We start from the raw sequence: 72089 nt of genomic DNA on the forward strand, positions 1-72089 counted from the left end.
AATATACTAAATGCACACTTAATACCATATATTAATGTGATGAAATTGTAATATCATTAATATTTTAACTAAAGTATTCAATTTATGACAAAAATTAATAACGTCATATAAAATCTATAAAAAAAAATCATTATAGATAAAATTTTAAATTAGTAACAAAATTATAACTTCAATTAAAATACAAAACTTCACAAAAAAAAATTTTTCCTTCACAAAAAAATTTTTTTCACTAAATAAAATTGATAGTAAAAATTTGTAACATTTATGTTATCGTTATATAATACCATAAAATAAAAGTAACGAAATTACAATGTCATTAATAGTTAACTAAACTATTTCATTTATGAGAAAAATTGATAACATCACCTAAAATCTATTAGAAAAAATTTGTCATAGATAAAATTTTAAATTAGTGACAAAATTTAAACATCACCTAAAATAAAAAAATGTCACAAAAAAATTTCTTACCAAATAAATTTGACGATAAAAGTTTGTGACATTTATATTATCGTCATATACCACCATACATTGACATGACAAAATTGCAATATCATTAATAGTTAATTAAAGTATTCAATTTATGACAAAAACTAATAACGTCACCTTAAATCTATCAGAAAAAATTCATCACAAATAAATTTTAAATTGGTGACAAAATTATAATGTCACTTAAAATAAAAAATATCACAAAAATATTTTCCACCTAATAAATTTAGCGGTAAAATTTGATGAAAAGATTTTGGTGATGTTATCATGTGACGATTTTATATATCATCATATAAAATATTAAAATAATATAAAAGGGTGATGAAGTATATTTTTCATCACCTATTACATACTTTGCATGACAAAATATAATGTGTCACTTAGAAAAAAACATTACAAATTGCTAGATTTGTTGTACCCATGCTACAATCTATCAAGATTTGGTGATCAAAGAAGTTCTCCATGAAGAATTTAGGAGAAGCAACATATGTGCTGGCATAAAACTCTATAGAAATAGTTCAAAAAGGTTGCTCGATCTTTCACAATCCGAATACATTGACAAAGTGCTAAAAAGGTTTAGCATTGAAGAATACAAAAAAGGATTCTTATTAATGTCACATGGCATAAATCTTTCCAATGACATGTGTCCTAAAACACAAATTGAGAAATATGGCATGAATAAGGTTCCATATGCTCCGCTAATTGGATCTATTATGTATGCAATGCTATACGCAAGGTCTCATATCTCATATACTCTAAACATAACTAGTAGATATCAAGCAAATCCAGGTGAATGTCACTAAAAGATTGTGAAAACAATCCTTAAGTACTTAAAAAGAACTAAATATGTGTTTCTTATCTATAGTAGAGCCAAACACCTAGTTGAAAGGTATTATAATGCAAACATTCAATTCGACAAGGATAATAGCAAGTCTCAAAGTGGCTATGTTTTTACTCTAAATGGTAAGCAGTGAGTTGGAAAAGTTTCAAATAGAGTACAACTATAGACTCTACAATCGAAGTCAAATATATCTCTTCATCTAAGGTTGCCATAAAGGTCATTTGGATCAAGAAGTCTGTAATTGAACTAAAGTGTTGTTCTTAGCATTGTTGATCTAATAATGGTCTATAATGACAACAATGAAGCAATCGCTCAAGCCAAGGAACCAAGATCTCATCAAAGATCCAAACATGTATTTAGGTGATATTTTCTTATTAGAAACTTTGTTCTAGAGGTGATGTTACAATTGAACAACTACCCACTGAGGATAACATTGCTAATCCTCTTACGAAAGCTATGTTTAAGCAGAAACATGATAGTTATGTAATCAAATATGGTATTAGTTACATGATTGATTGGTTTTAGTGCAAGTGAAAGATCATTGGTCTTTACCCTTCAAGCCGAATCATATAAAGTCTTGTTTATTTATCATTAAGCTTGTTTACATATATTTTCAATATTAATGCTTATATGATAAAGTTCTCGAAATATAAATAAAGATTTGCAAGAAAATTACAATTAGATCATCATTGCATAAAAAGTTATATGTTTCAAAATAGTTCTTAGTCGATGCTTTATCAATAAGAAGATATTGACAAAAGTTGTTAAGACTAGCACACGGTCATGCTTTTACTTATAAAACAAGCAACCAATCTTACAGGTTAAAGTTTTGGTAAACTTGAGATAACATATGAGTGCTTGTTATAAGAATAAGTTTACTGAACATGATTCGATATAAGAATATTATATGATAGTTCACATAGTGTCTATTCCTACATTCTCATGTAATGATTGTATAAGTTATCATTTGACTTAAGATTACTTATGATCTTATATAATGAATGTTATATTTTGACTTTACTTTACTTATGGTTCTAACCTAGAAAACTTCAATCGAATATTATTAGGTATAACATGACAAGCAAACTAAAAAAGGTAGCTACACTTTAATAGAAAAACAATAGTTTCAAGTTGTCATCCATTCTTTACCACATAACTAGACCACATTAAAATGCACTTAACCCATAATAAGAGTATAACAACTCTCATTATTGTTTCTCATAATTTTCAATTAGAGGAAAATCATTTGGAAGCATCTAAACAACTAGTTCTAAAGGAAGGTTGGGTTGCAAGTACAAATCACATGGTGGGAACAATGAGAGAACTTATAAAAGGCTAAAGAAAGGCTAAAGTTGCAAAAAACAAGGTCCCAAAGGTCATTCTAAGAAAAAAAAAGTTAGAGTCAAGTGCTTTAATTATGAAAAAAATGGTCGCTTTGCTTGTGAATATAACGAGGTAAATTATGTTCAAACTCTTAAAGCATTATTAAGTAATGCTAAAAGTATTGTTTTGATTACTAAATATCATCATTTATGGATTGTAAACTCAAAAGTCATAAACCATTTAGCATGAGATAGGAATGTGTTCATGGATTTACGTCGATTCCACGAGGTATAAAAATGGATATATATTAAGAAATAGTTCATGAATTGAAGTAAGTGGTATTTAAACTATAAGCTATGCATGCATGGTGAAAAAACTCTTATCTTACATAATGTATCATTTGCTCTTAATATTTGATGAAATTTGATTTTTATCATGATTCTTCTTAGCTTAAAATTTGTTTTACACTTTAACAGTAGAGGTGTTAATTTGTATTTAGATACAGGTTACTATGAATTTGGATTTCTATCAAATGATTTTATTTTGTTAGATATTGTTTCATACAATAATTTAAGCTTTTTCCTTATAAATTATTTTGAATCAAATATTAATGTAAATATTTGGCATGCTAGATTTAGTGATATAGGTCAACAAAGAATAGATAGACTAGAAAAAGATGGATTATTATACCCTATTAATAAGGTTAATCTACCACTGTGTGAAAATTATCTATGAGGGAAATTGATAAGAAAACCATTTGTAAATGAACTACAACTAAAATTCTATTGTAATTGATACATTCTGAAATTTATAGCCCAATGAAAATGAGGGCACGCAATGGAGATTAGTATTTGATCACTTTCATTGATGATTGCACGCATTTTGGGTTTATTTATTCGATTTCTCACAAGTCTAAAGCATTAGAGTGGTTTAGAAAGTATGTGACCTCGGTAGAGAATCAATTAGATAAATATGTTAAGATGTTGAGAATGGATTAAAGACATGAGTATTTGTTCGATTAGTTTAGACAATTATGTGTTAAAAAATGTATCAACAAGCAATTCACCATTTTAAGGATTAAACAACAAAATAGTTTTTTTAAGAGAAGAAATAAAACTCTTTTGGAAATGGTTAGGTCTATAATGACCAAGAAAATTTACCAATCACCTTTTAAGGTTACACATTGCTAAGTACAACCTATATACTCAATAAAGAACCATCTTATTAATTGCATCCTCCCTTTATAAGTTATGGATTAAGAGAAAACCCGATCATAGTGATATGAAACCTAAGGGTTATACTACATATATACATAAATTCGCTTATTCACATGGCAAGATAGGTCCTTAAGGCAAAAAGAATATATTTGCAAGACATTTTGAGCATCCAAAGGGATATATGTTCATAGGTGAATAGTCAAGTGGGGGTGTAATTGAGTTTGACTCATGAAATGTCACTTTTTTGGGAACTGAGTTTCTAATAAAGCATGAGATAAACTAGGATAAATTTTTTTATGAGATTGAGGATACAAATGATTTTTTAGTTCTAAATCAGTTAATACATCCAAATGGGAGCATGACTAAAGATGATGAATTTTGTGAATTAGTTTCCCAAGAATTATAAGTCTGGCTAAGTAATTATAAAAACATTCCCCAACATTGTTTTAACAAAAAGAGGAAGCTTTCTTGATTACCCCACAAGAGAAAGAAAAGCTGAGAAATGTTAAAGAAGCTCAAAGAAGCTTTCTTATCTCCTGAAAAAAGGTAAAATAATGTAATGTAAGAAAAGATGGAGTTTATGAAATTAAACCATGTATGGGAATTGGTTGATATTTCTAAAGGAAGCGATTAGGAAACAAATAGGTTATTAAGATTAAGCATAAGTCAAATAAGACAATTAAAAGACTAAAGCTCGTCTGGTAGCAAATGGATAGTCAACAAGAGAGAATTTATTATAAATAGACTTTTTCTCCTATTTGAGATTTACCTCAATACTCTTAATTCTAATTATAACACCAGTTTAGATTTAAAGTTACATTAAATGGATATGAAAACTATCTTTCTAAATGAAGAACTGAAAGAGAAAATCAATATGGAAAAGCACAAAGTATGCAAGCTATTAAGATCGATTTACAATCTTAAATAATGTTCTAGACAACGGTATATTAAATTTTCTCAAGTGATAATTTTATATAATTTTATCATGATTCATGAAGACCATTGTGTGTATATCAAAAAAGAATAAACCAATTTTGTCATTTTGTCATTTTATTTGGATGATATAATATTGGTTCAAACTGGTAAGGAAGACATCACTGAGGTGAAAATTGGTTGTCTTCAAATTTTGAAATGAATAACACAAGTGAAACAACTCATATACTTGGTGTAAAAATTAAGAGAAATCATTTCAAGAAGTTGTTAGCTTTTTAACAAGAGCAAAATGTTAAAAAAATTCTTAAACGATTTAATATGCAAGACTGCAAACCAATTGATACTCTTAAAGCAATGGTGAATGCCTAATGTCTTAAAAACCCATAGAAAAAGGAACAAAAAACAAAAGTTCCTTACTTTAGTATTATTGGAAGCCTTATGTATGTTATAATCTATACAAGGCCAAACATCTATTATGTCATAGGCATGGTAAGCAGATATCAATTCAACCCCGATCAACCCTATCAAAAGTTGTTAAGAGAATATTAAAGTATCTAAAATAGGCATTATGGATTATTTGTGCTATTAAAAAAGTGATCTACATTTGGTTGGCTATACAAACACCAATAGGGAATGAGATTTAAACAAAAGAAATCTACTTCTGGCTATGTTTTCTTTCTAAATAGTGGAGTTATTTCATGGAGCTATCTACAATGAAAGCTAAATTTGTTGCATTTTAAACACTATTGCAAGAAACTGTTCAGTTTAAGAGATTCTTAAATAATTTAGGATTTAGAAGGATAAGTCTAACTCAATGTTAATGTATTGCAATAGTTAAGCTATAATGCATTCACAAAGGATCTCAAATATCATTCAAAAACCTAATACATAGATAGCGAGTATAAGTTTGTGAGAAACATGACGCACAAAAGGAAGTCACCATGCAATACATTTCTACGCATAAGATGATTGTAAATCCATTTACTAAGTACATACATAGAGATATGTTTAATAGTGACATGAAATCTCTATGATTGCATAGATGTTGATGTAAATGTAGATATACAGATTAAAATGTTCTATATAAACAATCTATGATATTTTTCCAATCAAGTTAACTTGTACTGAATACAATTAATACTTTAGTACTTTGTCTTATGATGCATGCACACATATATATGTATATATAAATATACGATATGATTTGAAAGGTATGTCAAACAAATGATTGGCATTGTCACACAAGCAATCACCTCGATGGCTTAGTCTCGTTAGAGATAAGATTAGTTTAAATTGTGGATTGAGAGCACAAACTTAAAAGGAATCTCCTTGATAAAGAATTAAAATGAAGTCACTTGATAATGAGATTAGTGATAAAAAATGAGTAGTTTCATGGTTGACTTTATTTATCCTAAATGCCAGGTGGAAGTCTTATAGATTATGATAAATCAAGTGGAGTTGTGGGCTCAAGTTAGATATTAAAAATATTTGAACATCACATGTACAATATTAATATGATATTGTAGCTTGTTTTATATACCACATATGTATTGTTTGATTAACAAGGGTAACAAAAGAATAAATCTTTGCTTCTTAATTGTGTGAAAGCTTTAAGATCAAAAAGATTTCCTATTTAGTACCTACCTCAAGGACTTTTGACTGTTTCTTTAAGTTTCAGTTTAGTGATAGCTATTTTGAATGCTACCTACCTTAAGGCATATATAGAGAGCAACTGAATTGAAATGGAGAGATTTTAGAAGAAAGGAAGATCATTCTAATGTCAAATTTGATTGTATTCACAAGTTCACCAAGTATTTTTGAGATGCTGAACATAACTGTGAATACATAAGTATATCATGTAATATGATAAAAGATATCGTGAAAAACCTGAAATGTGACTGAATGAATCTAAGGTGTTAGATACCTATTCTTTTTGTGCTTGCGAGTTATTATACATACCAAACAGTTATATAATTAACTAGATGTGATTATGAACTAAAAGTCGTATAGCAACTAGCTTTCAAAGTTTGTTGGCCACATGATTTGTTTCCTTGTATGAATCCAATGTAAGGAATAGAAAAAAGCGTGTTCTTGATTATGAGAGTTTGACACCCATGCTGTACAAGTGGGACATGTAAGAAAAATGGGATGTCAAGTCCGCCTATAATGGGTGACTCGATCTCAATATATTGAATACTACTCTAGGGAGTTTATGTTTTTTTAATTGAATAGGAAACCACCTTAGGCAATTAAAGATATGTTTGAATTCAAAAAGAAATAGATGCTCCCATTGTCTTCTATAAATAAGTGGCATATGACCACATTAAAGGATGATGCAAAACCATACACAAAGAAGGAATAAGGAAGAGTATGTTCAATAGTATAGAGAAAACTCTCACAATAAATTTTTTGTATTTTGGTGTGTGAAGGATTTACACCGTAGAAATGAACAACTTCTAATTATGTGATTTTGTTCACCAATCACCTATTCAAGTCAGATATCACCTTTGCAAATTAAGAAAATCTTCCACATTTATTTATATGATCATGTTTATGTTATCCATCAATAAAAGCTTAATACGTGAAGAGGAACGAATGGGAAAGATGAAAGTTGCAGTTGCTTTTATATGTTGGATGATATCGAAAGAGAGGTCCATGCACCATAGTTTTTACCAAAATTGAATTGCAGTTACATTCTATTATTGGAGGATTGAGTTGGTACTAGGAAGTTTAACCAGCTTTGTGAACCTATGGGGTGTATTTCTTCAAAAATAAATGGTTGAAAAGAGGTGCCTGTTTTGTGCACTGAACTAGATGATGGTTGGCATAAAATAAATTGTGATGGAGCCTTTCAGCTTGACACTCGTAATGCAGGTGTGGAGGTGAATGCCGAGGGAAAGCTAGTTGATGATATTTGTGCTGAAGTTAAGACAAATTGTGCTCTTATTCCTGAATCACTTGCTGTACGAGAGGAAATCAAGCAGAGATGGATTCCTCAATTATTCATTCTGAAATTGTGGATGGAAGGAGGCTTAAGAATTGGAGAATAAGGCCGATTGTAAGCAATATCCAAAGTATGTTGCAAAAGAGCCCTGACAAGAAAATTCTTTTAATTTGGCGAAATGCAAATAATGTTGTAGATCGGGTAGCCTCTCAAGCTATTAAGGGGATGTGCAGAACAGGTTGGGTCAAGCAACCTCCATCCTCTTTGGTACGTATTCTCAGTCGAGATGGGTTGCCTGCCCCTCTCTCATTTTTTTTTCTTAAGTAGTAGCAGAGCAGGGGTGACTTTAGGGGGACTAATTTGCGTGCTTGTTTTACGTTTCATGTTGTCCCATTTGTACTTGAGCATCATATCAACAAAATTCTATCTGTTGCTTAGGTGGCAATTACTTAGAGAAAGGTACGTATCATCTACAATATTTATACGTACAAATTAATTAGCTGTTATAATAAAGCTACTAATTATGGAAGGGATTAGCATGCATGCTTCATTTGCCAGGTCCTACTAGGAAATATTTTTCATTTCCCAAACTGGAATGCAAAACTGGGATAATTAATTTAACCAAAATCCTTAAATTCCAAAGTTTTTTTTTTTTTTTTTAATTTCTAAATTTGCTACATTAATACAATTGGGTCGTGAAAATCGATAGGAAACTAGTATGCTAAATGTTCTTCCTCAATTAACTTTGCTGATCAATATTTGTCTGATTGTAAGGGCGAAAAGGTTTGAGCCCCCACTGGGCTCAAAACATTAAAAAATTATGTGTCTTAAATAAAATTTTAAGACTTTTTATTGGTCTAAACTTATTAGTTGTTGAGCCTAATTTTGATTCTGTTAAGAATAATATTGATTCTATTAATTGCTACTGTCACAGCAAAGACAATATTTCAGCAATAAACATATGAAAGACTCCACTTTTGTAATCTAATAGGAGATAAATAGTTGAATGATATTATGATAGATTAATAGTGTACATTGAAAAATATGTTTAAAAGTATTGATAATTAAATTATCATGTAGTATATTCAAAATATAAAATTATGTAAAAAAATAATTGTAAAATTTTTAATAATTATGACTAAATATAGAAATTTTATTTATTATTATTATTATTATTATTATTATTATTATTATTGTTGCTCTTTCTATAATTTAATATATTTAAACCAAATCTCATTAAAAAAATTTTCTGGCTCCACTAATGCATTTAATGATCACGGTATCCTACCTGCTAAATATTTAAAAACTATCTTTCTCGCTAAAATTAAATGTAGGACTTGCCTTTTTTTATTATTATTATTATTAGAAAGATGAAGCAACGGAAATGCAAGATTTTAAAGCGGGTTTTTATTTTTCTTGGCAATACAAATCAAATTGAAGGCATGTTTAAGTAGAAAATTAAAGTTACACATTCATCTCAAAATTGAAATTCGAAAAAAAAACTTTTATTTCTTAGAAAGTACATTTCTAATCTCAATGATAGTTGTTTAATCTCTCTAAAACTAACAGATATTTATGTCGAAAATCCATCTAAAATTGGTCGGTATTGCTATGACAATAGCAATGGATTTTTGGCAGCGGATAGATAAGAGTTTCTGTATTAAGTGAAAGTTAAATTTCAGAAATTGACAAAATTCAGTAATTATATTCCAAGATAATACTCCAAGAAATATCCAGCTTTCAATCGGGTTGGCAACTTGCAAGTTGCTGGGTTGCACCCGACAGATACCCAAGTTGGATGGAACCCCTAGTAACAAACCTTATTGTCACGGGTCTAATTCACAGCTTACGTAGTAAAGTTGTAGAGGTTTAAGACTCTCAATTTGTTGTCCTAATCGCACATTAATCATGTTTCACACAGCTTCCTAAAAGCCTTTGTCTTCCTATATGTTGTTGTTGAAGGATTCATATATATACATAGTTTTCAACAATGACTCTTCTGGAAATTTGATCTCATAATATTCTCATGTCTTGCTTCAGGCCATAGTAATTTGACAATTTTAGCTTTAAACTCAAGAAAATGGGCTGATATAAAAATTCTCCATGATTTAAATCATCATTAAACAATACCAGGTCAACTTTGAAATCTATACATAATGGTGACTTTTGAATTTTCTTCACCTTGCTTTGTTTCTAGAAATTAAATATATTTTTATTAATTTGATCAGTTACTTGTTTCATGCATCACATATATTAAAATAAACCTTGATATATAGGTATATATATTTATATTTATGTAAAGTATGCGAGTATATGGAATAGCAAGATTTTTATACATGATTGCTTGTATAGTTGTACAAGTTACTATTCTGTCGTATTTTTTTTATCAGGGACAACGTGAGATCAACCCATGACTTCATCTTTATGGTTTTCTTTTTAACAAAAGTACTTTACACCTCGAATTCATGGAGCTTTAGGGGATTCCGATTCATGGAATAAGTTCTCTTTTATCAAAACAGAACCAAGATTAATGAGAGCACCGCTTCTTTTTTAACTTTTCTAGGGCAATGGCAAATGATGCCTAAAGAAAAAGAAAGGGCATTATACATAAATGATTGACAAAGTTTTTTAAGCACCAATTCTTTAACATCACAATTTTTTTTTTTTTTTTTTGCCAGTAACTCTTGTCGCTTCACATCATAATAATTACACAAGGACATTAGGGAATGAAGTTTTCTGTTCAATATTTGATTGTATTACTTAAAGGCAGCTTGAGTGTTTCATCACAATTTTTAGGTTTGAAGAGCTAAGGCCTTCAAGCTAAAATAAAATTTAGTCACAATATGCTGATTGCATTTTTTTTTCCTTGCTAGCGTTTCACATGTATTGCAAGGTTTGATGCTCAACATAGTTTTTATGTCCTCTTTTTCGAAGTAATTTAGTATTATGGGTTGGAGCCTTAAGTTCATAAGTTGTGGATGAAGTAAGTAAAAAGAATAATAAAAAAAATAAGGTAGGAAATGCTTACTCCTGTTACATAATTTACTAATTTAGGCAATAATTTAAAAAAACAAACACTTCCTTCGAATTAGTATAGCTTTTAAATGATTTTTTTTCTCAAGAAAAAAGAAAAGAAAATCCATTGTAGCTAAAAAGCAACTTGTTTAAAACTCTGTTGTTTCTAGTAAGATGTGAAAATGCTAGAAGCCGTAGGTTTTTGTGTAATACAATACAATAGAATGGTATTCAAAGGCTTCGAAGGAGGGCAATCCGAAAAAGATTTTTGAACAGAACCATGTTCCCATTAAAGAAAAAGAAAATAGAGAAAATAGAGGAAGAAAAAGGCCAACGCCAAGCTAAAGGGACATTTTTAGAGAGAATTAAAACAAGGGGATTTATAGATTATTTAGAGCACAAAGACATTTCCCACTGAACAACATTTTTTACTCAAAACACAATAATTGCAGCCTTTGACGTCTCTCTCTTTCTCCTTAAAACGCTCTCCAACACCCACACGCAAACTCCTTTGACTCTTTACAAAGAAAAAAAAAAGGGAGAGAGAGAGAGAGAGAGAGAGAGAGAGAGGCAAAAGTAAGCAAAGGAAAGGGTAAGCGAAAATCACAGCCGCAATTTGGCTTTACGAAAGCCGACTTTTCTATTGCACAAGTGGGGTGTGAGCATTTGGTTGGGGAATCTCTTTTTTTTTTTAATCAAATTTTTTTATTATTATTCATTTTCATTTTGCTTCATTTCCAATTCAGTCCTCACAATTTTATAAATTGTGGAAAAGGAGTTTCCCTTCTCCCTACGGAATCAGGCTTCTTCATTTGTCAATGTTTGAGGCTCCGGTTTAACTATATCTCAACTGCCCCACGTTACCCACACTTCCATCTTTCCTTTCTCTCAACTAACCCTACTACTTTGTCATTACTTCAATTCTGCCATTGCCAGTCTATTTCTTTCATATAAATAATTTTGAAGGGGTGCTTGGTACTGTGAGACTGCACTTGTGACATGGGCATCTTATATTTTATGATTGAGTGCTTGAAGCTTTTCTATTCTATATTCCTCTATATATTTTAAAGCAGTGGATGCAATTCAAAGATTTAGATGCCCATACGTGCAACTATTCAACTTGGCTTCTCATATTTTTATTTTATTGCCACATAAAAGTAGAGCTTAGTTTAATTTAATTTCTAATAATACCCACACCATTCTGCATTTATAACTGTTATTTGAAGGCAAAATCATTTCTATGTATGTACATGAATTATATTCAACATGCACTTGCCCAAAAAATTCAACATGCGAAATCTATGAATTTTTGAGAATCATCATCTTGTTTTCTCATTAACAACCAAAATCTTTGAAGAAAACTTCCCATTTCATTTTGATAGTAGCAGCTTCAAAAAAAAAAAAAAAAACCCTTACTCTTGACCCAACAGCACAATTCCTAGCAATTCAAAAATTTTGGTATTGCATCATTTTGTGTAATTTATAGTGCTTAGTGGAGTCCAAAAGGGCAATTTTATAAGGATAATATTATTGTATGGTTAATTTTGTGAGGAACGAAAATTAGGTGGCAAGATAAGAAGAGGCAAAAATTGGGAGGGAAGCAAACAGCAAAGAACTTTGTAAGGGTATGTTTGTCTTTTGGGCCGAAAAGATTCTCAGACGATCTCTCCCAACTTTTCCACCTGATCCAAAGTAGTGAGACAAGAAGATTTAGGAAATCTTGAAATGGGGCATCACTTGAAGGTGGCACTTTTGTCAGTTACCATGAATCCGACGTGGGTGGCCGTCGTTTTGGAGGCAAGTAGGTCCCTTAACCTTTATTCCCTCACCCACCCTCCCCCCACGAGGCCATGACTTCGACCACCCGCATTATGACCCAATTGCCCTTCCCCAATTCAACCAAAATTATTTTTTTATTTTTAATTTGTCTTTTATAAATACTTAATTAAAAATAATATTACACATAAATTTTTTTAAATCAGTAACATTTAATACAAACTCTAATATCATATTACTTAATACAAAAATCATTATTTTTTTTCCATCATCTTAAAAAATATATTATTATTATTATTATTAAAAATAGTTCACGGTTATGATAATATCAATCTAAAAAAATTTGCCAGCCAATGGCCCTTCTTTCTTTTATGTGAAGAATATCCGGCGCATTGTCAATTTCAAGGACCCCTCACCCCAAGGAACAACAACTATCTCTTCTTCTTCATTTTCATCTCTACGAAAAAATCTAGTTTAACACGCATTTTAATGCGTGCACCCTATAATTGCAATTGTTTTACTAATATTCTTCTCTTTATATATAGTATCCAATAAATCTCTATGTTGGAAAATAATACCCCTAGAGGTGAAGATATTTCTTTTGGGGAAGAACGGCTTAGGTTTTTTTTTTTTTTTTCTCCTTTGAAGGATTTCTCCCCTTTCTAAAAGTAACCGTCTTTGCATAGTTTTGATGAACATATTAATTATTATAAAAATCGAGTTTTTGATTCCGGATAAAAAAATTGAAGCATCCCATTTTTTGAAAATTTTCATTTTGCAATTTAATTGTGAATTATTTCATTTTCGTGGGCTTGATGCGGTGGCAAATTTCTTTTAGTATAATATAAAAATAATGAACAGTCAAACAATTAAATTACTCACAAATGATATAAAAATAATAAAGAACAAAGTACATGCACGTCTATTTCTTCTAAAACTAGAAAGCATTTCTCATGTTATCTAAAATAAACTTAACATTTGACTTTGAGCTTTGGCATGTAAAATGTAAATTACGTTTGTAATGTTCCACCAATTAGCTATGTTTTCTTGAGAAATTCAAAAATGAATTCCAATATTTTTATTGTTTTATCATAAAACAACTTATTGATATTGTTGAAAAGTTTAATCCATCTGTTTGGAAATGTAATTTTTCCTGGCATATGAGCTAATGCTTGCAAATTCCCAGTACGATGCAAGCAAGAAAAAGAATAATCATTCAGAGTTTATTTGATTCGGTTGAAATTTTTATAAAAAATCTAGTGAAATAGAATTGCTTTAAAATTACTATAAAAAAATTTTTAAATAGTGTTTAGCAAATTTAATGCATGAGTCATATATAGTGTTGAAAACACTATTTAAGATTATTTTTATATATTTTTATTAAATAAAAAATAAAATTGTTAGCTTTATTAAATTAAATAACAAATTTTTAGATAAAAATAAATAAAATAAAGAGATATTTTTATTAATTATAATAAAAAAAATAAATGAATTTAATAGAAAATGGTCAAAATAAAAAAAAATGTGAAACAATGTAATTTGCATTATAATTTTATAAATTATTAAAGAATAAAGTGAAAATGTAAAAAAAAAAAAATTTAATATTTGTTATTAAAATTTGCACTTGTTAAAAAATCTTTAATTTATAACTTTGTTTAAAAACTCAAATTTACTTTATGCATAAACTAAAATTTTTTTTATGCATAGACTAAAATTTTTAAAATTTTGAGAGTTTTACTTTTACAATTGATAAACTTTTTTATAAACTAGGCTAAACACACATTTATCAACTCACCATCAAAATAACTTCAAAATTCAAAGTGAATTCAAGTCTCCATTGGAATAAAATTTAGCATTGTAATAAGTAGTAGTTAGGGCAATAACCATTAGAATTGGATTTTGTTTTAATTTTTAGAATAATGTATTGTATTATTAATTTTTAAAATTTCATCCAAATTTGAATTAATTTTTTTAAAAACGATTGATCTTAATCAAAATTTGTTCATTGGATTTCATTTGGTTTATTATTTTTTAAATTTTATTTTATTTTTATATTATTTTAATATAGTCATATATATATATTATATTATAACAGACATAGTTACCAGATAATAATTGCTGACGTTGATGCTTATGTGGATAATTTCTTTTTTTGACACATAAGATATATCATAAAACTTTTTATTATGATGACATATAAGATATTTGTTAATTTTAAATTATTCATAAAAAAGGTATTTTAAAAATTATTAAATTATCTAAAATTTAAAATCTTAATTAAAAGTTAATTTCAATTCTAATAAAATTATCTTATCTGTTTATCACTTTATCATAATTTAAAATCAATTTTAAAATAATTTATCACTGTCAAATGCATGATACTAGTATATAACAATAGGTTTGGTGCATGATACAATTTATTGTTTTTCTAATTTTCTCTGTTGAATGAGGTTTTATCATCTTCTGGTTTGTGAATCGAAAATGTAACTACAACTTTTTCTTTGGGACTTTTGTGTTTGCCTTTATTTTTATCATAATTGATCTATTTCATGATCTGTCTCTCCTATGCTCTTTGCAAGAACAGTTTGTTCTTGGCCATGGCAAATTCCAAGGGGTCAACAAACATAAGAAATTTGATGTTCTCTGGAAAGCATGCTTTACTTCCTCCGAAAAGTCCATTTCCTACAATCTCTCTAACATGTATTGATTATGTCCAACAATGTAATTGGATCAAAAGTAGCTCAAAAGCCTAGAGTGGGAAACCACACCACCCGTGCACTTCATTTGAAAGCCTTTTGATAGAGGAGTAACCTTCTTGGCTTGATAATATCCTTAATTAGCCTAAAACTCCTACGTGAAGAAGAGTTCATCGATGTTCATCAAGTGACTTTTTTACATGCATTGATGTATCTAATGCTCCTAAGCTAGATTATGCAGCACATAATGAGTACAGATATAAAAATATGATTTATGCACATTTTTGGGCATTTCAGGAATTTGATTATCTCAGTCACAAAAATGTTCGGCTTGCCTCTTTCTACACCGATGTGAACTTGGTAAAGCAAAAAAATAGGGCATGGTATTCACCTTTGAATACTATAACTTATCCAAGTGGGCTTCCTTCTCTTAGAGAAAACATCATTCTTTTAGGTTTAGGATCATTATATACACTGCAAAAAGTAAAGGGATCTCTATCAATAGCAAGTGAAAAATAAGATTCTGTTGAATCTACCCCTCTTGATACAAAAGCTTTTTCTAAGAAAAAGGATAATCCACTGTTATTATCCTCACCGCCACTGCCTTCTCCGTCGCTTCTAATTCTTTTTCTAATATTTGCATTTGCTTCTGATGCTTTCTTTCATTTTCCTTTCCCATTCTTGAACTTTCCATAAGAGTATTCTTTCTGGGCCCAAAAAAATGAGCTCATTGGTACTAACCAAGCTTGGCTTTGTCCTTCAGTCCATGTAAGGTAACACATCGAGGTCAGAACCATGTCTATGAATGCAAAGAAATTATTTTTTTTTTAATAAAGGAACTTATAGATTGGAGATAGAAAAAAATTAGGGGTATTATAATTTGAATGTTAAATTTATTAAATGTAATTTTTTAAAATTAAATGTATGAATTAATTGAGATAAATTTTGGATCTGCAAATGAATTATTTTATAATTAAAATATGTTTACTATGAGCTCGACAAATTAATATGATTACAATTTTGACAAATTAAAAAATATGATCTACTACTTAATGACAGGAAAATTATCTCATTTCATTTAGGTTTTATTAGGGAGTGACAATATAACATATATCTTTTAAAGTATATTAAAAATAAAAAATTAATTTAAAAATAAAGCATATAAAGTTATTTAATTTAAAAATAGAGCACTATTTTTTAGTTGACTTACATTGAGTTTGGGTCAGATTCAAATTATAGTGAAATTAGTAATTAATTTATAAGCAAATAACTTTTTATCATTTATATTTAACTAATATTCCTAAGAATTAAGTTTTCCTTTTATCTTATTTTTATTCATGAATAAATCTTTTATAAATAATACTATAAAAGAAGTTCTTATCATGTGATCTTTTGTGCTTTATGAAAGTTCAACCTTTTTTATAAACAATTAGAACTCAATGATTACAATTTTTTTTATGAAAGTTCAAGATTGACTGTTACTCATGTTCATGAGATACTTTATATAGAGGAAAGTCAGTATTTACTTAAAAAAAATACAAAAGGTAAATAGTTTAATACATTTCATTAAAACTTTTTGCCAATAATTTTCTTTAATAATTGTTTATAATTTAATATTATTATTTAAAATTTAAAACTATTTTATTTCAGTTTTTATAAAAATATAATTCTATATCAGATGTCAACTTCAAAACAATTCAAATGAACAAAGATTGGTAAAGCTATATAGATATTGAAAATTATGATATTACTGAAACTCTTACAAAAAAAATGTAAACAGGAATAAATTATTACGTATATTATTTAAATATTTAAAATTATTTTTTTAAAATAAATAAAACTTATCTTAAAATTATATAAATTTGTAGGTGTACAAAAATGATAAAAAAAGCTGAAGATGATATAAATTAAATAAAATACATTTGAAGTGATAAGACTTTTAGTTTCTATTTTAATATTTTGTTGGCATAATTAATAATATTTTTTACAATATATTCCAGATGTTTTTTCTTTCTCTAATATTATTTATCATATATTTTAAAGTTTATTAATTTGTTAATTAAAATTTTTATTTTTGTTATGATTTGATACTTTAATTATATTATTTATATTTTATATATATTAAATATATTAATAATTTAATAATATTAATTTAAATTTTTATTTAAATTTAAATAAAATAAAAATAATCCGTGCATCGCAGGGGTAGTTAACTAATTTTTAATATAATTAAATATCAAATAACTATTTTATTTTATAAAAAGTTAAAATCTATATAAAAATAATAAAAATATATAATTTGATTTAATTTATTTATTTTTAATTTAAATTTTGATTTGAACTTAATAAAAATATTTAATATCTAAATTTAAATAAAATTAAATAAAAAATTGATTCAAATTAAATGGAACATTATACTTAAAAAAAAAAATTTTCCTCGTCGCTGTTAGCCCCAGAAGCTAAGGATAGCAAAGTTGGGACAAAGGGCGAATCCAATGGAACTAGTGACATTTCATTGAAGTGTTGGGGACCTGCATCCCCCAACGATTCGCCTAAAGGGGTTTGTGATGGGTACGTGGGCACTTTTATAAAAACACCATTAAAGGCACTTGTGAGCTCCAGCTGTAACCATATGACATAAGGTGACTTCATCATCACGAGGCTGATACCTTTTTTAATCCCAGTGAGTGCAAGTCAGACGAGAACTCAGGAGTTACATAGATTTACCAAAAGGCCCATCCGATATATCCTGACCAACCACCGTCCAAAATTTTCTCGATGAAAGAGGTAATATGGTAATTAGGCAACAATCCAGGCAGGTGAACAGAAGAAGGATATGATGACGAGAGTATTTTATAAAAAAAAAAAAAAATTGTGTGGAAGGAAGGAAAAGAGCTGAAAGGGAGTCTAACAGCTACGGTTATTCCCATACACATTGCGTCGAAGTCGAACAGAACTAGGCTTAAAGTTTAGACGCATTCGGTTCCGTTTAGATTAAAAACTTTAACCTTTTCGAACAAAGCTAATTTAACTTGTTTAAACGTGTTAAAATAGCGTCAAAATAACAGAGAGGAGAAAGCTTAGGGAAGAGCTTGAGTCTAGTTTACGCCAAATGGGTCGTCCTTATTATATTCACCTCTTAAAGATTCCCCTTTAACTTCAACACCCCCGTTACTATAAAGAAGCCACACTTTCCGTCTCAAATACCCACCTTCCCTCTCTCTCTCTCTCATATAACAATTGCAACTTTACCTTTTCTTTTATATCCTGAATTCTTTCTCCTTTTCTTTTCTTTTCATTTCTTTTCTTGTTCTTGTTCTTGTTCTTGTTCCCCTTGTTGATATTCTCTATTACTTTGAGGGAGTATAATAGGGCAAAGTGGGATGCTTGAATTGTAGGCTCAATTGGGTGTTTGAAGACCCTCTTTTTCGTTTTGTTTTGAACCGAGTGTTTCTTCTTGGTTTTCAGCTGCCTTTTGTTTTAGTTGGGTGCCTCTTTTGAAGATGGAGAAGCTTAATTTTGTAAAGAATGGTACGCTCAGATTGCCTCCTGGATTCCGGTTCCACCCTACAGATGAAGAGTTAGTGGTTCAGTACTTGAGACGAAAGGTGCTAGCTTGGCCTTTGCCTGCTTCTATCATTCCTGAAGTTGATGTTTGCAAAGCTGATCCTTGGGAATTGCCAGGTTGGTTACTTCAAACATTAGCACACGAGAGCTCAGCCATAAATTTTGGTTTCTTTAATTAAACACTTAAAGAACAGCTTCAAGTATATTGTCATTTACAACCAAATTACTTTGTTCTATAGCTAGAGCTAACTTCTTGTATCAATTTTGGAACTAGCGTGCTGACATATATCTAAACGTAACAGCTCTTTGAGCTTTTAACATTTTTAAGCCTTTAGGACAAAATTTAGGAGAAAATTAGATGGCCTGATACGTTGGGTCTTTGTTGTGTATATTATCAGGTGATTTGGAGCAAGAGAAGTACTTTTTCAGCTCTAGAGAAGCCAAGTATCCTAATGGGAATAGATCCAACAGAGCCACAATTTCAGGTTATTGGAAAGCAACTGGAATTGACAAACAAATTGTAAATTCTAGGAGCAACCAAGTTGTGGGTATGAAGAAAACTCTAGTTTTTTATAGAGGAAAGCCACCACAGGGATCTAGGACCGATTGGATCATGCATGAATATCGCCTTGTTTGCGCTGAGACAGCAGCCTACAATGCTTCACATAAGAAGAACCAAACTCAGGTCAATTTTTGGTCTTCCTCATTTATATTGCTTTATTTTATGTTACTACTTGTAGTTATTGAGACCGGACCTTCGTTTCACAATTCAAACATCTCCTCCCAATCACATTTCTAAAACCCCGGAGTCTGGCTTCATGTTTTTTTCAACTCGTAGTTAATAATAATTGGCATTACATTGTTACTTTAGTTATGGTCAAGCAAATTAATGATTTGTGTTGCAACTAGTGCAGAGCCATGTGGTGGCGATGGAAAATTGGGTGCTGTGCCGCATATTTTTGAAGAAACGCAGTGCTACTAAAAACGATGACGACAGCATGCAATCTTGCAATGAAAACGTTAGTCGTAAACGAGGGACGACCAGGCCTGTCTTCTATGATTTCCTGACCAAGGAGAGGACTGACTTAAATCTTGCCTCTTCTTCCTCGTCCTCTGGCACCAGTGGGATCACACAAGTTTCCAATAATGACACAGATGACCACGAAGAAAGCAGTAGTTGCAATAGTTTCCCTTATTTTAGAAGAAAACCTTAAAAACACATTTCACACTTTTCCTTTGGTGCCTGTACTAGTAGTTGGGGTTCTGATTAGCCGATCAGAATAACCTTCTTAGAAAAAACAATCTCGTGTTTGGTAATTTAAGTCTTTGGTCTCTGTCTGTGATTATCACGCAGCACAAAGAGATATCAGCACAAAGAAGAAGGAAGATAGAATTCGGCAATAACTATTATATGAAGAGCAAACTCTCATGGTGCGTCTTGTAATGAAAATATCCAAATTTCTAAAGTTAGTGATACTGCCCTCTTGTTGGCATTTTACAAATATTTTCACAGAACATTTTATTGTTCAAGTTAAACGTTGCTTTGCAGATGAACATGCAGAGCAACTTCTTTAGACAAAAGGCAAATGATTTTTAAGAGGCGAAAATACAAGAGGCGCAGAAAAGGAAAGTGAAAAGAGGGAAAATGAAGAGGAAAAAAGAGGGGATATATTAAAGTATTACATCTCTCTCAATGCATTTATGAACTTTGGGCTTTTTGGGGAGCACAAGAATAAGCATAAGATCTTTGCAAATCAGCATTTGCACGAGGTTCCTCACTACTCCCTGGCCGGAAAGTTGTAATCACTTGAAAAGAACCCAATTACCTTTGACACCCACCATTTCACAATGGATCGAATCTCCAAAAAATTCTGAGCAGGCACCAACTTCATACCTCCCTGTACGCTTCATTCTAGCATATCATTGAAAAATGAGCAAACTCTGTACCAATAAACAGACATTCTGGGCATAATTTTTTCAGCACTTAAAACAACCGTCCCACACTTTTCTTTTTTTCAGTACTCACAAAACAATACAAGAAACAGGAAAGAGTAGGTCAAAGGTTGTAGGGAAACAGGGTTAACTAAAATTTGAATTTACAAGACTAGTTGGTGAGATAGGAAGACTAAGTTAAAAAGTTATAGGGACTTCAGCTAGGATGGTGGAGTTTGACAATGAGCTTGGGGTCCAATCCAACTGTCCCTCTAGTCCTGGAAATCGATCTTACGACTTTTTAGTTGTCAAGCATAAGATTTCTTGGAAAATCTTGCAAAGATTAGGCTCTTAATTAAAAAAACACACACACACACACAATATAAGAAGTTAATAATCCATCAGATCACGACTTATTAAGCATTCCTTGTACATAAAGAAATGTAGACCCTCCTCTAACTTCTATCCAATATAAATTATTCTCGCATTTGAAATTTTGTTGCTCAACAGGTAGCAAAGGTATCTAACAGTAAGATTCTCCCGCTATTGTCCACCTACCCTGCAATTTTGACTTCAATAATATGCAAAATAGCATTCAATGTTCCCTTGGTATTATACTTTTCAAATAATGGAGAGGAGTTACATTTATTGTTATGCATAGTACACGTGTCTTGCATGCAAAGGAGCATGTGTCCTTTTATTGCTGACTCACTCCCGATAATTAAACCATAAATCTAAGCCGAAAATACAAGTTATCAATTATGATAATCATCCATGACTTGTTGATTTAGTATTTTATACTGGCAAATGTTAGAAACAAAAATAAAAATAATATTTACTTACATAAGGAGGGTTGTCACTGTACACAAAGGATGTGATATCATAAACCTGAGAGGTTAAAGAGTGGGCCATGGAGCTTTATATGATTGCCAAATGGGCGCCAGACAGACTCTGGACGGCATAGATTATACCTTGATTAACATGCTAATATCGTCCATAATTGAGTAATTTGTTATGCCGTAACAGGAAGGGCAAAAACAAAATTTCAAGTTTTAAAATAATGGATGACGCAAAAAAACACATATATGCCGACCAGAGTTTCTTGTGACAATGGTTTTAGAATCAGCCCGGGCTGTTGGAGTTCTTCACGTCACTTTTGTATATGTATAAATTTCATTTTCAAGAAAAAAGGGAGAGGGAGAAGAAAATTTGGATTGGGTTTGGGGGATTGGTGAGATGGGCTTCAAAATTGCCAATCATGTGGGTAACCCCTCGTGGTGGACCACACCACACGACACAATGAACAGCACCAAAAGTTTGTAGCCTTCACCTGATTGGGTCATTCACTTAACTATCCGAGAAATATACAAAGGCCGAATGTGGGTAAATTTGACATTTTAAAAAGCAAACAACTTGCAGACGGGGAATGTGCTATCAATTATGTATGTTGACCGGTTCCAAAAGAACCAACCACTTTTTTGCGCTGTATGTTTGGATAGATCGAAGTTTTAAAGGGTTGCTTGGTATACCTGCAACAATGACATCTTCAATATTTTAACCACATTCAAAAAATAGTGTTATCATGAAAATATGAATCTAATCTAATCAAAGAAACATTTTTCGAAATTATTGCCTAGTTATTATACTTGAGAAATGAAATGTCTTGACAGCTGAGAACAGTCCTATGATAATTTCAGGCTATTGACCATATCCAAGAGGTTCCACCATGCATTTAAATGCTGAGCTCTTTTCTTTTTTTAAAAGAGAGAGAGAGAGAGAGAGAGAGAGAGAGAGAGAGAGAGAGAGGCCAATGGCATACCTACAACCTCCATGATGGTCGTAAGAGTTTCGAAGCTCAAGAAACTTTTTGAAGAGCAATATGTAAAGGGACATCTTTCAACTTCCTAAAAACGTATTAACATGCCAACTATGTTAACCAACAAAAATTACATGGCAGATGATATTATGAGCAAAATATTGGTAAAGAAAGAAATGTGTGAAGATTATCATGTGATTGTTGAGTGGAAAAATATGAAAACTCAATTACTGGCTGATCTCTTAAAATTCTAGGAGGTATAGAGACGTATAAAAGGAAGAATTGGTAAGTCTATTCTATTTTTCAAATGTCAAAATCAGTCCTCGGACCTTTAGAAAGACAAATAGGAGGGGTTTCCCAACCTTTTCTATAGGTGGTTTTGAGTACACATTTCAATCCAACTTCCACCCCCCTTCTTCAGTACCAAAATGGACCACATCGTCTTACAACAAGATTCAATGTTATCTTTGTATTCGAAAGGGAAAGGTTCTTGAGGAAAAATCATAAGATTCCATCAAGCCTTTAAACAATGATATGCTGTTTCGCCATGGATGTAAAAATCTGCACAGTGTACATCATCAATTTTATTATGAACGTCCCTGTCAATTGCCGAAACAAGCAAACCAGCTGCAGCTGAATTTTAAGAATGTGAACTTTTAAGCCAACTCTTTCTACCATCTCAAAAACTTGATTTACACTAGTAAAGTTTATTGACGATTATCACTGATGTGATCATCTAAGAACAAACAAATGGAAAGTAAAGGGTTAGAAAAACCATATTTCGTCAAGTCGTCATGGTAAAGTTAAAAGATTCACATCGTTAGCAAGCAACTTTAGAATATTTCATTGACAAGCTAGTGCTCACACGAAATTTGCTAGGGATATGAGATTAGTATTGCCTATGTCCAATGACCAACAAGCTGCATACTACATATGCTCATACATGATACAGTAATGGTCTTAAACAAGAATAAAAATACTGGTCACTGATGGCATACAACTAAATTCAAATCTCAAACTGTAAAAATTTTGCACCATGAAGACGAGAATCACCAAAATCCTCCTTTGAGGCTCATGTAATCTCTTCCGCAATTAGCCCATTAAGTTGGCCATTCCCCATCTTTCTCACCAGCACCACCAGCTACAACATCAGTTGTTATTGAAGGAGGTGGTTCAGCACAGGCCCTCAAAACGGCTTCATTCTGAAAGAAATAAACATTTTCAATATCTCAAATATATATATATATATATATAAATTTTGAATGATTATTATATCTAAAATGATTAAGCAAAAAATATAATGATCTGGGAGTCCCACATTATGGGATCAAGACTCTGCAAATTCATTGGTATATAGAGTAATAAAATGGTAAACAAAAGGGGCAATTACATTAACCTAAAAATTTCAGAGTTTTGCAGCATGCAGATGGATGAAAGCTAAAGGTATCATGATTGGATTATCATCAGCCCCTTGAAAAATGGTCATGAGGGACTGTTACTGAATGCAAGGCAAACATTAAAACAGAAGATCCTAGGCTGATTTCTTTCTTAAAATAGTTATAAACTTGTGGCTCTTCAGTTGGAGGAATGGGCCTTAAGGGAAGCAAAACTGGTGACAGGCAGGCTAAGCAGTAAATCTTATCTCTGAACTACTAAATAAAAGCTATGTTAGGTTTCTTTCATATATTGGTTGAAATCATAAGTTTAATTCACAGATAACGAGCATAAAATAGGATTGGAATCCACCATCTAAAGGCCACTGATCTAAAGGCCACTGAAAAAGGTCAAGTACTTACATTTACCAAAAAAACATTTTCTCAGAATATTACAGGTAAAATAACATTTTCTCAGAATATTGGATGGTTGTAATTAAATCGTTTCTTTTTTGCAGAAGGTAAAAACTCAAGGAGTGTTTGGATCCTAGCAGATAGATGAAAGGCCCAGAGACAATAGATGCTGATTCTCTTAATGAGTACCAGCATGTCAACAAATTAATGGTGAGTAGAAAACCTAATGTGAGAAATTTAAACTAGATTATGTTCACGTAGAATCAGTGCAGTCAATGGAGCAACCGAATTATTAGATATACTGTAAAAATGTCCCAGGGATACCTGAATCCCATATCATCCCTTCTTCAGGACTTAAGATTTACTAGCCCTTTCTGAGTGCTCAGTTCTAAGCCACTCAACTCAAGTTCACTGATCAGACACATCTAATGCCAACCTACCTCTATGAGCCCTTAAGAACAACACAAAATGAACTTCAACTCTCAAAACTTGTTCCAAATCCATATCCCCATGCAATTGGCCAAGAGGTGGAAGAACCATTTTGTATGAGCTACAGAAAAGGGAGACATATACAAAACCAAAGAGGAAAACATCACTCCTGAACAGTGAACAGCCTTAAGAGGATATCTAGATCAACAAGACTTTATACCAAATGAAATTAAACTCATTATGCTGTCTTGAGCATGTACTGTGGACACAAAATTCGCAACTAAAATCAGAGTATGAGCCCAAATATACATAGCTCTAAATGTAATAAACTGTCAAATGTTAACTTAAACATTGCTATATGTAGATGACAACCTTCCTCTACAGTTTTATATTTTCCATTGAATTCTAACTACTTCCCAACAACTAACTGAATCAATTCATTAAAAAGAAAATCATCAATTACCAAGGCCAGAAACCCAGGAAGAAGAAAGGATTTGGTATAAAAAAGCTTAAGATTGACATGATAAGAAAATGTGTAAACAAGCCATCGGGGGTAAAATCTTAAAAGCCGCACAGTATTATTATATGAAAACAAGAAAAAGCAGAGAAAATAAAGAGTTTCAGGACCTGCCAAACGCGATGGAGACGCTTCTTGGCGTTGGCTTTGCGGGTAGAAGTGAGCTTAATTCTCTTCCAAAGGAGGCCTCCGGAGTCGTGCTTCTTCACTATCTCCATCACTCTTGTTCCCCAAAATGCTCCTATTCCTCCTGCCATCTCCTTCGCCTCTGCTTCCCTCACCTCTAAATCTTTTTCTATTTTCCAACTAGGCCTAATCCCCCACGCGACCCCTTGCCAACAGGCAAATAAATGTCCAAGGCTGTCTAAATTCTAGATTCAAGCCGATCCACATACAAAGGCCTCGTACAAAGACCCATGCCATGAACCCTCCCAGACTAATTCCCTCTTTCCCCTATTCATAGGTCTTATTTGTACACTTTTAATTATTTCAAAATAATGTCTCATTTAAAAATAAAAATAAAAAAAATCATTTTTAGTTTTCTTTAGTATCTTAAGTTCCATTTGGATAGCCAATTAAATTGAAAATGACGGTGAATATGATATTAACCACTATAATGATGGGATTAATTATTATAATAATAAAATTAAAATTAGATGGGATATATATTTGCATACAAAAGTAATAATGCCTATGAGATAAATTATAATAAAAAAAATTAATGATTAAGTAAATTAGATTAAAATTAGAATAAAATACGAATTTACATGTGTATTTTTTTTATTGTTTATGTAATTATTTATTTTAATTAATTATTTAATTATGAAGATATTTATTTATTATATTAAAATTTATTTATTATATTAAAAAGTAAAATGAAAAAAATAGAAAAGCGAAAACTAAGTCGAATGGACATTTTTGTCCATACACCATATGTTGAAAGGTAAAAAAACAACAAAAATTATGGATAAAATTGAAAAGTTCTGCAGTGATGGAAAAATAAAGGGGAATCCTAAATACATCATACCTTTTTTAAAATTATACTCCACTTTTTTTAAAAGTTTTTTTAAATAAAATTACTTAAATACCTTTCTTGTAAGTTTTCAGATATTCTTCATTTTTGAAAAGTTATTACATTTCTCGAAAATACATTTTCAAAAGTGAAAAAGTGAAAATTTATGAAAAATTACAAAAAAAATTATTTTTATATTAATGTAATAAAAAAGTTATAATTAGAAAAATTATAAATTTTAAAATTAAAAAAAAGTTACTTTTACTATTTTTATTTTAAAGAAAAAATAAAATTTTATGAAGTTCTAATTAAATATTTTATCTCTTGATATTATAAAAAGTGATGAAAGAATTATCAAATCTGATCAATATATAAAAAGTAAAACTTTTTAAAATTCTATAAGTAATACTAGTGAATACTACACAATTTTATCAAAATGCTACAAAATCACCATTGTCATGTCTTCGACTTCATACGAATTTGAAAATCAGTTGGAAGGGTGTTAGAAAAATTAAAATTAAATTGAAATTGAATATTTTCTTTACTAGCATCGCATGCTTATAAATAAAGAGATAATATAAGTAATATTACTGAATATTATATAATTTTGTCAAAATTTAATACGTTTATCGGAGAAATCCATCATAATAAGTAGATGGATGGACTTTTCTAATTAGTTCCTTTTAATTAAAACTATTATAAAATTTTAATAATAGATAAAAAAAATATTTATAAAAAATGATAAATTTTAAATTTATAAAAAAAAATTATGTTTACTATTTTATATTTAATTTAATTAAGATGTCATAAAATAGTTTTTTTCTCTAAGATAAAACTAATAAAAGTAATTTTTTTTATCAATTTTAAATTTTATGATTTTTTTAATAATAACATTTTTCATTACACTTATTTACAAATAATTTTAACAAAATTTCTTTTTTTATAACTTTTCATAAAATTTCAATTCCAGCACTCTCAAAGATGCATTTCGGAGATGTGTTATGATTTTTTAGAAATTCAGTTATAAATTTGTGAGATGAATATTTTATTAATTTTACTTACAAAAAATTTGGAAACAAAAAAGTGAGATGTATAGCAAAAACGTGGATGCATTTAAAATTTCTAAAAAATAAATTTCAACTGAATCTAAAAAGTCCAATGAAAAATTAAAGGTATGGTGCGATTGAAATAGGCCTATATTATCTCACTTCTACCTCATTTAGATAACAAATGGTGGCTTTTGGATGAGATGACACCTAAATCTAGCCTTAATTATAAAGTCAAATTATGTGAGAGATCCCTAAATACTGTAAAAATTTAAAATTTAATTTATGTACTATAATTCATATAAATTTAATTTTTATATTATTTTGATTTGATAATTTTAATCAAATCACTAACTTCATCAATTTTTTGAGTTTAAAATATAAACATAGTCGGTAATTCGATGAAGTAGCGTTAACTTTGCTAACAAAATATTGATTTTGTTGATGTGATAATTTAAATAGATGAAATCAACTGATAAATTATACAAATGACCCTTGAACTCATAAAATTTAAACTTTAATGTTTCTAGTATAATTTTATAAAATCTCCTAGCTCAATATGATAATGTTGATCTAACTACTAAAAAAAATTATTATTTAATTTTTAAATCAAATTTTAATATTTAAAAAAAAATGAATATTCTATTTTTTTTAAATTTATCATAATTTTAAAATATTAAATTTATTTTTAAAAATATTTTAATTTTTAAAATCATTTTTTTAATATTCCAATGATTTTAATTTTTTTAAATCAATATTTTGAATTTTTAAAAATTTTCTAGAATTTTTTTAAAAAATAAATAATAAATTTAAAATTTTTGGTATTTTATTTTTTGAAAGTTTTTGTATTTTTTTCAAATTTCATTTAAACAAATTTTAAATTTTATTATTTTTAATCTTTTAAATTTTTTATAAAATTTTATATATTTTTTAATTTTTATGTTTTTTTATAATTTTAGATGTTTTGGAAAGAATTTATAAATTTTAAAAATTTTCTACATGTTTTTTAGGAAATCAAATAAAGAATAAATTCAACTAAAAAGTTCTTCATGCTTTGATATTACTTTGTTTTATCCTAAATTTTTATCTTCTTGCATCTCAAGTATTCCAAAACAAAACAAATTCTATGGATCTGTATCTTTTTGACAATTTATTTATTAAATTTTCATTTAAATATTAAAAAATATAGAAAATTTCTAAAAAAATAAAACTTTTAAAATATATAGAAAATTTTATAAAAATTCAAAAAATTATATATTGTAATTAAATAAAATATAAAAATTTCAAAAACTAAAAATTAATTTGATTTAAAGAATTAAAATATTGAAAAACTAGAATTAATATTTTTAAAAATTTTATAAAATTTTGAAAAAATTAGAAATATTGAATTTTTTAAAAAACAAATTTTGATTTAAAAATTTTTTTAAAAATGATGTTTTAAAAATTATATTATTTAAAAATATTAAATTTAATATTTTAAAATATGAAAATGTTTTTAAAAATTCAAAATATTGAATTTATAAGAAAATAAAATTTTATTTTAGAAAAAGTAAAAAATATAGTTTTATTAATAATTGGACTAAATTTAACTTATATGAGAACGCGAGTTTTATAAAATTATTTTAAAGGGATAAATTTTAAAATTTGTATGAATATAAAAATTATTTGTATAATTTAATAATTAATTTTATTTATTTAAAGTATCATGTCAATAAAATCAACATTATGTAGTCAATACATACATGATTAAATCCATAATCACGATAATAATTTTAACAATAAAAATAATAAAGTTAGTGATTGGATTAAACGAAATATGACTGAATCAATAATGAAAATTTAAAAAAATTTTCACTGTACCATAATTTATTGTTAATGACAAGAGCATATATAATAATTACAAATAGCTTTTCATTTAATTGGAAAATGTGGAATTTCTTGTGCTTTGACAAGACTCAATGTTACAAAAGTCAAAGAAACGAGCTTAAACAACGCCTAACAAAACATCTAAGCAACAGTTAAAAGGCCATTGGGTTGGCGTGCATCTGCAGATCTTATTCTCTAGTTTCAAAATTTTCAATTTGATAAATGCAAGTTTGTTAGAATATTAGCACTCTTTTTCTTTATAATTGTGAAATTTACAAGTTATTCGCATCATTTTAGATTTTATAATTTATTATAATCACCAACTGTTAATAAGGAATATATATATATGCAAAGAAGATAAGTCTACAGAATGCTAAATGAGTGATATAAGAAATATGCAGTTTTGAGATTGTAACTTATTAAATCTTTTTTGAATCTAAGTTGTTTTATTTGAATCATCGTAATCATGAATATGATTCGTGAACCCTACTTATAGTATTGTTTGGAACTATAATTTTTAGCAATTATGAACTAATTTTACTTGGTTTTGTGAGCAAGTGAAAAATTGAAAGTGAATACTTATTATTATTATTAATAATTTATTGAATCCAAAATTTTTTTGTGATGTATATTTTAGTTATTGAATTTCATGTTTACTTTCATCTTGAAAATTTAACATATATTATTTGATGAATAATATATTTTAAAGATGAATATTTTTTGTGTAGATGGATAATAATTCTATCTATGTATCAGTTATGAGTGCCGCTACTTCAATATTAGCTTTTGAGATTATTGTTGTTGAAAGATCTAGATTTAGGAACCAAATAACCTGTGAACCTTATATCAATCAAGATTATGAAAAAGAAAGTTATATTAATGACATTTTATATGGAGGTAACCAAAAATGTATTGATCAAATAAGGATGCAACCAATTACGTTTTTTAATTTGTGTGACCTTCTCACTAGGAACAATTTGTTATAATCAACTATATTAGTGAATATTAGGAAACAAGTGATAATTTTTTGCATCTAATTGGCCACATTGTAAGGTTGTGAGTGGTTGGATCAATATATTATAGATCAATTAAGATAATTCACCATTACTTTGATTGTGTTGAGAGCTATTTTGAAATTATATAAACTTCTCATTAGATTACCTTAACTAACTCCTTCTAAAATAATAAACAAACCAATGTTTTACCCATACTTTAAAAATTGTGTGGGAACTTCATGCATTTGTGTCGCTTGAGATTCAAGATCGATTTCATAGTCATAAAGGGGGGACAATGTGAAATATATTGGCTGCCATCACTTTTGATTAAAATTTTCATATGTACTTGTTGGTTGGAAAAGTAGTACATATGATTCTCGTATTTTACATGATGCACTTGCACGTCCAAAAGGATTTAGAATTCCAAAAGGTAATAGTTAGAACTAATGAATAATAGTACTTATTTATACTTAGAATGTATTTAGCAATAATTAAATTTTGTAAACTTCTAGGAAAATATCACCTTGTTGATGCTAGATATGGCATTTAGAATGGAATTATATCTCCATATCATGGTGCTCGATATCATTTGAAAGAATTTAGTGATTATTATTTAGAAAATGCAAAAGAACTCTTTAATCTTCATCATTCATCATTGCGAACTACTATTGAGCAAGTCTTTGGATTTTGAAGAGTCATTTTTATGTGTTAGATATTGAACTATTTTGAAATTTTCAGACACAAGTGGATATAATGTTAGTGTGTTTTTGTTATTCATAATCATATAATAGAAATTGATCTTAATAACTCAATTAATCAAGGAACACTTGATGAAGATGAGTCTTCATGGATAAGATCAACTCTTACAAAGTGAGAAGAAAGAGAAGAAATAAGAGAATGGACTACTAAGAGAAAGAAAATCGCACAAGCTATGTGGCCTGATTATATGGCTAGAATAAATTAATTTGGTTTAGATTTGACTTCAAATTTTCAATTTTAAATGTTGTTGTGTTTCAAAAATTTTTTATTTTTTTTATTTGAATGGGATTGAAGTTGTTTGATAGTGATATTGCTGAAATTATTGTTTCTTTCCTATACTTTGTTTAGTATTAATGTTTCTTTTATATACTTAGAGGATTATTATTTCTTTTATTAATGTGTAATTAGAATTATAGAAATGGGCTCATAAAAGCAATTCAATTGGACAAAACTAACGAAGCATATATTTTTGAAAATACTTACTGAGGAGACTCAAAAAGGAAATAAGCCATCAAATACTTTCAAAACACTTGCACTTAATCGAGTGTTATAGCTATTTCAAAAAAATTCAAAGTTGAATGTGAGCGTAATTATGTAGACCATCATCTTAGGATAGTAAAAAATACATGGCAAATTATATGCAAAATTTGAAGAAATAGTGGATTTGGTTGGATGACAATTTGAAGATGATAATGTGTGATATAAAAAACATATGACCAATGATGATAATATTTTAATTTTCTTCTTTTAATAACTTTATATTATTATAGATTAGTTGTTCTTATTGTGTTTATGACTTGAAACAGGCACATCAAAAGTATGAACAATTTTTTAACAAAAAAATTTATATGTATGATGAAATGGCTTTGGTTGTTGATAAAGTTATGGGAAGTAAAAGTTTTGCTAAATTTTTTTGTTGATATTAATTTGGAAGAGGCTAATGAGGTTGACATGATGTCTATAAACTTTAAAATTGAAGTTAATGAAGAGGTTAAAGCAAAAGCATCTTCGTCAATTGGAACTGCACAACCAAGATCTCATCATAAAAAGATTTAAGAAAGTATCGAAAATGAAAAACTTGATAACATGGCAGAGCAATTTGGTGAGATTGCTAATGTCATAAAAAAAATCACCGATGATCAAGTTAACATTGCACATCTTTATGAGCAAGTGATGTAAATAGAGGGATTTGATGAGGAATGATTTGCTACTACCTCTGATTATCTAATGGAGCATAAGAAGCAAGCTAAAGCATTTATGGTTAAAACGAACAATCTTAGGAAACTTTGACTTCAAAAGTTCCTCAAGAATTAAAGATGGAACCTTAGATGTTGGTTGACTGTTTTTATGTGATTGGTAGAATGAAAACCATTTGCTTTGTCTAGGTTAATTATGATTATTGTAGGTTTATCATGTGTAAGAATAATATTAACTATTTTGTAGATCTATAAACTAATTTATTTAAATAAAATCTTACAATTTATATTATTATTGACATGATTTGTAACTTTTGTAGGATTATCTTCTGTGTAAAGACAATATATAAACTATTTGATTATTTTTCTAAATTTGTAGGACCTTATTATAATGATTTTATTACGTTGTGTTTTTTAATATATAAATTGTTATTTTTATATTTATGTTATTGTTGTTATTATTATTTTAGATAAGTGTAAAAATATTATTTAAATAGTTATGTAAAAAATTCTACTCTAATAGAAATACAGATTTTCCAAAAAAAAAATCCAAAAACCAAAAAATGTTTTTCACAAGATCATCCAAAAAATAGAAAATATCAATTTTTTAAAAAATAATTCATTTTCCAAAAATTATTTTTAAGAAGCTATTTTCAACAAAGCAAACGAAATCTTATAAAATATCTAAATATATCAATTGTTTGAGTACATCAACAAGAAATAAATATACAATAAAATTTAAACCTGTTTTCCAACTACATAAAATAAGAAATTCAACAAGTATGAAATTAATGATCGTTGAGAGTTGAAACATTAGAATTAGATAATTGATTTTTTGCAGCAAGATTGCTTTTGTGTTTGAGAACCTACTGAAAAAAGTAAAACATGTGTTTACTATGATAGTAAGGTAGATTAAAAAAAAACACTTATTAAAGTTTATATACTTAAGGTGAGTAAGTTGGTAGACCACCTAAATTAATTCCAAGAAATTATTATTATACAAAATTCATGCTCAATCATATTCTCTTTTGCCTTCTCTTATAAATTAATTAATTAAAGTAATTATTTTTTGAATAAATAACCGTATAATTGAGCTAAAAAGAATGTTAAAATTGTAATTTTTTCACACATATCAATAGTAACAGTCAAGTTTAACAATTCAAACAATTTTATTATCATACAATTAAGCCATCTAAATCACGAGATTATGTATATACAGTTAAATTTATAATTTTACCCTTTAATGGCACAAAAAATCTAAAAAAAAACTTAAATTATAACTTTTTCACTCATATCAATACTGATAGCCAAATTCAACCATTCAGACAAATTTAATATCATATAATTGAGCTATCTAAATCACTAAATTGTATATCTACAATCAGATTTATTATTTCATCTTTTAATGACACAAAAGCTAAAAAAAAACTAAAACCATAACTTTTTCTCATATATCAATAGTGACAACCAAGTTCACTTATTCAGATAAACTTATTATCACACAATCAAGATATCTAAGTCATTAAATCGTGGTTATATCAACCAAGTTCAGCAATTTAGACAAGCTTATTATCACATAATCAAGATATCTAAGTTATTAAATTATGGATATATAACTAGATTTACAACTGCACCATTTAATGACACAAAAAAACAATAGAACTTACCAGCACATTTATTGTCACACCATATGCAATCATAAAAGATGTGTGAGAGATATTAAAATACAATGGTGGTGGGCTGAAGTTGTCCTCATTTCTCCACTTCAGCTATTTATATATGGAACAAACAAACAATTAAAATATGCAAGAACATAGAATGATTATGATAAGAAACAATTAAAATATGAGTTTGAATGATAAGAAAGGACGTTCTTCAAACACAAAGGAGTGAAAATCCTTTATTAATCCAAAATGGAACTCACTTCAAGCTTCCCATAGATGTTTATAAAGATGGTAACAGGTTGGGGTAAGGCGGGTTTTTGCTTGCCCCAAATTGGACCCAACTTCATATACTAAATGCCCCACCATGCGGTTAACATTCTTTCTTTCACATGGTGGTAATGGTTTAGATACTGATTTAGAGGAGCCATATTATTCATGTAATTGGGCATTATTAATCAAAGATGGTTTCCCTTAAAACACCGAAAAACTATAAAATAAGAATGAATGAACAAAAAAAGTTTATAGTTTTAGTAGAAATCTTGCAGCTTTTACACCATATAGAACCCATAAAACATTAAAAAAAAACCAATACTAAATTGCTGAAGATAGTGGCATTTATCATATAAACGTTGCCATGCGAGATTTCAGTGACGTTTTATGTACAAACGCCGCCACTTCATTACCTTAACTATTTTTAACTCGTGCCTTATGCATGATTTTTTGTTACATTTTTTTATAATTTTAATTTTTTTAGTTTAAAGTAAATTTTATATTCTCTTAAGAAAAGAATATACACATTCTAATTGATCCACTATATATAATCATATAATGGTAAATGTTAAGATACAAATATTGGTATAGATATTCTTTAGGATGAAACTTAAACTCACAAACAAATTACTCATAACTCATTTCATTTCTATTTTCTCTTCAATTTTTTCCTTTTTCTTATTCACTATAATAATATAGAAAAAATTGCATAATTTCATGTTAAATTTTTATTATTAAATAAATTAAAATTTGAATGATATTTAGGTTGAATGGTGGTTTGATTACTTAATTTGGACCCTTTTAGCAATTAACTTGATAATTTTATGTGTGATAATTTTTTTTGGTAAATTATATATATTTATTTATATTGCTTTCAATAGTAAGTTATGTTAGAGTAATTTTATCCTATATTTAATAAATATTCAATTTTTTATAATCTTTTATTCAAGTTGGGTACCTTCTTTTATTATCAATTAGTTTTAAGTTAAATGTTTAAATATTAGAACTAAGATTTCTTTTTTCTCTTTCTAAATTTGTCACGTAATAGATTTTTTTTATTTTCGTCTACGCGTCCCACATTTTGTAAATATCTAATTTTTTTATAATATTATATTTAAGTTAGACCCTACAAATTATTTTTAAATTGGATGTTTAACAATTATAGTATCCATCAATGATTGCCGAATCATAAAAAAATTATTCTTAATTTGCTCTTATAAAGAATTAATTAATGAAAAAAAAATATAGTCGAACTAAAATTATGATTTTACTAACTGTTGACAAGAAAATCTTATATTTTTTATTTAAAAAAAATATAATGACGGAAATACTATAACTTATTGTAATTTTAATAAAAACAGAATAATTAAAGTTTAATTGGTTGGTACTTTACTTTTTTTATATTTTTCCTTAGTTTTCAATTTATTTTTTATTTTGTATCTTTCATTTTTTCTTGAAAAAATGTAATAAGCAAAAAATAAAAAGTAAAATCACCACTCAAAAAGAGCCTAAAATAAAAAATATAAATGTGTTAAATAGTTGATTAACTTCTTCAACCTTTTTATTTTTTAATGAATACTAAAGTTTTACTTAAAATAAAAAAGACATCATTCAACAAAAAATTCAATAGAAAATTGAGTATTTTTTAATAATCCAAGAAAGAAAAAGAAAAGAAGCACTAAGATAAAAAAAAAAATCGTTAATCATCTAAATACTAATTATTACTATGTAATTGTCTTGATACTTGTTATGAAACATGACATCAGAAAAATTATGTGAAACTAATTCAATGATCTTCATTCTTATCACCCATTAACTTTTAATGTGAAAGATTGTAAAGTTTTACCAGCTTTATCTTGAAAGGCATAGGTGCATATATTGCCTTTGTATTGTGTTTAGTTGATAGATATGCCACAATATAGCTTTTGTTTTGTTTTTGTTTTTTTGTTTTACTTTTGTAGCCAAACATAGCTTTTTTTTTTTGTTAATTTGGATAAATAAAATAATTCTTAGTCATTTATAATTTGTAGTGAAAATCACAACAATCTACTATAAATTATCATAAATGAATCCAAATAAATATTATGCAAGTTTTAAAGAAAGAAACTAAATTGGAAAAAAAAAATTATGCATGCTTAAATAAGTTAAAACTAATATCAACAAATAAAGGAGCATAACTTCTAATTTTGAAATTAAAACTAAATACAAAAATTATTGAAAAAGTCATTTTCTCGTTTGCGATTAAATTTGGCCATTGGTCGAGTTGGGCTAAATTTGGATTAGGACTAAAAATGATATTAACAAGCTTTAAATTTATCCAAACGTAGTCTGACTATAAATATGAGCCTTATTTACTATATACATCTGACTTATTTTTAAAAAAAGTTGTCCAAACTCACATAGATTTTCATTTTTTTAAATAATAAAAATAAATATTATAATAAATATTAACTGTGATAAAATAAATAATCAACAAAATAAAGCCTTAAAATCATTTATTAATTTAATTTTGTGTTTGGGTGAGATTTGATACATATAAGCATAAGGTATTAAATGTATATACACATATTATTTAATTAGTTATTTATTTTATATAATATAATTATAAATATAAAATATATTAATAACTACTAAGTCGAGTTGGGCTTAAATCTTGAATCTTATGTCCAAAGCTCAGCCTATTTTTTAAACAAGACTTTAATTTTACTTTAGATCCAGTTAACAAATCTAATATTCATGTTCAAATTCTTTCAAATTTTGAATTGATTTTCAAATTTGGACGAATAACTTAACCTTTGAACTGGTTTATTTAGAATCACATAAACTCTTAAAAGTATATCTTACTTTAATGTGAAAATTAAGAAGATATGTATACATGCAACCTATTATTTATAAGCTAATCAAAACCTTAATTTTCTTTTTAATGTGAAAATTAAGATGGTATGAATACATGCAATAGGTGAGGAAGAAAGAGATTAAAAAGAAATGGGAGAATGATGATGGGATTTTTAGTTTAAGCTTACATAGCAATAGGTCAAAACTATGTAGTTTTGTAGTTTTGGTTATAGATGTCAATCTTATCTATATTTTAATGGAGAATTCAATTTTTTACCCAAATGAAGATAGAGATGGGTGTTATATTATAGGGATGTGGATGGGAATATGTATGATTTGATATTTTTATCAAGTACAAGGATGAGAATGGGTAAAATAGCATCCACACTTGTGCTTATACCATGCATATATATTTATATTTATTAAATAGATTTTTATTAAATAATATAAATTATTATTTTTGATTAATTAAAATTAATATATTTTTATTTAAAAATATATTAATATGTATTTATAAAAAAATATATTAATGGTCATTTGTTTTATCTCTCTATCATAATTGTTTTTACCAAATACCATTTCATATATATAATTATTTAGTAAATTAATAAATAAATAAATAGTTAAAATAATATATACATAAAATAAATAATCAATTTTATAATAAAAAAATTATTAGTGAATAAAAAATAATAAAATAAAATGTTATTTGTTTTTTTATAAGATGTATAAATATATTAATATTTTTTAAAAATAATTATTATTTTAAAATGAAAATAATCATATAAAGGAAAATAAATATATAATAAAATTATTTATTAAATAAAAGAATCACGTAAATCCACAATTATTTTTAATCTTATGACTCATCCAATTGGATGCTAAATATATGACTATTAATTTATTTTCTTACACTATATTTTCTACCATTAATTTCATCTACTTTACTAATAATTTCACCTGCCACAATAATAATATGTTTGGATTGAGAGGAGAAGAAGAAAAAAGAAAGGAAAATAAAGGAAAGTAATGGAAATAGAAAAACTTTTTCTTTATTTGGATAAACGTTTAATTTAAAAGAAAAGAAAAAGGTGAAAACTCAATAATTTTTGATTTCTTTTGTAATTTTTTTAATACCCCAATTTGGAGGAAAAGCTAAGAAAAAGAAAGTTGAAAAGTTTTTATTTTTATAAAAAAACTATTATATCCATCTTTTTATTAATACTAAAAACTTAATAAAAAAAACCTAACCACATCACAATTATCTTGTAATTTTTTTTAAAGTCATTTTTTTTTTCATTTCACATGTCTCTTTCAATATAAAATTTTTTTATAATTTTTTGGTGATTTGATTTTGATAAATTATTGAATATGAATAGATATATATTTTTTGGATTTATGAGATATCGGACTAGCTCACAATCATCTAACAGTGCATATTTGTAAAATATCTTTATATTTTACTTTATTAAAACCACTAATATAACAACAATTATGAGGTAAAATAAGATAATAAATATATCAAAGTTCATGAATGCTTTAAAATTATAGGCAATGAAAGATTATAATTAAAAAAAATATTATAATGAATCTTTTTTCACTTTTTATCCAAATAATGATTTTTAAAATCTTTTTCCTTTCTTTTCTTTTACTAACTTTAATTATCTAAATAAAAAGATATATATATATATATATATATATATATCCTTTCCTTTCCTTTGCAATTTTTTTTCTTTTCTTTATTAATATTTATCTAAACACAAGGTGTCATAATGTTTAGATCCGTAGATCTATAACTAGATATTTACTTGAGGAGTTGTCACAAATCTTTTTTATTTAGGCACGATTCGCCACTAATCGAATCTGCCTCTTTTTTTAAAAAAAATCCTAAGTTTGGCTTAGGTATCTTTAAAGGTAGATTCAATGTCTGTGAAACTAGAACTAGGTCTGAGAGTACAGTTACGTGTGAGAAAAGTTATAGCACCCTCTCAACGTCCATCAGAAGATGATACCAACTCAATTTCGTGTTATCCGATAAGCTTAAAAAATTTTATCAAGTAATTAATTTAAAAATTATTCTTAATTAACTCCAATATTTTTGACAGAAAATTAAAAAAAATTCCCTCACATCAAGAATATATAAGAAAACTATTGTTTCTCTTGCAAATGCTCCATCATCGGATTATTTAACATTAAAAATTTTTCAAGAGAAGAAAGAAAAAGACAAAATGAGAAAGGAATGATGATTCGACTTTTGATATAGATATATTTTTTTTTGTTTTATAAGAAACAACTCATTCTTTTATACAAGAAAAATTAATACTTTCAACTTTTTCTTAAAAATATATTTTTTTAGAAATTTATTTTTAAAGAAAATTGGTACTTCCAACTTTTTCTCAAAATATATTTTTTTAAATTTTATTTTCAAGAAAAATTGATACTTTCAACTTTTTCTCAAAAGTATATTGTTTTGAAAATTTTTATTTTTTATTTTCAAGGAAAATTGATACTTTTAACTTTTCTTCAAAAATATTTTTTTTGAAAATTTTATTTTCAAGGAAAGTATTTAAAAATGCTTACTTAATAAGTAATTCCAATTTAATCAATAAATAAATAAGTAAAATTAATGATAATAATAATAAATAAATAAATAAATAAATGAAAAAATCTTCACGTGACTCGATTTAGCGGCTGAAACGGCTCAGCTTGAGGTATAAAAGCGACTAGAAGGCATGGCTCAAGCGGTTCAGCTTGGCTGAAGGTTTGGCTGGAACGCGAGTCAACTAAAAACGGGTTACGCTCGGGTCGGGTTGGACAAATAGAAACACGTGGATCCTGAAGGTCTCTTAATGCCCATAAACAATGTCTTTTGTGATAGTATAAAAGGCTGAATTCGATCTTTTTTCACAAGATTTCTCTTTTTACTTCTCTCTCTTTCCCTTCTTTTCACCCCTTATCTTTCTAAGATTTAAGAACATCGGCTGAATCCTTTACTAGATTCTGAGATTTTCAACGAAATTTGGGTAGGGTCAGCAAAATCTAGCCAGAAGTTCATTGATTTCTGAAAAATAGATGCCGAAAATTGGAAGCCTCACTGAAAACTTTGAATTTCGCCAGAAAAGTCGTTGGAAAATTCAAATCTCGTCAAAAAATTGCCCAAAATCTGAAAATTTTCCAGAAATTTCCCAAAAGAAAAATGCCAAAAATTTCAAAAAAATTTCCTAAAAATTTTAGAACTGCTTTTGCATTTCTAAACATTGTTTTTGCTTTTGTTTTCTCTCTATTTGCTTTTTGTATTTTCATGTATTCTCTGGCCTCACTTAGGGTCTCTATTTATAGGATTGAAAGCCAAAAAATCCCTATCCGAATAGGAATTTCAATTTTTGTTAAACTTCACCCTTAACCCTAGCTCAAACCCTACAACCCAATTCCAACCTAAATTCAACTTTTTTTTTTTCATTTTTTAAAGCTTTTTTCATTTTTAATTATTTTTTATTAACAAAAATCAAACGTAGGCCCACAGACAGATTGGGGTGTCTACAGCTGTCCCTCGTTGCGTATTTTTTGTGAAACAGGAATTGTGCAAAGACGTAGATAATCCAATTAACTCAACACATTTTTGTATTTTTTTTGTTAAAAAAGTAAACAAAGTTTCTCTAAACAAAGGCTCAATGATAATAAATGCTCCTCTAAACAGAGGTACCACAACTTTGAAAAAAATAAATTGCTCCTCTAAACAAAGGCACCGTGACTTTAAAAAATAAAATGCTCCTCTAAACAGAGGCACAACGACTTTGAAAAAATAAATTACTCCTCTAAACAGAGGCACCACAACTTTTGAAAAAATAAATTGCTCATTGACAATCATGTCCAAATAAGTTATAACTCATGTCTAAAGGGATTTTAGGGGATTATGCTTGAAGGGCTTACAAATCATTCTTAATATTAAGGAATATCCTTTTTCAAGGATTAAAATCTTGCCTCATAAGTTTATTCTCAAATGAGAATTTGAAACTCTTTGATCGAAAAGTCTTCACATCTATCTTCTTCACGTAGGATCTTAGAACATCCCTACACCAAACTTTTTCAAATGCAATGTATGCTATGCACTAGACATTTAGAAGTGTAATGCATGCTATGTAAATGCTAGTTAATTAATTCTCATTCAATTGTAGTACCTAAGTTTCTAAAGCTTTTTTCTTGGGCCCCAAACCCCTCAATCTTCAAATACTAGGGCCAAATCAATGTAACTCTCAATCATTTCTCTCATTTAATTCTCATTTTTTCCTTTTCAAGAAATCTCTTTCCAAATTCAATGTCCTTATCAGGAACTGAACTTTTCAAATTTGCCTTTATCACTTTCAACCTTTCTAATGTAATGCAAAAATCTTTCATGCTATTATTCATTTATCAATCATTATTTCAATCTCAAAAAATAAGAATGCATTCAGACATTTCTTCCATTGTAAGGTATTGAAGAGAAAAGAGTAAGAATGGCTAAGACATAATCAACAGAAAAGACACACAAATAGTGAAATGAAATGTCTTTTATTAGCAAAAATGATGGTAAACTTTAGCCAATTGAAAAAGAAAGAATTACAAAAATGGGTATGGGGATAAAGTCCAAAAATAAAACAATTAGATAATCATGATAATACATCTTGAAATCTTTTTAAAAAACTCAACCATCCGATGCACTTAACAATTTAGAGCTCTTCATGACATATTAGCCTCATTGCCAATGAAATTCCAAATTTCGATGTTGTATTCTCCTTATCTAAGTTGTTTTTTCAAGTTTTCAACTTAGATAAATCTCCTTTTGACTCAAACTGCTCTTTTTAAATTTTCGCCTTAAGTCTTCATTTTTTTATTTTTTTATTTTCATTTTTTTCTTTTTTTTCAAGTATAGTACTTCTTCACAGCATCAGAATTTATAAGATGAGGTAAATCATCTCCATCCATCTCGACTAATATTAATGCTCCACTTGAGAAAGCTCGTTTCACGACATATGACCCTTCCCAATTCGGAGTCCACATTTTTTTATTATCGTGCTGGCTTGGAAGAATTCTTTTCAAAATCAACTCACATTCTCGAAAACAACGAGGTCAAACCTTTTTATCATGAGCCATCATCATTCTTCTTTGATATAGCTGACCATAGCACAACGCTGTCAATCACTTTTCCTCAATGAGATTTAACTGTTCATAGTGCTCTCGAATCCATTCGGCCTCTTCCAGTTCAACTTCTTTCAGAACCCTCAAAGATGAGATCTTTATTTCCACTGGCAGTACAGCTTTCATCTCATAAATCAAAGAAAATGGAGTTGCCCCAATAAAGGTATGCACTAATGTTCGATATGTATATAGTTTAAATGGTTACTTCTCATGCCAGTCTTTATAGGTTTCGATCATTTTTTCAAGAATTCTTTTTATATTCTCGTTTGTTGCATTAACTGTCCTATTCATTTTCGGACGGTATGGTGCTGAATTATGGTGCTTGATCTTATACTGAGCACATACTTCTTGTATTATCTTACTATTCAGATTCTTGACATTATTTGAAATAATTCTCTTTAAAAGTCCATATTTGCAAATGATTTCTCTCTTTATAAATTTGCAAACTATAGATCGTGTCACATTTTCAAATGATGCTACTTCCACCCATTTCGTGAAGTAGCCTATCATCACAAAAATAAACGTATGCCCATTAAAAGCTTTTGGGATAATAGGACTAATGACATCCATGCCCCACATAAAAAATGGCCAGGGTGGTGCTAAAATACGTAAAATAGATGGTACAACATGAATCTTATCAACATAAATCTGGCATTTATGATATTTTCGAGCATAATCAATGCAATCACTCTCTATTGTCAACCAATAGTATCCTGTTCTAATGATCTATCTTGTCATCATATGTCCATTGGCATGTGCCCCACATATTCCATCATGCACCTCTTCAATAATTTTTTTTGCCTCGACCTTATTTACACACCTCAACAATACTTGATCATGGCTTCTTTTATAGAGAACATCTCCATCCAAAAAGAAACTCATAGCTAGTCTTCAGATGACCCTTTTATCATTCTCAGTTGCTTGGACTGGGTATTATTAGTTTTTAATGTACTGCAAAATATCATAATACCAGGGCTTCCCATCATTCTCCTCTTTTACATTAGAGCAATGAGCCGGCATGTCCTTGACATCTAACCTGATGGGCTGAATGTCAGCGCTATCATTAATTCAAACCATTGCTGCTAAAGTAACCAAGGTATTAGTAATCAAATTCTCCTCCTGAGGCAAATGATCAAATTGAATATCTTCAAACTGCTTGATCAACTCTAGAATATACTTGCGATATAAAATGAGTTTTGAATCTCTCGTTTCCTATTCTCTTTCAATTGATATATAACTAGAACTGAGTCTTCAAATACTTTTAATGCTTTAACATTTCTGTCTATAACAGCCTGTAAACTCATTACACATACCTTATATTTAACGATGTTATTTATGCAATTGAAATTCAGCTTCGCTATTATAAGATAATATTGTTCTTCTGAAGAAATCAAGATTGTCTCAATTTTATGTCCCAAGGCATTGGTAGCTCCGTTAGGAATTTTAATTTCTATTAAACTTCACCTTTAACCCTAGCTCAAACCCTACAACCCAATTGTAACCTAAATTCAACTTTTTTTTTGTTTTTTTTTTTATTTTTTTATTAACAAAAATCAAACATAGACTTTCAGATAGATTGAGATGTCTACATAGGATAAATTAATTTTTTATATCGCCAATTATTATACATTTAGGAGAAGATTGAGTATTTAGCATACAATAACAGGGAGGCATCAAGTTCAATTTCCATATTTTTTAAGATTTCATTGCAATTGAGCATTGAGTAAAAAAAAATTAAAATTAAAAAAAAAATTCATCCGAAGATAAAAAAATCCATCAAGTTCAACGAAACCAGACACTTCGCGGGGTCGTTGGGCACGCTCTCGCCGACTTACCAGTGCCATCATTTCTCTTTTCCCATAGGGTAGATTTCTTATACCCTCCATTTTTTCTTTTTAGATTATTGCTGTTTTTTGTTTTTTTTTTAAAAAAACCTCACCACAAAATTAGTGGGTATTTTTTTTTAAAACAGTGATAATTTTATTTTTATGTAAAATAAATACAAATTATATATTGGACACGTACACTCTGACTCTTAAAGTGTCGCCTTTGTTTCGGCATCTGATTTTCTACACCAACCAGCGGCACCAACCATTCTCTACCAAACATGCCCTTATGTTCCACGGTGCAATGACCACAATATCCCCGAAAATTCATTAAAAATTCCCTAGAAATCGAATTAATAAATATCTCTTTTCTGATTACAACTGAACCGCCCGATTGTTCTCCGATGTGTGCTAAGATTGAATCCTGACCCTTAAATCACTTTGACCGCTGCACACCGGAATGTTCATATATATTTTTTTAAGAATAAGAAAAAGAAAAGAAAAGTGGTTCAAAGGGAATTTAATTCAGGACAGCGGAAGTCTTAGCTTAGCTTAGCTACGCCCCTGACCGCTTCTTCCCCTCTTCATTGTTGTCCATCTCCTTGCCGATTAATTCCCTCTAAAAAGAAACTAAGGTCCAAACTCTAATTTTTGTTTATATTATTGAGAACAGGTATGCTCTTCTTATCCGATTTGATTTTTCATCGATTAGCGTTTGGCTCCCACTTTGCTGCAGTTTTTTTTAAATTATTTCTGATTTAGGTTTCTCGATTTATTTCTAGGTTTGTATATATATAATTTCGTTTTTTTTTTTCTGAATCATTTGTTACTGATATAAGCATCTGATTTACTTTGTTAGAATAGATAATACTCATAGTTAGTATGTTAAACAAGCATTTTACACTAATCAGTGATCTAATTACACTGTAATATTTGTTTTCTGCTTCTTTGATTATATGAAACTGGGATTAGCTTTGCAATTAATGGAATCATTAACAAATATGTCGTTGTTTGGTGATTAGAGAAAATTAAAGTGAAAGAGGAAAGATGCTGGGAACAGTAAGGCAAAAGGTGAGTGCTGGAAACTCTCCTGCTCTCTCATATACCTATATTAAAGTTTAAGTAAATGTGAAGGCTTTTTTTTTTTGGTTTTTCGTAAGTTTATGACTTTTTTTTTTAAAATTTTTTATGCAGTTGTTGGGGCAGGCATTGCAGAAGATTCTGCCTGTTGGGTCGGTGTTGAGAAGTTACTCATCTGCAGCAAAACAGGTAACTTTTTTAACCTTTTTTTTTATCTAATCTTAGTGTAGCTCTACAATTGTTGTGGGTTTAATGTTATTGGTTATCAAATTGCTTACTGCAAGTGTTAACTCGTTCACAATGGAGTAGCTGTGTTTAATCTTAGGAGCTGCTCTGTAGTGTAGGTTACTTGCTTCAATTAACAAATTCTGAAGAAGAGTCTGCATCTCATATTTGCTTGCAGATGCAAAGACACACACGCACACAAATATGGTTATGCTTGTATTTGGGTGTGTTTGTATATAGTTTGCAATTACTTGTAGTTAATGTTAAATGGCTTTTGTTATTGTTAATCTCTGCTAAAGGCAAGGCTTAGCTCTCAAGGAATGTTGATTTTAGTTTTTTGTGTAATGACATGCACAGATGACAGTGAGAGAGGCATTGAACTCTGCTCTTGATGAGGAGATGTCGGCTGATCCAAAAGTCTTTTTGATGGGTGAAGAGGTGAGAAAATGTTAACAGGAACTATTTTTTTGTAATTCTAACCATATTGTTGGCTATTCTTTTTTTAGTCCCATTCTTATGGCTTTTGTTTTTTAAACTTATAAATGCAGGTTGGAGAATATCAGGGCGCATACAAGGTTAGCATTTCTTGGTCAAGAATAAAATTCTTATTTCACCATGTATGATAGAGGCCATAAAAGCATTGTTACATCTGTCTGAGGATTGGCTTTTATTTCCATCTTTTGTAGATATCCAAGGGGCTTTTGGAGAAGTATGGACCTGAGAGGGTTCTTGATACTCCAATTACTGAGGTTATTATATTCCTGCCATGCCTATGCTATTACTCTTTTATTCTTTTTGTGAATTTCATTATTATTGATCTAATGATTAATCTCACACGCTTATCTTATGTGTGTGTATTGATTCTTTTTAGTTTTTATTACATTTTTTTCTCACCACAGTTGTTTATTTCCTGTTTCACAGGCTGGTTTTACTGGGATTGGGGTTGGTGCAGCATACTATGGTCTGAAGCCTGTAGTAGAGTTCATGACATTTAATTTCTCCATGCAGGTTAGAGGATTCTGTTTTAATCTCTTCTTATGTACACTTTTATTAGTTGGTTGTGCTACCATATGTATAAAATTAAAAAATGACTTCTCAATGAATTGAAATGCATGTCATGGAAAAGAAAAAGGAGATAATATATTATCACATGCTTTCTGTTTTAAAGACAAGTGAAGTTAACAATGCTTTTGTAATATGCGGTTGAAATCCTTAGAAGTTTGTATGCATGAAGTATGCATGTTTTGGCTTGAAGCCTGACATACGGAAGAAACATGAGTGATTTATGTGTTCAACCTGTATTTTTGTAAGAAGATACTGGCTGAATAACAAAGGATAAGATAAATTATTGTATCGTTATCTCGATCTTCTCTTTGTATTTTGACAAGACCTAAATACATTTGGTTGTAGATTATTACTGAAAAGTAAAGGACAGAGAATGGTATTTATATTGTGTTGTCAGAGTTGGTTATCCTGTTATCAGTAGTTGGTCCTTATCTTTTGTGGTTCTGGTTAAAGGCGCCAAATCATTTTGTTGGAAAGCAAGTTTGTTTAGTAATAATTGATTCTCAGTTTTTTGTTTCATATATATATATATATTTGTGAATTATGTATTTGGCTAATCATCAAAGAACTAGTGGTAAGACAAGCAAATATATGGCGCTGCAGAAGATTTTTCGGGAAAACCTTCCAAGGAGATGCATTTTGCCAAAATATGGAACCGTTGGACTTCTTGTGGTAGCCATCTTGCTGTGAAAGGTGTCCTAGCTTTTGAAATCATGATTGATTTCCCTCCTGCTCACATCTTACAATCAGATGCTCAAAAGAGCAAGTGATTTGGATGTCCTTTTAGACTGTTTCAGCATTGTATGTGCTTGGACATAAACATTGGTGTTTTCCTCAAGATCTAGATTTAGTCATTGAACGCCAGAATTTCACAAATTTAAAGCTACATTAATGAAAAAGAAATATTGGTTTTTTTAATGGTAGTAAATAAGATAAATGGCTTTGCTTACTCTTAAATGTGTTTTTATCATATTTTTATTCTGATGCAAAATTTTCTTTGATCTGTTTCTGGCTTTTATTGTAGGCAATTGACCATATTATTAACTCTGCTGCAAAGTCAAACTACATGTCTGCTGGCCAGATGTCTGTACCTATTGTTTTTAGAGGACCTAATGGTGCTGCTGCTGGTGTTGGTGCCCAACACTCTCAGGTATGGTTTCTCCTAACTGTTACTTGTCCCGATTATTTGGTTTGTTTACATACATCCACTCTCCTCTGTTCCCCTGAGCTTACTGAGGTTGAAAATTGATTTATTATGTACTGTGTTGTGATTACTGTTTAATTATTTCCATTTTTTAAGAGGTCTAGCTGAGTTTCAATATGGTAAGAGGCTTGTTTGATTATTTTGTCTTCTGTATTATTATCCAGTGTTATGCAGCATGGTATGCTTCTTGTCCTGGGTTGAAAGTGCTGTCACCATACAATTCTGAAGATGCTCGTGGACTGCTCAAAGCTGCTATTAGAGATCCAGACCCAGTTGTTTTCCTTGAAAATGAGTTGCTGTAAGTGAATTGGTAAAATGTGATTCTTATGTTTTGAGCGCCCACTCCTTTGGTCGCCCTTCAATTACAATTTTAATGTCTAGTGTTGCTCTGATATAATCTTTCTGCTTCAGATATGGTGAATCATTCCCTGTTTCTGATGAAGTTCTTGATTCCAGTTTTTGCCTTCCAATTGGAAAAGCTAAGGTAATGCTGTGATGCCCTTGAAATTTTACTCACAAGACTATTATTGTTACTATTATTGATGTTTCCGCAGCCAGTAATTCTGCTGTAGCTCATATCTCACGAAGCTACATTTTAGTGGCTTTTAAATTTACTTTTCGACTGTCTACTTTAACAGATAGAGAGAGAAGGAAAGGACGTGAGTATTACAGCTTTTTCAAAAATGGTGGGCCATGCTCTTAAGGTATGTCTTGTATGCAATATCTGTTTGGATATGCCCATGCCTAATTTTCATTTGAGATAGATTGTAAATACATTTGCTTAAGATTCTACAGATGAGAGATAAAGGAGTAATCTAAAGTAGAACTAATGTTGTGAAAAAAGATTGATTTATAATTAATGGCCACGGACAGTACCAAGTAGTTTGAACTTGATGCGTGATGGTTTTCATTGCTGATAGTGACTTAGGTGGATGCTTCATCTGTCATGTGTACCGCAGGCTCCTGTGTTTTATTTAGATTATCTTTTAATCTGTGGGTTCAAGAATTGCCTAAGATATGGTGTGGCTTAGGTTTAAATATGAGTGCAAATGTTAGGATTAGAGCTTAGTGCACTTGTTAATTGGACATCCAGTATCATATTGGGAATGCTTAGTTCTCTTTTATGGATTTCTTTCTTGTTAGCTTGTTTGTAATTTCCTGAAATTTAATTATATAGCACTAATATGTTAGCTTGTGGAGTTATTAACTAAGAGACTGTTTGTTGTTCAGGCTGCTGAGATACTTGAAAAGGATGGAATTGATGCTGAGGTAAGTTATAAAACAAAGAAGTGCAAGTCCTTACGAGTTGATTTGATCATTCCGCTAAGATGTGCAATGACTGATATTTATTAAATACAGGTTATAAATTTGCGTTCCATTAGGCCGTTAGATAGATCGACAATTAACGCCTCAGTCAGGAAAACTAACAGACTAATAACAGTTGAAGAAGCATTTCCACAGCATGGTGTTGGTGCTGAAATCTGGTTCGAGTTCTTTTCTCTTTAGCCATTTAGTTTCTTCTTACCAAATATTCTGGCACTTTGTATATTTACTCCATATTTCTTTCATAGTGCATCTGTTGTGGAGGAGAGTTTTGCTTATCTGGATGCACCGGTTCAGAGAATTGCTGGAGCTGATGTTCCCATGCCATATGCAGCAAACCTTGAGAGAATGGCTGTGCCACAAGTGATTCCATTTTTTCCCTATTCTTATATTTTAATTAGTTTTAAAAGCTTCTGGTGAAGTGAGGCATCTGACAACTAGGGTCCTCCTTTAATCCATTCCCCTTCTCCTCCTTTATCTTAATACATCCTTTTGTCAAACCAGTTAGTCTGATGGCTGCATGGATGTTATGTTTGTACAATTATCATTATATAGACCATCAGTTAATTTTCTTCATTTATGAATTCTGCAGGTTGAAGATATTGTCCGTGCTGCAAAGAGAGCATGCTACAGATCTGTACCAATGGCTGCTGCTGCATAATTGAACCAATCCAGGTGGGAAACTTTTCCTAATACAGGCTAGTGTCAATATTGACCATTTGCATCATCTTTTTTGAAGTTGTGTTGCTGAGTTGTAGTGATTTTTTAACTCTATTTATTGTCAATTATTAACATAACCAATGAATTTTTTTCAGGAATTACAGGAAACGATTTATAACACTTTTGGGGTGGAGCTGCTTTATTTAATAACTGGGACATTGTTAGAAATGGCTGAAAATTGTGACTTTATTTGTCATGTGAACATAGCCTGTTCAAACCTGGGACGCCAAGATTTATGTTTTTTTCTATTATGTGGTGCACACCCTCTGGAAAGGGATCTGCTACTGTTTCTGAGCTTGTGTTTTAATCTCATTTTTGTTGAGTTTAATGGACTTTGAATGCGCTGATTCGATGTTTTTGAATAACTACATAGTCGGAGAAAGAAATGAAAGATGGCCTAATGGTCATCTTTTCTTAAAAGAATGACAATCGGCCAGCTGGTGAGGGTTGAAAATCGATTCTCCTCTAACCTGTTACCATCGTCAGCTGTAATCTAAAATATTTATTGCATTTCTTAATTAAATGAAATATGTGAAAAAGTTGTGTTAGATGGTTAATTACAGCAGGTATGGTTCAACCTCAAAGGCTCCAAGTCTCGTTCATTGAATTGGAAAGTGACCCTTCACTACTTTTCGCAACCAGTCTTTATTTTTTTTAATATGTTTTTATTCTTTTGGGCACAACTCTTTCTTATATTTTGTCATAAGATTGAAAAAATCTTCAAATAAAAATTTAATAATTATTCAAGTTCATGACTTGACCCGTCAACTGGGTAGCTATTGGATTTAGCATAGCTAATTCATTTTGGTTGATTTTGGACTTAAAAAAAAATGGAATTAATTTTGGATTGAGTCATATCGATTTTGGATTATTTTAGATTTTAGTCATTTAGAATTTGAGTAATCTTTGGTTTAGATTAACATGATTTTTGGTCATTTCAGTTTGGGTATTTTGAGTTTGATACTTGAATTATTTAGATTTAGATCATTTGCATTTGATTATTTTAAGTTCAATTTATTAATTTTTAAAATCACATTAGATTAAATTAAAATAAATTATTTAATCGAGTTTGAGTCAAATTTTATTATAATTTTATTAAAAGATAAAAAATAAAAAAATAATATTTTAAAAAATATAAATATTGTAATTTGTATGTTTTAAATTAATGTCTATATAAATGAAGTTAGACGCGGCAAATTTAAATACCACATGATGACAATATATCGAAATGATATGCGAAAAATTATATGGATTTTAAAAAAATGTGTTTCACATTTAACTATGTTGATACAAATTTTGACACGCATAAAATATAAAAAAATTATTTAAAGAGCATTTGATTCAAAGGAATTTAAGATTTTACCTTGGAATCTAGCTTGTGGGAATGTGATTCTCACGTTTGATTCATGAATATTTGATTTTTGGGATAATTTGATTCTTAATAGTATCCAAAAGTTTTAAAATTTAAAACCTATTTCTCCCTATGATTTTTTAAGATTTTGAAAGAAAAGTTATTTTTGTCTTATATTTGATCTGAATAAAAATATTTTCATTTTATTTATCCTTTTAAAAATTAACCTATGAAAAAAAATTTAATTTTTATTTTTTATTTATAAACGTAATATTAAAAACAAATAGCATAAATACTGTGTTAGTTGAAAGTTTTAACATAGCATTTGGGTACTCTTTTTTTAAAATGTCAAATATGATGTTTTTAAGGAAATAAATGCAATAATTGTATATATTTTTTGGATTTTTTTAATACAACGACGATGTTTTTGATGAATAAAACGCATTATTTGATTTTTTTTATTTTCTCACTCGAATATTGCTTTTAAATGCTTTCAAACGTAGTAATTATGATTATTTGTTGCATTTATTTAAATAGAAACATAGTATTCAAGTATTTTTTTTTCTAATTTTTCATTTAAATACTACGTTTTGAGGCTGTGAAACTTAATAATAGTGTTTTGTCATTTTGGGGTTAATATTGTATTTTTAACATAACAAACATTGTTTTGCTAATAAAATAAAAGCCTATTTTTTTAATAACAAATATGGCATTTCATTGGGTAGAAACGTTAGATTTGAATCTACAACAATAGTGATTTTGATATAAAAAACATTGTATTTGTTAAATAATTTTTTTGAATGACAAAGACTACTTTTTTTCCTTTAGATAACATTGCAGAGCTTAATCAAAGCCTTTTTTTTTTTTGTTTCAACCAACATTAGCTTTAACTTTCATGATTTCATCTTCGTGTTGTTCATTAAATCTTCTATTTATTAATAAATGATGAGTTTACTATCTGTTAAATCATGATCTATTCTGCATTATTTATTTGGTTCAAATATCTTCTTGTTTCATTTGTTTAGATCTTAATTGAAAAGTTGTTGATCTATCATATATTTTCTTGATTTTGATTTTTGTTCTTGATCCATAAATGTTTTGTTATTGGTTTTGTTTTTTGTTGGATGTGTTTGAGATTCCATAAACCAAATGTACATATTTGCTTTTGACGCATGTTTTTAACATTAATAAATTTTTTTTATCAAAACAGTTATAACTCATTTATCAATAAGAAAGAAAATGCAATTAGTAATAGTGTTTATTTTGCAATTGAACCAGATGGAGACTATGTTTCAACTGTTACTTATTGTTGTTGTGACATTAGCTGCAATAAAACTTAAAAAAAGATGTAGACTATCTTATGTTCATAACACTCATGATAGGCTTCATATTAAGGAGTTGAACTTAAACAAAATAGGTTTTGAGAGTGATAGATAGAGTGTAGATAATTGTAGAATTGATAGGAGAGTTTTTGTAAAATTATGTCAATTGCTACAAACACAAGGGGGATTAAAGGCATCTAGACATATGTCAATAGAAACAATGGTTATTAGCTTCCTCCACATTATTGACCATTATAATTATTGCCCATCATACAAAAAATAAGGTTATGAAGTGTCAAGTAGCCAGATCTAGAGAGATAATTAGTAGACAATTTCTTACTATGTTGAATTTTGTTTTAAGGTTGCATTTCTTGTTGTTTAAAAAAACCAAAATCGATATAAAAAAATTTAACAAATGATAAATAACAATAATTCAAGGATTGTTTAGATGCCTTGGATAGAACATACATAAAGGTAGATGTAGACTCAATTGACAAGCCTGAATATAGGATTAGGAAAAATAAAATTACCATCAATGTCCTTGGTTTTTGTACACCAAACATGCAATTCATATATGTGCTACCAGAATGGAAAGGTTCAGCAACAGATGGTAAAGTGTTTAAGAATGCTATTATTTGTAGAAATGGTTTAAGATCCCACAAGGTATTAGCTTAATATTTTGGATTTAGTTTTCCATAAAACACATTTTTTTTTATATGTATTGATATTGTGACACTAGAATAGGTGTTTATTATTTGTGTGATGCTGGATGTACAAATGGGAAAGGTTTTTTGGTACCTTATAAAGGTCAAAGATATCACTTGAATGATTGTAGGCCAGGACACCCACTGATGACACCTTAAGAATACTTCAATATATGAAACACTTTCAAGTAAAAAATTTTATTGAGAGATGTTTTGGTATATTGAAAGCTAGATAGACAATTTTAAGGGAGAAGTAATTTTATCTAATAAAAACATAATGTAGAATCATTTTTGCTTGCTGCCTTATTTATAATTTTATTAGGTCTAAAATGGTAATTAACTCTATTGAAGATAAGGTTGTTGAATTGAGTAATAGCCAACCAAATGTATCTAAGCATTAAGATTTATTAGGTCAAGTGATGCTTAGATTGGGTTTAGAGATAACCTGATACACGAAATGTTCATGAATTGGTTGCAATCCCATGGTTAAGGACGTTGGTTTTTTTTCTTTCCTTTTTAATTGGTTACATTGATGTTTGTATGATATAGTTAAGTGTACAATTTATTTTCTATTTTTTTTATATATATTTTATTTTTTTTTTATGAGTTTATGATGTATTTCACTATTATTTGCAATAATATTTATTTTGTTTCCATGTCTATTGGTTTACTTTTTACACTAATTATATGTTTATCTTTATTGATTTTTTATTTTATATGTATTTTGTTGCATAATATCTAACTATATGATCAGGATATCAAAATGTTTTTATCTACTGCTAAGTAAGAAATACATTAAGAAGAAGAAAAAAAAGCTTATCAATAGGTAATCACACATGGACAAAGGATGAGGATGCAATACATGTCTAATGCCTATATATGTTGGCAGACAGATGATCCTAAATGAAGAGCCGATAATGGAACATTTAGAATTAGCTATCTAGGACATTTAGAAATGATATTGAAGTCAAGAATTTCCTAAGCCTAGCTTAAAGCAAACCCACACATCGAATCCAGGATAAAGCTACTCAAAAGACAATATCATGCTATATGTGATATGATTAAACAAACAAGTGGTTTTGACTAGAACAATTATGACAAATACGTTATTGCTGAGAAGGTTGTTTTTTATGAGTGGGTTTTGGTAACTAGTTTAACATGAACTTAAAAGTTACTTTGATTATTGATTTCTTATCAAAATATTTTATACGTATTTATTTTAACCTTTGTGTAAACTCATCCCATGCTAGAAGGTCGAAGAACAAACTTTTCTCTTACTTTGATGACTTTGTGATAATATTTAGATAGGACAAAACAATTGGTGAAAGACCTGAAATAGTAGTTAATGCAATTGAATCATTTTTGTAAAAAACGAGGATGTTGACTTTGGCTATCATGAGAATGAGCCCAACACTAATCATGAAGGGGAAAGATTAGAGGATGAAAAAGTTAAAGGTTCAACTTGTATGACAACTCCAACCACAACTAGAACATTATTAGGCAAGAAGCGTTCTAGGAGCAACGGTGGATTAATTGATTTGGTTGACCAAATAGGAAATATTTTTGCTGCATATTGTGAGGCAGCAAGCAAAATCAAGGGCATTTCATTTTTCTTGAAGAAAGAAATCGAGAGTAGTGATAGGAGAATGTTGCTTTTCAATGAAATAATGAAACTAGATGGTTTCTCTCGAATGAAATGCTTTCTGTTAGTGAGTATATCTCGATGGATACTTACAAAATTGATTTCTTTTTTACACTGCCTCATGAATTTAGAAATGATTACATACAAAAGCAGTTGCATAAATGTAATGCCTATTGATCATCATTTGATTTTCCTTCTCTAGGATTCATGTGGATGATTTGTATTCTTGACAAGAATTATAATGTTTTGTAATGTGGAGACATATTTTCAATAAGGTAGATAGCTTTAATATTATAATTATAAATTGTAAAGGATCATATCAGTTTATAATTATAATTACATTGGCTTTATGTTAAATTGTTGAGTTATATTTTTTTTTGTAAAATTGTTGATTCGTATAATTTGAACAAATTTAGACTTGTGTAAATGATACAATTTCAATTTGTATATATGATACAATGCACATAAATTAAACATGTATTGAATTGCATTACTGAAAAAAATGAAATTATATGAAGTACAATGAATTGGAGTTCTATAGTTGCATATACAAATTTACATAAAGAAAAATATGGAAATAACTCGATGTCCTCAATGTCATAACGTATTGGTCCAGAAACTTGAGCGTTAGATGAAAAAATTAAACATCGTGAATAACACGAGGAGTCACCACCATTCTTTTTTAGGGTGTGATTAACCACTCAAAACTTGTATCTTTTTAATAAAATAATAAAACAGATTTAAAGTTTGTTAAAAAGACAGTTTTGGTCCATGAAAACAAGATTAAGTTTGGGAGTCGATTATGTGTGAAGAAGGATTAACATCCTTATAACGCTCATAAAATTAGTACCACTAAATTGTGGGTTATTGTAATTATGGATAAAAATAGTTTTTTTATATGAAATTTAATTATAATTTTTTTCGTTTTTAAGAAATAAAATTAGTTTAAAAAAAATCTTTATTTAAGAATATTATAAAAAATTTTAAATTAAAGAAATACCTTCAAATTCTCTGACATAAAAGTAAAATTCAAAGGTAATTTTTCATTTAAGATTTATCATAACATTCCTTCAAAAATATAAAATAACACCATTTATAAATGATAATCATTGATAACTTTTCAACATCTAGGTAGGATACCAATAATTATATTTCATGGAATGCTATTTTAATTTGTTTTTGTTCAAAACTAAAAAATTTTTAAGAAAACTTTTTATGAAGTAAAAAAATGAAAAATAATCTAAATACTATTAAATATCAAAAAACATATATATGAATTATGAATGTACACATTATTTTAAAAATAAGATATATGCAGATGATGATAAAATACGAATTTAAGGATTGGGTTTTCAAATATAAAGAGATCTCTTAGACTCTTCAACTTATAGGCAAAGTTCGGGTGTGACTAATTATATTTAAAATTTCATTTTATTTTTTATTTATTCTTTAAAATTTTTATTTTAAGTCATGAAAAATATATGAAAATTCTTAATGAAATAAAATTTCCTAAATACTCCATCATCTAGGTAACATTTATGAACATATTATTTTATAAATAGGTTTTCATATAAATATTTAAAAATTTTGAAAGTTTGGATGGGATTGTGGTTGCAAAGTTTAATTTAGGGTTTTACTTAGGTTTTAGGATTTCACCCAAGAATCGGTTTTCACCTAGGGTTTCATTTAGGGTCACATTTAGGGTTTTCATTTTAGGATTTCAGATTTTACTTAGGTTTTAGTTTTAGGGTTTCGTATTAGGGTTTTACTTTATGGTTTTCACTTTAAGGTTTCACATTAGGATCTCACTTAGGATTTTAGGGTTTACCTAAGGTTTAGGGCTTACCTAAGGCTTAGGGTTTCATGTTTTAATTTTAAGGTTTCATTTTATAAATTTACAAGTCTTTTTAAAAATCTCTAACATTTAAGTAGACTTTTGGAATAAGTTCACTTTTTATTATTTCTTAAAACTAATTCTTATATTTTTTTTACTTATTTACTTATTTTCTCATTTTCCTTTTCATTAAAAATTGTATTATTAGTATGTATTAACTTTTTATTTTTTTATTATTTAATAATTCACCAACACCTAGGCAAAATTATTATTATTAAATACGATTTTTTATTCTCTCTAACATTTAGGCAAGAAATTTAAAATCTTATTATTATTATTATTATTATTATTATTATTATTATTATATTTTAGAACATTTTAAAAAATGTGATTAACAACTAAAGTGTACGAGTAATATTGATCCTAAATGAACAAAATATTGAGCAAGAAACAAATCAAATCAACACAAATTCATTAAAAGCATGGGACAATAAGCTAAAGGTAGAAAAAAAATGTATGGCACAAGTGCACACTATGAAATTTGGAAATGTAAATTCACATTTACGTATATGTATATGCACCAAACTTGTTATTAAGATTGATGAAAGGTAAAACAAGGTAATGATTTTAAATGTTTCAAAGCACTTTTTTATAGAGCAAAATAAAGCACAACCGCAAGCTTCCAAACTACATTTTATGATCATTAAACTCCCTTCAACCTTCCTTTTTTATTACTTTTGTTATTATAATGAAACGAAAAAATTTGAGCAAAAAATTGTGAAGTTTTTGACCTCTCATGGCATCCATAAACAAGACCACTTCATTTTACCAAACCAGTTTCTCTTTTCCTTTTTTTCAAAACTTCCATACACACCAACGATTTTTGTTTCCAAGTGGGTTTCATTTAGATATTACATAAGTAAGAGAAGATAGAAATCAATCTTATCAAAACATATACCCCACGTACAGCAACCAAAGTAAAGAAGACAAAATCAATGTATAAAAGTACCAAAAAAAAAAAAAAAAAAACGCATGAACTTGGAACCTATTTCAAAAAAAACAAACATGACAGATTACCTTTCTTTTCGTGTTTCTGCTCTGCTAAGCTTTCTTTTTTCTGGTTCACGTTTGGCTTTCCTTTATCTGCTTGGGCTGCTGCTCCTTCCTCCTCTTTCTGTTTTCCTTTTCTTTGTTTTTTGGTTTTTTGTTTCTACTTTTCTCTATGTTTTTTCTGCCTTTATTTCTTCCGCCATTTATCCTTCTCTTCGCTGCTGCACACGTTTGCTGCAGGTTTTACTAGGTTACTGCTCCCGTTTGCTGCTCACGTTCACTTATTTTTCTGGTCAATTTTCACTTGCTTGAACGACCCAATGCTCTCCTTCTTCTGTTCACCCACTGCTCCCTGCCTATTTTCCTTCTTTTTTTTTTTTGTTCACTGCCGCATTGTCTTCTTTATTCATTTTTTTTTTTTTTATTTCTGTTTACAGTATTGCTGCCACCACCTCCTTTCATGTTTTTCTCGTTTGCTTCCCTTCTTTTTTTGCTTCTCTAGTTCTTGTTCATTTTAGCTGTCTCGCTGCCCTGTCCCGTTTCAGTTTCTGCCTTGCTCGAATGCTTCCTTCTTCACGCACTACCTTCTAGGCTTCCAGGTTTTCTTTTGCTCTCTTATTTTCTGCTCGCTGCTGCCTCCCGCTCTTTTTTGCTTCACCTCCTCTTTTCTGGTTTATTTTTGGCAGCGCAGTAGTCGCCTCATGCTTGCAACTTTCTGCTTCTCCCTTTGGGTCTTTAGTTTGGTTTTCTTCCTCCCGTTGCTGCTTGTTCTTTGGCAGCTCAGTCTTCTTCCATTTCTCGTTTTTGGTTCTATCCGTTCTGCCGTTTCCAGCTTCTCCCTTCCCCTCTCTCTCTTCTCCTTCATTCCACTCCCTTTATTTGTCTGTTTTCCTTGGTCAGTTTTTGTTCGATGCCCACAATCTCCACTGATTCCTCACCAACTGCCCAGGCCACTTCACGCCATCTCTCCCTTCATAAACTCCCACAGCCTTTTTCACGTCATTTAAGGATTCAAATAGCGGTCGGATAGCGGTGTCACGGCCGTTATTTCGCGGTCGCGCTACTATCCACCACCACTATTGGAAAAAAAAACGGAAGAGAATTTTAATCTCGTCTATAGTGGATGAATCGCGGTCATGAATTGCGATATAACGATGAATAGCGATAATAGCGGTCCGCTACTGCCCACTATTACCGCTATTGCCGCTATTCCTATTTTCATTCAAAAATTCAAAAAAAAAATCATTATGATTTTCTTTAAAAAACTTAAAATAAAAACAACAAGAAAGAGAAAATAAAATCAATTTACAAATTAAAAAAAAAACCCATAAAACTTAAACTTTCAAAAAAATCAATTCTCTCAAGTTCAACTTCAATCAAAATCAAGTATATGCAATTTAAAGTAAACAATTAATTCAACACTCAAATTATCTTTTTTTTTTTTATTTCCAAATTTGCCATGATTTTGTGTGTTTGGGATTAGATTGGGCTATGTTACATTGATAGAAGGAGGCAAGAGTTGCTGAGACTTAAAATAAGAGACAAGAGATGAGAGTGAAACTTGAGATTTACAGAAGCAAGTAGATAGCACACACCAAATAAAAAGAGAACTAAGAGATGGGGATGAGGATAAAGGTTTAGAGAAAAAATTTTATTGAATGTAAGGTGAAGGGATGAGAAGTTGTGTGGGTCTGTGTAATTTAGTCAAGAGCAAGGGAAGCAAACTTGAGGTTATTATTGTTGAAAATCGCCCATAACATGGAGGCTGTCAAGTTTGATTTACTGTAAGTTCATAAAAAGCAATTCTTTTGACTCATAAATAATAATGCTCTTACTTAATTTATGAATACCTAATCACTTATTATTTGATTTATGCATAATATATTTCGATAATAATTTGATGAATACGGTAATTAAATAATTAAATATATTATTCGTTATGAGTATTTATTTTTCACATATTTATTTATCTCTTTTTATTTTTTAATTATCATATAAATAATTTTTTAAATATGAATATTTTACTATAAATATTTTTCTTAAATAAATAAAACACATGATATGATATAAATTACTTTAAAAATTATAAAATAAGAGGTTTTATGATTAATAATTAAAATTATTATATTTTATAGCAAGTTGAGCAAAATTTAAAAAAATTCACGACCGTAATAACCGTAATGACCGCGAAGGTCTCCGTTATATCCGCAACCGTGACACACGCGATGTGACCAAAAACGTGACCGTTATCACAATTTAAATCCCTGGTCATACCCGTTTCATGCCATGCATGGTTCTAACAAGGCCGATGGGCCCTTGCTTCTAACTATACTATATGGCCCATTCGGGCCTTGGACTATATTTTTTGGTTGTGAGCCCTTTTACTGTTGTTTGGGGCAAGCCTTTTCATTATTATTATTATTTATTTGTTGTTTTAGTTTTGTATCTTTTAAAATTTTTAATTTTTTAAAATTCAAATAATAATAATAATATTAGTAATTATTTATATATATTTTTGTTTAATGGCTAACAATGGATCATTAATGGGCTTTCAAGATTGGGCTTTTATCCAGTTATTTATTGGCCCATTTCGACTTTTACTCAGGCCACCTCAATGTGCTTCACTATGGACTCCACATTGGGCTTAATCGTTGACTATTAAAAATGGACTATGTAATAAGCCCGAAAAATCATAGCTGAGGTCGAATTACAAAATCAAGCTCGAGTTAAAGTAATTAAAATATCCCGGATAAAATTAGGTGTCTACAACTATTTTTTTTTTCGTATATTTCTAAGGAATAGGAATAATGCAAAGACATAGACAATAATTTTGTTCGGATACTACCTTTTAAAACTTCCTTTTTTTTACTTTTTTTGTTTTGTTTTTGGTTTTAAGGTTTAAGATTGAACCACAAGTCAAGTAATTAAAAAATGACTAAGACAACACCGCAAATCAGAAAATAAAGATCGACTGGGACAACATTACAAGTCAAAAATAACGAACGACTGGTACAACACCGTAAGTCAAATAATAAAAAATGACTATGACAACATCGTAAGTCAGAAATAAAAGACGATTAGGACAACATCGTGAGTTGAAATAAAAGACAACCTAGACGACATCACAAGTTAAGAATAAAGGATGATCAGAATAATATCACAAGTTAGAAATAACGAACCACTGGGACAACACCACAAGTTAGAAACAAAGGATGATCGGGACAAAATTTATATTAGTACTACTTAGATTATGCTTAAATTTTACTTGGTGCTAGCTAATTGGGCTTAAATTCTTTATTGAATGCCAACTAAATTGAGCTTAAATCTTCATTTGGGCTAGATAATTTAGGCTTAAATTCTCATTGAGTACCAGCTAAACTGGGCTTAAATCTTTTATTGGATGCTAGCCAAATTGGGCTTAAATTTTCATTGGTGCAAATTAATACTGGGCTTAAAACTTGGTGTTAGCTAAACTGAGTTTAAATGTTTTATTGATGCCAGTCAATTTGGGTTTAAATCTTTCATTAATGCCAGTCAAATTGGGTTTAAATTTTTTTATGAAGTGCTAGCTAAACTGGGCTTAAATCTTTTCATGGATGCTAGCTAAGCTGGGTTTAATTCCTATCATGAGTGCTAGTTAAACTAGGCTTAAATTTTTATTAGTGCCAGCTAAATTGGGCTTAAATTTTTTCATGGATGCCAGCTAAGTTGGGTTTAATTCCGATCATGAGTGCCAACTAAACTGGGCTTAAATCTTTTTATGAAGGGCAAACTAAATTAGGCTTAAATCCATTGGTACTAGTTAATACTAGGCTTAAAACCTAGGTGCCAGCTAAACTGGGTTTAAATCTTTTCATGATATGCTAGCTAAATTGGACTTAAATGTTTTATTGATGCTAGTCAAACTGGGCTTAAATCTTTTTGTGAGATGCTAGCTAAATTGGGTTTAAATCTTTTCATAGATGCCGGCTATGGGTTTAATTCCTATCATGAGTGCTAGATAAACTAGGCTTGAATCTTTTCATTGGATGCTAGCTACTATGGGATTAAATCTTCATTAAGTGCTAGACAAATTGAGCTTGAATCTTTTCACTTGGTGCTAGCTAAGTTGGGCTTAAATCTCAAGAATTGGCAATCCTTATCAGAAATGAAAAAGGTGAAAAATTTTTTTTCGAATGGATTGAATGGTTTAACACATTGATGTTTTTTTATTCATTCAAAAGAGTTTCTCCACCTGAAAAGGACATAAAAGGCATATATTTTTCCATGCAAGCTCACAAATGAAATATAAAGCTTTTCTAAAAACATGAATTCCTTGAAAATCAAACATGTTTAACACTTTTTTTAGTCTCCAAATGCGACATTTTGATATATGTCAAGGTCAACTGTAAGGGTTTGAGTTTTAAAAGGTTTTTGGGAATGGAACATGGCAAAGCTTTTCGAACATCAACCTTTTTCAAACTTTCGAGACTTTGATATTTAGATATTTCAAAAAGATCTGGCTTATATTTGTTCAGTATCTACCATATTTAATGTTAAGATTAGCCTTTAAGGTTCACTCTGGACTGTCATCTTATAAGGGTTTCACCCTAGAGCTACATTCATTTTTTTCTTTTTTTTTTGACTTTTTTTAACTCTTTTTTTAAACTTTTTTATTAGTACACCATGCACTTAAGAATTCAAACTTATCTGAAAGAGAAAAATTTTTTTTTCGTAAGGGGTTAATTGTTTAAGTAGAAAAATTAGGTAATAAAATGAACCCAAAAGATTCATGGTCATTTTTTAAAGAGAAACTCTTCAATTTTAAGCTTCTATGCTTGATTCAATATGAACTTTTCATAGGATGTAACGTAGATTAAAGTTTGAGGTTGTTAAAGAAAAGGGCAGAAAAGCCTAAAACAAGTGTTTAAGGGTAATTGAAGCCAATGATCATTCTTTCATTTGAAAGATTCACTCCAAGGTATATTCCCTATCATTTTTTATGCTTTCTATCAATTCATTTCTTTTCTTCTTTTCTTTATTTCTTTCTTTGTTCTTTTTCATTCTTTCTCTTTTTTCTCACCCTTCTCTTTCCTTTTTCATTCTTTTACTTCCTTTTTTTGCCTTAGAAGATTCGAAACTTTTAAGAATCTTTATATTGGGCATGTGCCCCAACATATGGGATTCCATTTGGACATCACCATTTTTAACCCCTAAATGCATATCTTTTTGCCCCCTAGTATAAAGAGTAATCTTTAGTTAAGATTTATTTCGAAAGAATTCTCAATAGAGTAGTAAGTGATAAATTTTTATATTTGCAAGGGTAACGAAAAATGATCATTTGTCATTTCAATCATGATCACTTAAATTAAAGAGCAATTCTTTTTGGAAAAATGAACTTGAAGAAAAATTTTCATTTCAAAAGTTTTTCATTTTTCATTTAGTTTTTCTTGACTTTTTCACTTGGCTTTTCACTTTGGTTTTTTCCTTGTTTCTTTTTCAAAACTCTAGATTTGTTAGGATTTTATTTGGATTCATTCAAACTTTTTAAGTGCATATGTCATAATTATTTATTTTCTTTTTTTGTTTTTTCTCTCTTTTTTTTTTTGTTTTTAACATGCCCTTCATAATTCATACCTTAGTCCACTTTGTTAGAAATGCATTTTATAGAAGATGTCCCATCTTAACAAATTGCCCTTAATGAAAGTTATTATAAGAAAAGGGTCATGTGGAATTAATGAGAATAGGTTGTGTGGAATGAACCTGTTTAGGGTATCAAATGATACATGTCACTTTACCAAAAAGAGAACGAATGGGTTGATCATAGCTCAAATTATCTTAAGGGCAATGAGGTTTTTTTTTTTTTTTTTTTTTCTGATTAACGTGCCTCTGAGATGCATGGGTGAAGCTAAATTTGGGATAAAGAGTTGAAAGGTTGGTAAGTTTCATGATCAACGTGACTCTGAGACATATGGGCCAAGTTAATTTTTTGGGTAAAGAAGATGAAAAGTTGGTAAATCTAAGCAACATGCCCTTGAAACATATGAGCCAGGCTAATTTTTGGGTAAAAGACTGAAAGGTTGCTAAATCTAAAGTTATTTTACAAAACTTGAAGTGGCTTTGACTTTGAAAATTTTTTGAACTATAGCGTAACATTAACACATCAAATTACCACATCTAAATTCTTTAAAAAATGTTATGTTTACCTGATCTTTTAGGAATCCAAATTTCTTTCTTTCTTTTTAATTAGATGTTTCATTGTTCATTACCTTGAAAAACAATATCACCCTTTAATCATAACATTACCAGGTGAAAGCAAGGTTCACAAATTCAAATTCAAGGCTTTTGATTAGTCAAGGCTAATGAAATGGAGTCAATTGGATGATTTAAGAATTGGTGTTTAGGTATTTGAAAAATTCCTAATAGGGATTGCCAACTCATCCAAGACTTAAAACTTTTTTTCTCTGTTTTTTTGCTTTTTTACTTTTTTCACTTTTTCACTTTTTTTTCTTTTTTCCTTTAAGGCATTTATCTTATATAACCTCGGTACTTAACTACTTGGGATTTTATTCAAATTTAACATTTTTTCTTTTCCCTAATTTTCTTTTAAAGAAAACCTACAAGTCTAAAATTCAAAAGAAATAAAAACATCAAATGACAATATAAATCTATAAGACATGCATGATGCACAAGTTCTATTCATGCAATGCAAATACTCAAACCTAACCTAAAAATTTACATTCCCAATAGTACTCTAGAGATGACACTCAAACTTACAAACAAAGGTTCTGCACTTAGAGATTCAACTTTAGCATCATTGACTCACAATTTCACCATTATCAACCAGTAAAAACACTAACTAGCTCTTTAAACTTCATGAAATTTGAGTTAATAAAAGTATGAATCATATCCTTGAAGGCAATGCAATCTTCTATAAAATGCCCTTTAATCCTATCAGGGAATTCACATTGAACATTAGGATCATACCACTTCGGGTAAGAGGCTTTTTAGGTCTTGCAAGAACAACAAAAATCATCTGATTTTTGACTAATAAGGTAAAGAGCTCTGCGTAAGATATTGTGAATGAATGGTACATCTTGACTTTCTTTCTCTTATGGCTTTGTGAATGACTTGGGTTGATCCTTTGTTCTGTGGATGTTTGTAATGAAGGAATTGATGCACACGAATGAGGTGGTTGAGAAAAATTATCGGCCTAAGATGTCGGTTAGGAACAATACAGTGACAATTGAGAATAATCATTCACAAGCCTTATTGTATCCTAGTTAGGTTTCTCTCATTTTGCCTTTCAACATTTATCTCTTGGGCATATCCATTGAAAATATTCCCTTACCTTTCATTAGGAATTTTTATACTTGACAATTTATGTTACCGTGTTGTGTAAACTATTGTATTCGTGTCGTGTTTTACACGAAAATTACGTGTCACAGTTCATGTCGATACAAAAATATAAAGTATAATTTTTTGGTTTTATTAAATTTATTTATGGTTTTTTTTTTTAAATTTTAAGTAGTGTTATCTCCGTGTCCTTTATTCATATCTTTTTCATATCAAGTTTCAAATTGCCAAGTCTAGAAATTTTAATGTTAGCATCCATGCTCCCATAAATGTCATTTCCTTCTATGGCTCTTGATTGTTCTTCTATTTTTTATCTCACCACTCACTACTGGCATAAACATACCATGTAACTTTTTTTGTTCAATAGGATCATCAAAATTTGGTACAGTGATAGGATTTACAGGACCTGATCTTGGACTGACATTCACATGTACCTGAGGTTGACTAGCAGAACGTCCTACACCAATGTAAGGCTGGGGTTAACTAACAGAAGGTCTAGCAAAAGAAAAAGTTGTGTGGCTGGTGGTTGAAAATGGATTCCTTAGGAAATATGAACTCGAGATGGAGTGAATCCAGAAGAATATGCTGATTCCTCTATATTAATCCAATCTCCTAATCCCTATGTGCTAGCAAATTCTTTACCTTTAAAAGAGCTAGCTAATAATTGTCTTAACTTGTACATCTGTGCCTTGATATTCAACTGTATTTCCATCACTCTCTCTCTTTCTCTTTTTGTGCCTTTTTGACCCTTTCAAACCTAGCTGAATTCTTTTCTTCCATAACTCGAGAATTAGAGCAGGTATTATACTTGTGTGAAACTGCATGAGTTAACTTATTTGGATTCGCTATCCTTGAACCTCTTTTTATTAATCATGAATTAGAACACATGGTATAATCATCATCATCATCATCATTATTGTTAATTTACTTTTATTAATTTACATGTATGTAATGAATGTAATGTAATGAAAAAGGGGTATTACTTTGGAATAATCTAAGTAAAAAGAAACATTCATTAGCCATAGAAATCTCTATACATCATCCAATCATCCATGCATTAAAAACCATAAAAACACCTAATTTGATTATAGTACTCCCTAGCTTCACATAAGAAACTCAACAATCACTTATTGTAATGTTGAGTTGGTATGACCTCTTGCTTAAATTCTTCGGCTCTCTCCATCATTTCATTAGTTTTTTGTTTCGCCTTATAGATTTGAAGAGTTAAGTGCTTTATGTACTCTTGTGTTCTTAGGCTCTCTGCTTTCCATATTTCTTGAGCTTCCACTTCCATATTGCAGGTATGAACCCAATAATCCTTTCTCTTTTACCATTTAGTCAAAATCTTATCTATATGGTTTTAATTGTTAACCAACTAGATTTTCAAGCTCATCAACTCTTATTTCAAAACTTGTTTCTCTTTTTGCAAATCAAACCTCTTATTTTGCTTTTCCTTTGATTTGGCCTTTCGCTTCTCATTTTTTTCTTGGCACTTGGCTACCTTTTCAGAGACTCTAGAAAGTTTATCCTTCCATGTTTTCTGTTCTTTGGTGAGTGCAGAGATCACTTCCTTATATTTTAAGGCTCTTCTATTCTAGTACTCCACCATCTTTCTTAGTTCTTCCATATCATTCTTAGATCCCCTTGAAGGTCTGATGTCCATCCTTATTCTCATATTCTTTTGGTGAAGATCTTGCAAATCTCCTTTCAACATTTTTCGCTCCTTAGTCAACTTTTATAATGCATCATCTTTCATCATTAAATCATACCTCAACTGGTTAACCTAATCTATCATTGCCCTCTTCTCTTTCTTGATCTTTTTTCTTTCCATCTTGAACTCTTGCTGAATGATCTCATAAATTGGCAATATTAGCTTTGAAGTAAGATTGGGCAACAGATCTAAAGTGTCTGCTATTAAGGGCCTAACTTCATTGACTCTTTTCATTCTCCATGCACGATACCTTTTTGCAACATTATTTGCATAATTGGCCAAGTTCATATACTTAATTAACTTTTATACCTTGATGACCTCTTGGACCTTTTTCATATAACCAAGTGCCCTATAGTCAAACTCTAATGAACTATGTCTATGAGTCATAGAGATGAACTGACGAGAATCATATTGCTTTTGAATCATAATAGGTACATAACTCACTACCCTCAATATATTTAGCAACAGTACCCATGACTCATCTTCACAACTATACAAAATGGTTATGGAAAGCATGCAAGGTGCCATCCACATTACATCCTTACCAGTAAGCTTTAGAAAGAATGACATCTATTAACCTTTTATCTAATCCCTCTATTATTCCTTGGTGATAAACTCCTTGATGAGAACGAAATGAATGAAAAAAGGCCGAAACAAATCTTTTCTTTTCCTTAAAAGTGATTTCTAAGCCAAATAAATGGTAGCTAAGCACATCCTATGAATTGTCCTTTATTATTCCTTCTAAAAAAATTAAGTGATCTAATGGTTTTCGCTAAAATGGTTGCTGAAGGATTTATACCTTTATTCAACTACTTAAAGAAATCAACCACTGATACCTGTATATGTCCTAAGACCTTAGGGAATATCATCAAACCATACATAACCAAAGCAAATAAATCCAATCCCTGATCAGTATCAAGATACTATTTTATATGCTTTAACAGAAAGGCTAATGAAATGGTGTCAACCCCATTGTTTTCCTTCTTATGCTTGTCTATCTCTTCGACCTTTATTTGTATAATCTTAACTAACTTCTTTCTATATCCGGTGGTCTTTTACTTCTTCTAATAAATTTTATCTTGATTGGCAGACGCTATCAAGAGTAAAATGAATATTTTTCAATTGTTATAGCCAAATCTTGTTGGTCGAACATGAAACACTGATAAGACGAATCTAAAAAATGTATCGTAACCTTAACTAGTGTCTCATCAATCTTCACTGATAGAAGCAGTGCCATATCCCCATATTTCTTTGAAAAGGACTCATTCTTTTCTACTCCCTCACTGTTATCATATAGCTTTTGATTCGACTACATCATTTTGACTCAAATCCACATGCACCAACTGTGGAAGTGTAGAAACATAATGACCCCTCAACAACCTTTTTTTTTCCTTAGGCGCTTTCTAATTGGCTTTTGACTTCCAAATAATTCTTGCTAGAGCCTAATGCTGTTAAAGGCTTCATGAGTGTTTCTTTTACTGTTAATTGACCTAAAACAAATACTCCTCTTAAAATACATTATCTATATGATGCATGCAACAAAATTAAACATTATACAAATAAAAGAAATCAAAGATCCAAACAAACAAATAATAATAATAATAAACAATCATATCATACAACAAAAATAACAGAATATATACAATGTCCTAACATTAGATAATTTTCTAAAAGGTGGCACGACTCTACTCTAGGCAAGCTTTCCATGGATCACGATATACTGGGTTGGGATTTACTTGTCTAAAGGTTCCTAAATCAACCTTACATCATCATCCATTATAAACTAATAAGACACACCAATTCTCACCCATTATAGGTTACAATCGGTAAGGGTTCGATATGAATGAAAGTGTTTCGCTAGCAAATGCAGAGGTTATCACCTTATAAGAGTGTAGCTACTTCACTTCCTCCTAATAAGGAAGGAGCTCAAGTCTAGAGCTCATGCATGTAAGTGCATATGCAAAAGATGTGCAAAGTGACATATTAAATAAAATAACATAAATAAATCATAAACATAAAATCAAAACAAAGTAATGACTAACATACAATTTATTTTATTTATTAACTTATGTATTATTTTATAAATTAATATAAAGGGAATTAAATTAAATATCGATTTTAGGGTCTTAGATTTTACCGAAGGTTTAGTTTTAGGGTTTTCACTTTAGGGTTAAACATTGGGATCTCACTTAGGGTTTTAGGGTTTATCTAAGGTTTAGGGCATACCTAAAGCTTAGGGTTTTAGGTTTTAATTTTAAGGTTCCATTTTATAAATTTACAAACTTCTCTAAGAATCTCTAACATCTAGGCAGACTTTTAGAGCAAACTCGCTTTTTATGATTTCTTAAAATTAATTCTTATATTTTTTTACTTTTTTACTTATTTTCCTTTTCATTAAAAATTTGTATTATTATTATGTATTAACCTTTTATTCCTTTTATTATTTAATAATTTCCCAACACCTAAGTGAAATTATTATTGTTAAACTCGATTTTGTTATTTCCTCCAACATCTTGGCAGGGAATTAAAAATCTTTTATTATTATTATTTTTTATTATATTTTAGAACATGTTAAAAAATGTGAATAACAACTAAAGTGTATGAGTAATATAGATCCTAAATGAACAAATATTGAACAAGAAACAAATCAAATCAACACAAATTCATTAAAAGCATGGGACAATAAGCTAAAGGTAGAAAACAAAATGTATGGCACAAGTGCACACTATGAAATCTGGAAATATAAATACACATTTACATACATGTACAAACACCAAACTTGTTATTAAGATTGATGAAAGGTAAAACAAGGTAATGATTTTAAATGTTTCAAAGCATTCTTTTATAGATCAAAACAAAGCACAACCGCAAGCTTCCAAACTACATTGTGTGATCATTAAACTCCCTTCAACCTTCCTTTTTTATTACTTTTGTTTATTATAATGAAACGAAAAAATTTGAGCCAACAATTTTTGAAGTTTTTGATCTCTCATGGCATCCATAAACAAGACCACTTCATTTTACTAAACCAGTTTCTGTTTTCCTTTTTTCAAAACCTCCATACACACCAACCATTTTTTGTTTCCATGTAGGTTTCATTTAGATATTACATAAGAAAAGATAGAAATCAATCTTCTCCGGGCATATACCCCACGTACAGCTACCAAAGTAAAGAAGACAAAAGCAATGTATAAAAGTACAAAAAAAAAGGGCATGAAAATGGAACCTATTTCAAAAAAACAAACATGACAGATTACCTTTCTTTTTGTGTTTCTGCTCTGCTAAGCTTTCTTTTTTCTGGTTCACGTTGGCTCTCCTTTTTTTGCTTAGGCTGCTAATCCTTCCTCCTGTTTCTGTTTTCCTTTTCTTTGTTTTCTGGTTTTTTGTTTCTACTCTTCTCTATATTTTTGCCGCCTTTATTTCTTCTGCTGTTTATCCCTCTCTTCGCTGCTGCTCCCGTTTGCTGCTCACATTCACCCATTTTTCTGGTCAATTTTCACTTGCTTGAAAGCCCCAATGCTCTCTTTTTCCTGTTCACCCACTGCTCTCTGCCTATTTTCCTTCTTCTTTTCCGTTCACTGCTGCATTGTCTTCTTTATTCAGTTATTTTAGTTTCTGTTTCCAGTGCTGCCACCGCTTCCTTTCACGTTTTTCTCGTTTGCTTCCCTCTTTTGTTTTTTTTTTTTTTTTTTTTTTTGCTTCTCTAATTCTCGTTCTTTTTAGCTGTGCTGCCAGTTTTTTCACGCCCAGCGTTTTCTCGCTTCCTGTCCTGTTTCAGTTTCTGCCTTGCTCGAATGCTACCTTCTTCACGTACTGCCTTCTGCGCTCCAAAATTTTCTTTTCCTCTCTCATTTTCTACTCGCTGCTGCCTCCCGCTCTTTTTTGCATCACCTCCTCTTTTCTGGTTTATTTTTGGCAGCCCAATTGTCGCCTCCTGCTTGCAACTTTCTGCTTCTCCCTTTGGGTATCTAGTTTGGTTTTCTTCCTCCCGTCACTGCTTGTTCTTTGGCAGCCCAGTCTTCTCTCTTTTCTCGTTTATGGTTCTAGCCGTTCTGCCGTTTCCAGCTACTCCCTTCCCCTCTCTCTCTTCTCTTTCATTCCACTCCCTTTATTTTTCTGTTTTCCTTGGTCATTTCTTGTTCGATGCCCACAATCTCCACTGATTCCTCACCAACTGCCCAGGGCACTTCACGCTATCTCCCCCTTCAGAAACCTCCACAGCCTTTTCACGTCATACCCGTTTCATGCTATGCATGGTTCTAACAAGGCCGAGTGGGCCCTTGTTTCTACCTACACTGTGGCCCATGGGGGCCTTGGACTATATATTTTGGTTGTGAGCCATTTTACTTTTGTTTGGGGCAAGCCTTATTATTATTATTATTATTTTGTTTTGTTTTGGTTTTGTATTTTTATAATTTATAATTTATAATTTTTTAAAATTTAAAATTTTAAAATTTAAATAATAATAATAATAGTAATAATAATAATAATATTAATTATTTATATATATTTTTGTTTAATGGCCAACAATAGATCATTAATGGGCTTTTATGATTGGGCTTTTATCGGGCCATTTTTTGGCCCATTTCAGCTCTCATTCAGGCCACCGCAATGGGCCTTACTATAGGGTTCACATTGGATCTAATCTTTGAGTATTAAAAATAAACCATGTAACGGGCTCGAAAAATTATAGTTGAGGTCGAATTGCAAAACCAAACTTGGGTTAAATGATTAAAATAACTAAGAAAAAAATAAGGTATCTATACTTAGTCCTCACTGTACAAATCTGGATACATAGTCACACTATTCATGATAGACTTCATCAATTTCCTCTTGTGTGAATTATTCCTTTTGAGCCATTATGAAAAAAATAATGAAAGAATGTTATTAAATTTGCATTTCATAATTATGGTAAATAAAAATAGGTATTTGTAGTTTAAATTTATGCTAACCTTATCTAGTATTCTTATAAGATCGTTAATAATGATCTTTTTCATGAAACAGATGACATAATATCCCCATTTTATCATTTTGATTAACAAGGTACCTATAAAATATTATTGGGCAATCAAAGTGCTTTTAAACAATTAAAGAAAATAATATGTTTAACATTTACAAAAAATGTAACCCTTTTTCTTTTCATCATGGATAGTCAATCTCCTAAAACAATACAAAAGGAACCCATAAACATAAATTATACTCATAAATACACCATAAACATAACAGAAGTTAGTTCACATAACAAAAATGAATACCTCTTTATTATATTGACAAGCTCAAGTTTAGGCTTCAACATTTTTTTTCCTGAGTCAAAAAAATAAACCGTAAGTATTGCGTACTCAATGACAACTAGCTACCAATGACCCATGTAAATCATATTCATCTCTTCAATGTTAGAATGTAATACTTGTAACAATTATAAAATTCATATATCAAACATAGTCAAGTAATTAACAAAATAAACAATGAATACATATGTAGGATTATAAGGCGCTAGAAAGTATTGGGACTTTTTTTTTTCATCGTAAATGCCAAAGCATTTGCACGAGCATGTATAGAGCTAGCACCGTAACTGATACGATTTGGGTTAAGGAATCTGT

The 72089-nt window shown here is 29.5% G+C and overlaps 3 protein-coding genes and 2 pseudogenes across 3 annotated transcripts; 4 read left to right on the forward strand and 1 right to left on the reverse strand.

Annotated features, from left to right (window-relative positions):
* Window positions 1-14939: 14939 nt before the first annotated feature.
* LOC111281560 (uncharacterized protein At4g06598-like) lies at window positions 14940-15750 on the forward strand (annotated as a pseudogene).
* Window positions 15751-18440: 2690 nt separating this feature from the next.
* On the forward strand, window positions 18441-20300 carry LOC111281860 (NAC domain-containing protein 83-like). The gene is made up of 3 exons (XM_022869601.2): window positions 18441-18915; window positions 19197-19483; window positions 19713-20300. Exons 1-3 carry the CDS (start codon window positions 18735-18737, stop codon window positions 20010-20012), a joined length of 768 nt encoding a protein of 255 aa, XP_022725336.1. The 5' UTR covers window positions 18441-18734; the 3' UTR covers window positions 20013-20300.
* A 3066-nt stretch (window positions 20301-23366) lies between these two features.
* Window positions 23367-25633, reverse strand: LOC111281861 (uncharacterized). Its single transcript, XM_022869602.2, has 2 exons — window positions 25390-25633; window positions 23367-23748 (listed from the first exon to the last, which is right to left on the reverse strand). Exons 1-2 carry the CDS (start codon window positions 25534-25536, stop codon window positions 23647-23649), a joined length of 249 nt encoding a protein of 82 aa, XP_022725337.1. The 5' UTR covers window positions 25537-25633; the 3' UTR covers window positions 23367-23646.
* Window positions 25634-30384: 4751 nt separating this feature from the next.
* LOC149518776 (uncharacterized) lies at window positions 30385-31519 on the forward strand (annotated as a pseudogene).
* A 12900-nt stretch (window positions 31520-44419) lies between these two features.
* Window positions 44420-49887, forward strand: LOC111282390 (pyruvate dehydrogenase E1 component subunit beta-1, mitochondrial). Its single transcript, XM_022870455.2, has 16 exons — window positions 44420-44596; window positions 44946-44994; window positions 45118-45192; window positions 45586-45666; window positions 45777-45803; window positions 45915-45977; window positions 46150-46236; window positions 47318-47443; window positions 47662-47795; window positions 47909-47981; window positions 48136-48201; window positions 48728-48766; window positions 48857-48981; window positions 49069-49183; window positions 49413-49495; window positions 49636-49887. Exons 2-15 carry the CDS (start codon window positions 44971-44973, stop codon window positions 49479-49481), a joined length of 1104 nt encoding a protein of 367 aa, XP_022726190.1. The 5' UTR covers window positions 44420-44596; window positions 44946-44970; the 3' UTR covers window positions 49482-49495; window positions 49636-49887.
* The last annotated feature ends 22202 nt before the right edge of the window (window positions 49888-72089 follow it).

Source organism: Durio zibethinus, chromosome 5 (genome assembly GCF_047325235.1).
Source record: "Durio zibethinus cultivar Kanyao isolate XHJ-2024 chromosome 5, ASM4732523v1, whole genome shotgun sequence".
Lineage (NCBI taxonomy): Eukaryota > Viridiplantae > Streptophyta > Magnoliopsida > Malvales > Malvaceae > Durio > Durio zibethinus.

What these genes read in the sequence shown, in the direction of transcription:
- LOC111281860 (XM_022869601.2), top strand. Translation starts at nt 18,735, where the DNA reads ATGGAGAAGCTTAATTTTGTAAAGAATGGTACGCTCAGATTGCCTCCT. An exon ending in TGATCCTTGGGAATTGCCAG is followed by an intron (nt 18,916 to 19,196) that starts GTTGGTTACTTC and finishes GTATATTATCAG; the next exon opens with GTGATTTGGAGCAAGAGAAG. An exon ending in ATAAGAAGAACCAAACTCAG is followed by an intron (nt 19,484 to 19,712) that starts GTCAATTTTTGG and finishes CAACTAGTGCAG; the next exon opens with AGCCATGTGGTGGCGATGGA.
- LOC111282390 (XM_022870455.2), top strand. Translation starts at nt 44,971, where the DNA reads ATGCTGGGAACAGTAAGGCAAAAG. An exon ending in CATTTAATTTCTCCATGCAG is followed by an intron (nt 46,237 to 47,317) that starts GTTAGAGGATTC and finishes CTTTTATTGTAG; the next exon opens with GCAATTGACCATATTATTAA. An exon ending in GGTGTTGGTGCTGAAATCTG is followed by an intron (nt 48,982 to 49,068) that starts GTTCGAGTTCTT and finishes TTTCTTTCATAG; the next exon opens with TGCATCTGTTGTGGAGGAGA.
- LOC111281861 (XM_022869602.2), bottom strand. Translation starts at nt 25,536, where the DNA reads ATGGCAGGAGGAATAGGAGCATTTTGGGGAACAAGAGTGATGGAGATA. An exon ending in GTCTCCATCGCGTTTGGCAG is followed by an intron (nt 23,749 to 25,389) that starts GTCCTGAAACTC and finishes TATTTCTTTCAG; the next exon opens with AATGAAGCCGTTTTGAGGGC.